Raw genomic sequence first — 72,089 nt, 5'->3', positions numbered from 1 at the left:
CTGACCCTAACTTAACATGTGAGTGGTGCATATAACAAACATTCCCGTATCTCTCTGCATACGCTACCACATGACTCCTTAGAGATCCAACGTAGTCAGTTCCACTCAATAAGATACATGCTATCGACTACTATTGCACAGGATTCACTAACTTCTAGTTCACGGCCATCCATAACCTACAAGATTCTTTAAGCAATCAAAAATCAGATATAAGTTTGCAGTTACAATTAACTCACGATAATCGGTATCTTCCTCACAGACAGATAAACTTAGTTCATATAAACCTATGAAATAAGACACACCTGAATATTTGGATCGAATGCAGTCAGTCAGTTCTATCAACGAACTAGTAACTATAAAATAAAGAAAAACATTGCATGAACAAATCTAGCATATCAAAAGATTTCAATGAAATCAAATAAACGATGCATGTTATAGATCCTAGGCATATCAACAAATTTGCATAGAACAAAACGATCGAAATACAAAATTGCATGACAAATAAAAATTGTGCACATTTATGCTGTTCTTTGCAAGAAAATATGCATCCTAACACTAAAGGCCTGTCTTTGCATACAAGACAGCCATCTGGTCCACCTTACTTGTAGTAACGAGAAAACGATCAAAATACAAAATTGCATGGCAAATAAAAATTGTGCACCTTTATGCTGTTCTTTTCAAGACAGTATGCATCCTAAAACTAAACGAGAAAAGAGCTACTCTTTGATTTTTTTCCCCAGAGTCAGACGAATCGTGCTTCGCTTGCAAAAAAATCTCGGACTGAGGACATTCGCCTGAAGTCGTTATTTTGAATTCAAACAGTCATCCAGGGTGTACGCCTTAGGTTAAACTGACCAATCGTAATCAGCCTTTCCTAATTGTTCCCAAGATAAGTATTACTTCCGTCTAATTTTGACAGCATAGCGAATCTGAGAAATACGACATTTACTAGCTTCATTTTATTACATGATTATTCGACATGACGTTCCCATTAAGCGAATACGGTCGGCATCTTAATATTTACTTTTCCAGGGCGGCTTCACGATGGCCGGGTCAATTCCAAATTAGCCACATATGCTGGCCTCTCCTTCTCCCACGAAACTTAACAACTAACATGGAAAAGACCGAAGTAACCATTCACATAAAACCTTGCTGGCTTGACTTTAATAAAATTTTAATGTACACTGCATAATCAAAATTCAACACATTAAAATTAGCGAGCAGTAGCAGTAATAGTTGCATATCAGTACAAACTAGCAACTATACTTTACAAGAAAACAATACTATTTTAATACTATTTGATATTATTCATATGTGTAGCAGTTATAAAACATTATGAAATCGCCACTGTAATAGTAGTCATAATAATACAAATAATTACAATCATGGTGTCGTTGGCTAAATATCGACTATTGTTTTAGGTCAAAAGCTGATGTATATATGTGCACAAGTTTCTTCTGCGATATTGCGAGCAAGGTAATGTTTGGTATGCTACGAGTGGAGACTATTGTTTTAAGTCAGAAAGTGGTATACAGATGTTTTGCATTGCTTACTAAAAGTATATATTTATATATATATATATATATATATATATATATATATATATATATATATATATATATATATATATATGTCTGTACTTTTTGTATTCCGTATTTTGATGTCACTTTTTCTCCACAGCCGGCCGTAAACCCTTCTACAATGGAATTTTGTTCCAAGAAGACACGCTGCTGGTCATAGACTACTATGAGTGGAATCTCCAGCTTTACAGTCGTCGTGATGGCAAACTGCTGTCTACATCACACAGACTGGCGTCTCGTCCCATGAGTGTCTGTATTTTTAACAAGACGGATGTCGCTGTGTGTCTGGAAGATAGTGAGATTGTAATCCTGCCATTTAAATCTATAAATGATGTTAAATTTGTCAAAACATTAGATGTAAGGACAGGATTTCATTACTGTCATTCTGTGGCAAAATTGAATTCAAGCGACAAATTCGTTGTCAGCGGTGTGAGCGACAGATACGGCATGATGTTGTGTTGGGGCGTTGTATCGATTACAGATGGACATGTAGACTCAACTCATAACATCTGTAAAGGGTTTTATAGTCGTAGTCACTTGGCTATTAAAGACAACACTGTTTACATTTCGTGTCAGACTCATGACTCCACTGTTGATGGTGTGTATGCATATGATCTTTTTAATCCACACACACAAAAGTTTCTGTATCAACATCAGGAATTAAAAAACACCGTGGTCGATAATGGTTGAAAGGAATTCCATTTTCGTGTGTGACTTGAACTCTAACAGAATTCATCAGCTGACAGAGAGCGGTCAACTAGTGACCATACACACAGTGTCATCAAGGCCCCGTGAACTATTTTATGATGGCCAGCATTCAGTTCTGTACACCACGAGATGGGACAGCAATGTGATAACTGTATACAGACTGGAATATTTACATCAACCAGGTAATTCTATTTTGTTTTACAGCCACTTTAACATCACGCGACAAAGGAAACTGCATACTTCATTTTTATATTTCCTAATTCACCTTTATGCCCCAAAATATGAATTATGAATATTACAGTCATAACTTTATTGTTCGACAAACATGTATAATAGATATAAAATAAAAATGGAATAAATACTTTTTTATTATCCTGAGTGTGTTTAAATATCATTTTCGTCGTGCATGGACATATTTATTCATTTTAAGTTTAAATGAAATAGTTTTGTTTGTTTTAACATTCAATAAATAAATATTGCTGTAACTATTTATATTCATTACTGATTGATAAATCATCTGCACGTTGATTGTCACTACACAATTTTCATATAAAAGTATTAAATCTGTATGGACTATCACAATGGCGGCTGGCTACTCAAAACTCGCATCATTACCACTTCAAGGCAATCCACAATTTTTGCCAGAAGGTGGCGCTTTCATTGATAAATCTTTGCAAACCACATGTCATTGCACGCAACATTGAAATCCGGTTACAACCGAACCTCATTCATGGGTTAGCAGCGTCTAAATTTCCGACGGCTTTTGTGTTGATAACATTCATGTTATTGATCTGCAGGGTGGATGTATCAACGAACAAAACACTATTCGGATATCAATATATTAGCTTCACAAATAAGATTGTTTTTGTTTGTTTTTATACCATGTTGGATATTCTACGATATGTTATTCAGTGCGCGCCATATTTACTACGGTCAGTTTAAGTTTCCATTCAAGCATAGGAGTTTGACGTTTTATCAGTAAAATATGATGAAATCTGTGACAACACGAAATCATCATCTCAGTACTGTAATGGTGATTTTGTGGTGTCAAAGATTTCATCGTACTTTATTAATAAAACGTCAAACTCCTGTGATTGAAGGATGCAATGTCCTTATATGGCAAATCGAAAAGACGTAGGTGAAAATGGAGACAGTTCTTTGATGAACGAATATGGCGGAAGATTAATGAAATAATGTTCTAAAGTAATATTGTAATATAATGGCCAATCGTTTTATTATAATTTTAAAATGAAGAAGTTCGATGCTGAAATAATAGAAGTTATTGACATTCTTTGTCACACATTTACATGCATACATGGAAATTATTTATATTTGCAACATCGAGTTGAAATACGGTAATAATCAGGGCCGGATTATCCATAGGGCAAAGTGGGCAACGTGCCCAGGGCCCCTGAGGCTAAAGGGGCCACGCATATTATCGTCTGATCTCACAAGCAGTGTTACTAATATTACTGCAAACATACCTATGGACAAGGCAGGATCGCTATGGGCCCTATGTTGGCTGTGCCGAGGGCCCCAAAAGGCCTTAAACTGGTCCTGTTAATAATACTTATCATTCACAATACTTGAAGAATTTAAATTAATCTTTGTATATGTGACGTGTAGATATGTGCTTCTTGTTGATTTCAGGTAAAGTTTAACTTGGGGACTGACTCCAGGATATTTTAATTTTATGAGGAGGGTCTACAAAATAATCAGTCCCCTCCCCCAATAAATGATCAGCTTTTATTTCCTTTTGACCTTTTGGGAGAAAATGTATGGAAAATTAAATGAAGAAAAAGGTGTATCACATTTTTTAATTGATCTGCAGAGGACATTCTGATATTTCGTGTTCCAAATATGAAACGGAGTGATTATGTTGGTTTGCTTGCCATAATTATTTTAACCTATTAAGGACACCCTCTTACAGGTTTAAGGATTTGCATGCATGTGACTGTGTTTGCAACGAATATTTTAGATATTATGAATCATTATGTATTATTGATTTGTCTCACATACGTAAGAAATAAATATAAAGTTTGTAATCTCTGCAAACTGAGAGAAATACTTTAATTGGTTACTTTAGCTCAATGTTGCATTTCCAGTTTTATGCATCTGACAGGCATTGATATGAAGCCATGTTCTGTTGTCTTTTAATTAACAAATCAGCACTTCCAAATCTATGTGACTTAATAAGTTTATTTGGAATGGTAACATAACATTTGTGCCGTATACAATGCATTACTTTTACTGATATTTTACTATAAACTGATGGGAGAGGCCTGTATATCCTAAATGTTGGCAGGCCAGGAAACTTTATTGGTTCCTGCCCGGTCTATAGATTAGTAAAACCACATCGTACCAGAAATTCCAAACTTGGGCAGAAATGGGAATCTTCAGGTTTGGCTCTTCTATCCTTTAATGTGTGTATAGTCCGATTGTTAAAGAAAGTGTAATCTTAGCTATTACAAAATGCATTGTATATTGTAGTAATTTTTTAATTAAACTTTAAATTATGTAAATAAATTTTAATTCCCTTTTTATATATTAGTCATGGGTGTAATTTGTGATGGTCAACAAACAGATTGGTTGTGTTTGCCTTGCTTTGTCATGTATACTTCCTAGATAGTGAAGTTAATTTGGAAATTAGTAACAGCCATGAATTTGTTTTAAAAATAGTTTCTCCCTCCCCCTTTCTCTCTCTCTCTCTCTCTCTCTCTCTCTCTCTCTCCGCTCCGGCGGCATAGTGCGTCCGCATCGGATGCGGGAGTTCGTGGATTCAATCCCCGCACGAGTCATACCAAAGACTTATAAAATTGGTACAAACAGTTGCCTTGCTTGGCGTTCAGCATTAAGAAGATAGTGTTAGGACTGGCCAGCCTGGTGTCAGGATAATGTTACTGGGTGGGACATCATGCTACATGTCTGCGGCATAATTCCTCAGTGCTAGACATCACTATAAACTGCCACATTGCAGACGTCGTAGCGATATGGATGAAACACTGTTAAAGCTACGTTAAAATCCAAATCACAAAAACAACAATTCTCTCTCTCTCTCTCTCTCTCTCTCTCTCTCTCTCTCTCTCATTTATTGCACTTTCAGATGCTAATACTAAATAGCCTACTCTAACAAAAGCCATTGTCCCTATTTTAAAACTAGTCAAGTGAAGTGCACTTTGGTCTAATTGTACATTTTTTGATCAGCTGTTGCCTTAGATGGTGCTTGATTTTCAATATTACCACGTGTAAATAAAATATAGCCACAGTAAAGTAGCATAATGGTATGCCAACATTTCTCACCATTATGCATGTTGCAGATGCAAATAATTTCACTTTAATACCTGCCCCTTTTTCAGAAACACATAGTAACTGTAGAGCAGAAATCTTATTAGTGCCTGTTGAGTCTACTACAGTGTACATATCAGTAGGTCTCTATTTTATTGAGATTGTAGATTTAACATTTGTGTTTTTATTATTTGTGCACAATTGAACACTAATAAATTGCATATGGTGAGTTTTATTGGCAAAGGTTTTATAAATGTTGAGACATCCAATAACATGAATAAAAAAGATATAGATTGAAAACTCAGATTAAGCTCTGTACATTTTCAAGTCCATGTTAATAAAAATCTGCCTTATTGTTGATTATATATATATATATATATATATATATATATATATATATATATATATATATATACGTATATAGATAGATAGATGTATATATATATATATATATATATATATATATATATATATATATATATATATATATATATATATATATACGTAACTAGTCCATTATGTGCACAGGTGTTCCAATAGAAATTCTGAAAATGGATGACATATCCATCCAACTTTTTGAAGAGGCTCTAAAGGATGGAAAGGAAACTGTACATAGAATACGTATCATGGTTGTCGGACACATGGGTGTAGGCAAAACAACCCTGGTGAAGCGTCTTCTTGGAAAGGAGGTAAACATGTCCGAGAGACATAGTACGGAAGGCATAGATGTCTACATCAATTGCTGTGATGTTTCTTTATCAACCCATGAATGGAAAATGCGAAGAAAAGGTATGTGGGCATAAATAGCAATAATCATACAAGATTTACCTCTCGGTATTTATACAAATGCCATGAAGTGAAAAGTATCATGTTATAATGTGATCTGTTCATCCATTTCTATTTCACTTCTTGACAGTGACAACTTTTCCACTATCCGATGATATCAGACTTTGTACATCGTTTGCATTTGGGGCAAGGAACAGATCTAGATGTATCAGTTTCTGGAATAAAAGGGCTAGCAACAGGGTCAAGGTCACTGGGGTTAATGGAATGAAACTTCACAAACAATTAGCAGTAACAGATTTGCAAGATGTTGTTTACTTGAAGTAACTGTTCTTTATCGTCTACTGCTTTTAGATATACACAGAGAAAGGTTTGTTTTCAAGTCATGATATTTACTTTTTACTACAGGTATTTAGTACTGAATGTTAGTACATTGCCTCTATTGTGTGTATAATTATTATACTGTTAAAATTTGCATTTTCCTTCTACATTATTTGTGTGAATGTATATGCTGCTGTATATGCACCTTTTGGCTTTTAGTCACCCTCTGTTGCATGCTAACCTGCTTTGTAACATAGCTACACGGTGAGTGATATCTGTACTAACACCATATAAGCCATTAACCAGGCAGTCTTGGTAGAAGTGTCTGGGGATTCAGGTTAGAAGGATAATTCGTGTTATTTGTGTGTCCACTTGTGTATGTGTATATATGTTTGGGTTAGGATTCTTGACCATAGCTCAATTGAAATGGTAGTCGACTGACCCAAGGCTGGTAAATTTTACTTTTGACTCTTAGTTTTCATAATTCTAGTAGTCTTATGAGTAGGTAACCTTGCTATGTACGTGTTACATTGTTTTGTGGAAAGGATTGAGCAGGAGAAGTAAATTTCTGAATCTACTAGTAAGCCTGTGTACAAAGAAATTTATATTGAATCCTAAGCCCTTGGCTAGCTTAAAGACCAAATAATAATAATAATAATAATAATAATAATAATATTATTATTATTATTATTATTATTATTAAAACGGAATTCAGATATTATATCTGCCATACAATATAGACCCTCCTTCCCCAACCAGGTTGGGAGTCCACAGCTTTTGTAGGACCATTATACACAAGTAAAAATGGACCACTCATCTAAAGAATGCAGTGGATGAGGGGCATTCATTCAAGTACCAAAAATACACCTTATCCATTATATTCCAAGTACTATTGCTAATCAAAACTAATTTTCGGATACATATTTATTTATGTGTGGTGACAAACAGTATAACTTTCCTGTTTCATTCAGTATTTAAATTCAAAATGTTTATAAAAAGGAATAAACAGTGCTATCTTTTCTTTATTTACAAATCTATAAATTTACTACTCAGAATAAAATGAAAACTAAATAATTTGTTTGTATTGATGTTAATATGGTCATATTTAAATACCAAAGGTAGCTAATTCAGGTTTCTTAAAAACTTTTAGCATGAATTATGAATTTTGTTTATGATGATGAAAACTGAGTGTGAGTTAAGAAATTAAAGATTATTAAATAATTAATATCACTACTAAATGACTATTCCACAGCAAAGAAAATGCAACAATTTGACCCTGGAAATGTGTGTGTGACTTAGAATTGTAACAATTTGACCATGGAAGTGTGTTTGTGTGTGTGTTTTTGACATAGAAATGCAACAATTTGACCATGGAAATGGGGGGGGGGGGTGTGTGTGCTAGTGATGGGTTGATGATTAACACCCATCATTCGGGCACAATAGCATTTGTATAAATATGTTGAATAGCAACAAACATGATGATAATTTTTTAATCAGCACTCACACCCGTATGGAAAATTGGTATATATATTCTGGTTACGCAAGAAATCGTACACTCTATATAATGTTGTAAGAATCAGACAGGCTCGCATCATTGATTAAAATTGAATTATCTGTTTTACAGGTAGATATAATAATATTTATTATAATAGTACATGTATTACATCTATACTGTAAGCAACAATATGAGCCCCTGCGTATGAATAAAATTTAGTATTACAAAAGGGCAACGGTCAGCATGCCATCACAGGGTCTCATATCGTTGTTTACAATTTAACAATCAGTTATACATATACTATACAAGAATGCAAGAGAGGACACTTATCTCCATTCTCAAACGACCTATTTAAGAATCAATGCCGATATTTCAAGCTATATATGATGCATAGCGTAATTTGTTACTGATGTTTAGCTCAGGCATTCGACTTTGTGTGCCATTCAACGTTTGGCTCACTATCATATCTTTAAAGAATGCCAGACCATTTTTGCACGCTACTGCTTGACATGGCCATGACTGTGCCCGCTTAATATACAAGTGAAATGCTGCTGAATGAAATACTTTCCTCTTATTGGTAAAAAGAAAATTATATCCTATGTTATTTATAAGTTACTTTCAGTTGGCGAATGAGAAGACACGTATCAGGCATTTGATAGTTTTCTGGTCCAGATTTCCCTTGAATAATTTTATTTTTGAGAATAGAAAATATCTTCTTTTTTTGTGTGTTAAGGACAAAACAATTATGTCCAGTTTCAGAGTTCCCACGTTACTGGGAAACTGGGAAAAAGTTTGGAGAAATTAAAATCTTATTCCGACCAAGGAAAGTCTTTGAATTTCGCCAATATTGAGGAAAGTCGGGAAAAAACCGGGAATGTTCCACCACCACCTTACGACCGAAACAATCACGTAACTGAGTCATGAAAAAACTGATCGTGAGTTAAATTTATCGAGTTCTAAGCAGAATATTCGGAGGGTGCAGTATAGATCATTTGTATTGTAAGTGACCTCTAATTCCTGTCTTCTAGGGAGGGTTAATTGAAGAAGTTCACCTCAACGGTAAAGTCAACCAAAAATGTTTAATGAAAGTAACATAACTAAGAAACTGGAAAACTGTTACCAGTACACAATATTCATTTGGAATAAGACAAATATACTCCTGAAACACTCGTTGCTTGCACTCTTGTATTGTAACAATTTGATACTAACATTAATTTCCGATGTCTTGTTCCTGGATCTTTTGAGAGTTGAAGATTTGCTTTGTATTCGTTTAACCCAGGTTACCAATGTGGTGGGAGATAACTGCACGATAATTCTGAAGATTAATTCACTTGCTCATCATTTCTACGTAATTTTCCAAAATCTTGTCTCTGCATATTGTTAAAAACACGGACATTCCAATGTTCCAAGCATTGCTTATTTTACTAGCTTTTCATCTAATTATTGTCCAAATAATTCAGAGTATTATTATTACTTTGTTAGTTCTATACTATTATTATTATTTAGCATTTTATATATGTCATTACCTAAAAGGAGTATTGGACTTCACAGATGTTAGCTCCGTGGCCGAGTGGTCTAAAGCGCTTACCGTTCCGAATCACTGACATCTCATCTCTGTCTGCGTGGGTTCGAGTCCAAGGCTCGGCTAGCGTGGGTACGTGGGAAAGCCTGCCAGTAGCTTCTCGTGGGTCGGTGGTTCTTCCCTGGGTTTTCCAGGGTTCTTCCTCCACCAGTTATACTGGCCGCCATGTATAGCCTATCTTGTGCTGAAACATGGCGTTAAACCCTAGAAAAGCAACAACAACAACAACAACAGATATTAGTTCTGGTTTTGAACTTGACCGCGCTCTGCAGCTATCTGACGAGTACTGTCTTCCACTCCAATATATAACCTTCTTTTATGCCACGTGACAGTACTGAATCAATCAGAATTGGCAGACAGAATCCACCAACAAATCAGATTTGGCAAGCTGGCAAACCTCAGTCTAGAGCAAATCTTGCGATATCGAACATATATGAGTAAGGTTCAATATATTCCAGCATATAAAATATTCTCACATCTTATATATTATTCTGTACAAAACTCTGAGACAAAAAAATCTGTATCCTAATATTTCTATATAGTTTTAAGTAGCAAAACAACAGTTCTCGAATGGATAAACTGTGGCAAACCAATGACAGGGTATAATGATATTAAAAGAATTGCGGTTGCTGGGGAGGTTGCTACTATGCACAACACAAATTACATTACTCAATAAATCTAACAGATTTTATATAAAGTCGGTATATTTAAGATATTACTTTCGGCAATAAGTTCACTGTGACTTCATCTGAGTGTAAATGTATGTGAATCACATACCTGTAATATCTAACCATCGAGGTCATGGGTCACAAACGAACAAAAATGGCGTCCATAAGAAGTTGACCTGATCGTTGAAAAGTTCGTTTACCGCGAAACACGAACAACCTGAAACTTCATATTTACTACACGTGTCGTGATGTTCACATCAAGCAGCCACATGATGAAGAAACATATCTGGTATTAAATGAGGTAACACAAGCATGTAATTTTTGCAAGAAACGGTGCTGAATGTAAAATGTCAAACCTTGACAAGCAAAGTGTAAGATCAACATGGTAATAGTTAAAACTTATTGACAGAGATTTCCTACAGGCATAATAAAGATGTGGTTAGCCAACTAGTAATTCAGTATAATTTGACTCCATGGACCGCAAAAAGTCTAAGTGCATGCCTATGAAGTGGCGCATTATCGAAACTATGGAGCAGTGATACGTAAAAATTCATGTAACCACAAAGAAACTAATTTGCCACAACTACATGCTCCTGCACTGCCCTAGGTCCAATGAGCTAAACATGCAACACTAATATCTTAAAAGAAACATCTCTAATAACATATGGAGAATTCACATACAGTAGTAAAATCCACCCCAACCCCGTTATGGTGCACAACTGGTTAATCCTGGTTCTATTACAGTATGCTTGCAACAAACATGATGCTGTGTCAATCCAAACACTCAATGGATTAGATTCATCTAATAGACTTTTATTTTCACAGTTAGCTCGATATCCGTATCTTTCCTTACATGGATGGTATGAAAACCAGACTGGCATCATAAGAAGCCAACACTGTGGTGGCAAAGCGTAGCCGCTTACCTGATGGCTTAGCAAACTTGAACGTTGTTAAATGAGTTATACATGCATGAAATCGATCTGAAAATGACTTATTTTCACAGAAATTGCGAGTATTAAAATTGATATATCGTTAGTCTGCTGAAAGACAAGATAAACTACGACATTGATGAAATGTGACTTGGTTCTCGCGATTTGCATTGCGAGTCGTATGAATACACAAGGCTCATAATCCATATACTGGTCGTAATACAAATACAGATATGAAAAAACACGAAATTCTCCACATTTATTCAGAGAACAACTCCCTGCGTTTTGTTGTATCACATGAGGACCAAGCTGATATGTGCTCTCTGTTTGATGAATCAGACTGGCCAGATTTCTGCGAGAGCAACAAGTTTATTGTCGTTCTTCTCAAAATAAATATGTTGATAATTATGTTCTTTCTGATTTTCGCAAAAGGTATCTGACTTTCATTTGATATAATTAATTTATGTACAACAACATTGAAAAGGAGTTTGTTGTTGATATCACGTGACTATTGGACTTCCAATGTGGTCGTTTGAGATACACTTAGTAATGTGACTAGCAATACAACTGTCTAGTAGCGGGTTCAGGTTTCATATATGGCGTAGTTGCGTCTAGTCTGTCAGCGGAATAAAGAAATAACGATTGAAATAACGATTATAATACTTGCTATTTCAGAGAAAATAAATTATTTTCCTATTGATTTCAACTCGATATGAATCGATAGAACATAAGTTTAAATTTGCAGGGCCAGCTAGTAAGCTAATATCATATGCCGATACAATACGATGGCGACAAATTCCAAATTTTCGATAAGCAATTGCGATGACCCCACACACCAACATAAATGTCCAAATGTGAAAAATGGGGTGGCAGTATTTGGAGGAAACCTGGGTTAGAAAATGAACTTATATTTGTTTTAATCCAGTGTGTTGTCCAAAATGTCGAATCTCGGAGCTGAAATGGGAAATCGTCGCCCCTTATGTTATATATTAAGACACGGTACGAGCCCTTGTATCAATACAGATTTGGTGACTGGTTTAACAAATTACTAGAAAAAAAAGTTGATTTTACGGAAAATCCAGTGCTTGTTTATACAAAAATATATAATTTTGAAGGTAGTTTGTCAAAATTTAAATCAATCCTTTTGAAAATATTTTCTAAATGATGGATTTTTAACAAGATCGTCTTAGTGAGATTAGGTTGTTTGGAAAATCTTGTTTGGGATTTTATTGGCACAGATACATTCATGGTTAAACACTTGTCGTTGCAAGACAAGATTCTACTTCTTTGCGTTTATTTTTTTTTTTTTTTTTTTTTGATACTGGAAAAGGAAATGTGCATGCCCATCAAGTTGTTCCCACTTAGCAACATAATACTGGTCAGCAAAGAAAAGTTGGAATTTGTATTATGTGCATTGAAATGATTTTACGTGCCAATTTATAGGAATATTATCAAACTTGTTTCATATGATACATTTTGTGGTTTTTGTATATTACCATCTTTTCAGACTGAAATGTTTCAGAAAGCCTTGAAATGGAAATATCTTTAGAAATAGAAAATGCATATTTTATAATCTAAAATGTTCTTTAATTTCATTCAGTAATGGTAATATATGAACCTTGAAAAAATTAATTTAATCTCGGAAAAAACCTGGAAATGACCTGGACATTTATCTTTATAAAAGCGTAGGAACCATGAAGTCTGTACAGAAAACAAATCAAATTCACTTTTTCTATGGTTGGCTTTTTCAAGTTCTTGACTGCAGGTCCAATAAATCCTCAAGTAAAAGTTTATGGAAATGAGATGTATTCCTAACGTTCATATTTCTTAGCCAGTGTTTTGTTTTTTGTGGGTTTTTTAAATAAATACTTGGAGAAATCTTATGTTTCGGCATTTTGACATAAATTGAACAAAAGGATTTATCAACATCCCTTAATAATTGCTCTATAAAATAAACATTTTGAGCAATACTAGAACAATTCAACAATACAAAAATGTAAAGTTCATCCTATTTTTATTCAAAAAATTGAAATCCATCATTGACTGTCACTGAGCCCTCTATTATTTATAACACCAAATAAAACATCCCACATTTGGCCTTAAAATGTCCAGGTTACAACACCAAGGTAATCAATTGGCAACTTGCTGCATATAACTGTTTGCATTTGTACCCTGATTATCACTTATCATGGCACTGGTATTGCATTTCCTGTCTCTTTTAGGCTGGGGTCAGCTGGTTATTGAAAGCTGGACATAATGCTCACAGATATACAATTATTTTTGTCTTTAAAAACAAAAACAACAAAAACCTTTATTTATTTTTCAAAAGCCATAGATTCCAACTATAAAATCGTGTTAGTAGTAGATTGCCTTTAAATGGTAATTGTATCCTACCACAGAATCAAAGAAACTCCAATATTTGATTTAAAAGTTGATCCACTCAAGTCATAATTGATTCTCTCTTCCTCTATCCTAAACACCAAAAATAATCACAAAACCTGATGGATGTTGCAGATAGTAGAAAGCCCACATAGATCTGGTAAGGTCATGGATTTTAGTCCTTGCATAAAAAATCCCATGTATACTGTAACATCCTTAGGGAGTGTGTGTATAAATGACTGTCAACATTGTGGATGTATGTAGTTATTTATAATTATATTGCAAACAAATTTATGTATGTGTTCATATTTATCTTAAAATTAATTGAATAACCAAACTCTGAGTTTAGATTCCTCAGTTTATTGCAAAAATAATTTCATCAAACTCAACAATAGCATGTAAATATTTAGCTAAAGAATAAACATAAGAATTAAAATAATTTAAGCTATCATCATATTTAATGATACTGGCACAGACGTGATTATCACAGTAAAAAACACAAAATAAAACTTGGGTTGATGAATAAAATCTCAATGACAACAGTTAAAATGAATATTGGAATGGAATTATAATGAAAATTTCTGATCACCAAACCTTCTTATTAAAATTAAAACTGTATGCTTATAATGTTGAAGAAATAATTTATGTACAGTGATTTTACTTATTACTTCACCCTCCTTTGTCTGAAATAGACCATAGTTAAATCAGCTTTATTTAGTACAAGTTGAAAGACTAATAAATTTAATATGCTTACATATAATGTTGATTTCTGACCTAAATGGGATGGATCCCTAAGATAAACGGTTGATTATTCCTCCCGATTCCATCAGGGTTCTATGTTTTATACTCTACGAAATAAAGTAAGGCGTACAGAATTATATAGTCCGAGTTTTCTCCAACCCGCGCCACTCTTTCTTGATATTTGGACATTTATGTTGGGTGTAAACCAATACATAAACCTCCAAATATCAAAAATGTGGTGGCAAGGGTCAGAGGAAACTCAGACTAGGAATTCAACGGAAAACCGCCACGGAAAACCTTACCTCCACTACAGAATATAATCAAGAATTTAAAATATTCAATGTAATATTTACAGTAACTTGATAAATATTCATTGAACAATAATTACCTCAACGGAACACAATTTATTTGTGAAGAAACGTAAAATCAAAATTTTCGACAAAATTTCTGAAATTATTCTAGCGCGAATCAAAACTAGTGATTTTCCGAAATGAAGCCATAGCAAGGTCACCGCAAAGGGACTTGATTACACTAACCAATTAATTGGTGAATGTACACATTAGTTTACCCTGGAATGAAGTGCCTATGAGTAACATCGACGAAAGTAATTGACAGCCTCAGGCTCAAAACAATAACAGTAAGAAAACTATATAATATATACAGTTATTTATAACATTAGAGTTGGTTGCATTCATTACCAACCAGTTTCATTGCTGATTGTTCTTAAAAACATGCTTATCACACATCGACGTGACCCACTCCATGTAACACACTGTAAACACGCAAATTCAATACAAAACTTCCAGAGCAGGAATTGCACTCTTGTCCTGCATTCCTATCAAAACCAATATGGAATCTATATGTACCTTCTTGAGAGTGTTTTCATGATTTTTTTCTATCACCTTTTTATAGTTACTTTTATTCATTTTTATTTTGACTTTTTATACAGGAACACCAATATTCCATTTGCCTACCTGACTTCACCTTGGCTAAATCTAAGAGAAGTCTAATACCTGGCTAGTATAATTTTGTTAAAACCTATGTAACACTTCCAAAAGAAGTGCTGGTGAGTCAATTTATGTATGAGATAGTAAAGTGTGTTGCACTGGCCAATAAGAAATACATGTGGATCCAGTTACCCCGTCTTTGTAACCCAAGTTGGATGGTACTGATCCTGTAACGCTTTCCATCTATACACAAGCTAATCAGCACTGGTCATAACTTGTGTTTCACATACAGATGGGTGCATACATATTGGAAACTGATGTGACGTATACTCTGCATAAATAAGTAATGAAAACTTTACTCTTGTTTCCACGCCATTACCATAGCCATCTAGTTTTGTAATTTAGCCTAATTTAAATTTTCATTGAAAGTTTGATTGGTGAATACAAATCAGAATTCAGTTGCATGTCCTGCTTGTTTTGTTTTCAGATTCAGGACAGGATTATCAACTACAGCGCATTGCCAAAGTCCTGAATGAGCAACAATCATTGAAGGGCAAGGTTGCTGATAAACAGGATTCAGTCCCTCCTGAAGGAGACAGAACTGAGAGTCTTCAAGAGGGTCATGTTGCTGTTGAAGACCAGGATGCAGAAGTACTATACCATCGTTCTTCTGAACAAGACATTGGCCAAGATCTTCCATATGCTACTAGTCAGCAAGAAGAATCCCCTGCTCATCAGAAAGAAGAATCCTCATCACCTTTAGTTCAGAGGAACCCCACTCAGTCTGAAACAAACACGATAGCGATGTTAAAATTGTTGAAAGAAAATGTGAATAACTTAGAAGGTACTGGCGAAAACTCACTTCTGACAATATGGGACTTTGCAGGCCAGTATGCATTCTACACGACACATCAGACATTCCTGACAAGACGAGCCATATATCTGTTGGTTTCTGATGTCAGTGGACAGGTTACTGATCTTGTAGCTGATGAGTGTTATTTTGATAGTGAAGGGATAATGAAGTGCAAAGTTCATGGTGAGTTCTGTTCTACTACTTCACTGCCAAAATGAAATAAATGAACTCATTGTTCATGGTTACTTTATACAATAATACACAATCAGAGCACATTTATTTCCCAGTGGAAGGAAGAAATAATAGAAATAAAAAGAACACTTAGAAACACTTCGTCATGTCCATATTGACTGAACCGTGACACAAAAATTACATGTACCTTGGCATCCAGTTGGATGCATGAATGCCCTTCCAGATTTGAGATTAACCTCTAGTCAGTTTTATTTACTTTTTTACTTTTAATTCAATATCATTTTATTTCGGCTTCTTTAAATTTGGAATGTGGCTTCATTTTGCATCACTCTTTATGTACCTAAATAAATGATCTCATTATCAAAACTCAGATATGCAGGTCATGGCAAAGAAAGAAATATGTCATTATTGTTTCTTTTATGCAGGCCATGACCTTCTCCTTAGTGGAACAAAGAAATATATCATTATTGTCTCCTTGTTGCAAGATTGAAGTATGTCATTATTGTATCTTAAAGGCAGAGACAGGCTTGACATGCAGGTGAAGGGTAAGAAAAATCTGTTGAGGCAGATTGCCATATAGGCCATAGTCAGGAGAGAAATCTTATCATTAATACATCTCAGATGCAGGCTTGTCATACAAGCCATAGCCAGCTGCTTGTTACAAGAAAGAAATTTATGTTGTATAATTATGAACATAAATAATATACCTGTAATATTTTCTAAATAATAAGATGTAGATGAGCTATGCTGTCTTTTTGTATCACTACCTTTTACATTACTATGTTTAAGATTACTGAAATATCATATTGAAACATTTCAAAGGTAAATGTTGTGCTGAAATAGCAGTCACCTATTTGACATTACAGAAAGTTTAAAACATAACATTTACATCCAAACCTTGAACCATAAGGTGAAGTCTATTTCATTATTATGTTATCCATCTCTCTGACCATCTTTCTGCTAACAGTTTGGTTTCCACAAATTAACTCTTGTTGTTCATCATCTGTGGTTACATAATTTTGAATATGGCTTGCATTTGGTGTAATGAAGAACTATGTTGAGTTTTGGCATGCCAGTCAGGGTCACCGTGACTGAAAGAAGCAATATGATTTCCAAACAGTAATTTGAGTTTCCAGAATCTACAGTTACCAAACTTTGGGGATACCTTGCACACTGGATAAGAAAGTACAATATTGATTTTGAGGTCAGAGGTCAAGGCCAATGTGATGGAAAGAATAAAGAAATTTTAGTCACAATAACATGCATTCTCCATCATATACAGTAACCCTAACTTGTTGGTGGCTTGCAAGGGAGGAAATGTCCTGATTTTAAACTCAAGCGGTTAAAGGTCAAGGTAACTGGCTAAAAAAAGAAATGGTTTCCTCAATAAGTTGTTCTTTGCCATCTACAATTGCCAAGCTTTGCTGATGACTTGCAGTTTTAGTGGGAAAAACACTATTGGTCTAAAGTCAAAAGGTTAAAGATCACATCTACTGGGATTGGAGGAATAATAATGGTTTCTGGACAGTGATATAAATTCTAATATGTTACATACCTGAATCAGATTGTGTAAAACTTACATTTAGGACAAGAAAGACCGCTGTTGATTTTAGAGTCAAAAGGTCAAACGTTGCAGTCATAGTGACAAAAAAGAAAAATAGTTTCAGAACAACAATATTCATTCTACAACACAGACTTGATCCAAAATCTGTGGATGGCTTGCAATTAGGAAGGAGAAAGACAAGCAATATTATAGTAAAAAATTCTAAGGTAATGGTGGCTGTTACTGAGAGAAAGAAAATCATTTATGCACAAATATGTCTTTTGCTAACATACACAGCTATCATAGGGCAAGCATGTAATTTGCCATTCACACTATTGGGTATGATTTATTTTCAGAGCTAACTGAGGTTTGGCTAAACTCAATACATTCATGTGCATTATCTCCTGAAGCCAGCAGCCCCCCTGTGATTTTGGTTGGAACACATGTGGATAAAATTTCACAGGTACAGATTAAGGCCAGTAATGTCAGTGTTTCAAATTTTTCTTTTAGGTATCTTCAACTCTGCTTGCTGTTGGCCAGAGTAGCTTATGGGATAGACTTTTGTCCATTGTCCATCTGTTAGTAAGTTTGTTATCATTGCTGTTCCTGAACTACTTGGAAGAGTCCTGTGAAACACTATATACACATTCCTTCCATGGACTAGTTTTTCTTAAATTCTGCTGCTCAGACATCCAGTAAGGTTGCCACATTGGCCATCCTCAAAACCTTGTTATTGCAATTTTTCCTGATTGGATGTTCATATCAACATGATGTTGCAACTAAACGATTTCTGAAGTTAAGTATGGCTAACACTTTAGCTATCTTTTAAATTTTGTTATCACAAATCTTCTGAATGGAAAGTCACATAAACCGAGAATTTTCACCAAAATTATTTTTATGCAGTATAGTTGGTCCTAAATGAAATGGTACTGTTCTGACATCCGACATGAGTGCTATGGCAGCCATCTTGAACTTCTTGTTGTTTCAATAATCATCATCGTAACTGGATATAGGAGTCATAGGTCATGTGACCCTCTACTGTTTTGTTATGAAATTAGGGCAAGGGATTATCAGTCGCATGGGGAATGAAGCCACCATTCGGTGGAAGGATACTTGAAGTACAGGTCAAATGTTCTGCATTGCCACCTTCTATTACCCATTATCCTAAATATTTTCAGCATGTTGTTTATGTTTTCTAATTTCATGGTGTTTGCTTTTTGTAATCATATCATTATATATGTTTTTATGTTATAGGTGTTGTCTAATGTTGTAAAGCGCTTAGAGCTTCTAAAGATTTGGCACTATACAAAGTACTCATTATTATTATTATTATCCACTATTTCTAGGTGGATGATGATCAAGAACACATATCTGCCCCTTACTGATATTTCAACATGCACTATTTCTAGGTGGATGATCATCAGTAACACATATCTGCCCCTTACTGATATTTCAACATGCAAAATTTCTAGGTGGATTATGATTAAGAGGGCTTGTCAGTCAATTACTGAGAGGAGCCTTTCATTCATGAAGATTAATGCCCATGAGGTTGGAGCCCCTGCTACATCACATATGTATGGAACACATTCATCATTAGAGGATGACATGAAAGCCACATTTGGTGGTGCCTTATCCTTTCTTATTTCTTTTTGCACACCAGAAGTTATCATAGCAATTAGTCCAACAAATCAGCCCCCCACCCCACCCCCATAAATAAACCATTCTTTGTTGATACTGATGTATGAAGTGTTGATACTGATGTATGAAGACTATACAAATGGTTTTAGCAGCTGTCTCACAGGTACAGATTAAGGCCAGTAATGTCACTCTTACAAGTTTTTCTTTTAGGCCTCTTTAGCTATACTGGTTGTAGACCAGAAGAGCTTATGGGATGGCCTGTTGTCCATTGTCCATCTGTCAGTCAGCATAAGTTTGTTATTGTTACCACTCTAAGACTACTTGGAGGATTGCAACAAAACATTACACACACATTCATCAAATGGACTGTTCTTCCTAAATGAAAATGTCACTGCTTAGACATCAAGTATGGCTGCCATATTAGCCATTTTGAAAATCTTGTTATTGCTATTTATGCTGATAGGATGTTCATAACATGTTATTGCCACTAAAAGATTTCTGATGCTAAATATGGCTACCACTATAGCCATCTTTTAATTATAATATCACTAAGCTTATGAATTGAAAGCCATATCAACAAAGAGTTTTCACCAAAATTATTCTTATGATGTCTAGTTGGTCCTACCCAAGATGGTGCTGCTCTGACATCCATTATGGCAGATATGGCAGCCATCTTTAAAATCTTATCTCTACTCCTCTTTTCAATCAAAAGCACTCACACTATTTTCTAATAGACAAAACTAGAGATAAACTTAAGCAGTCCACATTTCACTGAATCTGCTAGCATAAAGAATATGTTTCCTGATAGCCTTAGCTGCAGCATGCAGGGGAAGATAGTTACCTGCTCTTCCCATCAACCCAGATTAAGCAGACATGCCAACCCTGTTTTGCCATCTTACAAAAAATGATCCATAAAATATGGACTTAAGGAATAAATTAAAAAACTGCAGAAATGTGATTGTTACCATAAAACCTGGATAATGTTCTTGTCCATGTTTGATTTGGATCCATGTTTCATTTAGATTTAGTGGAGATAATCAGGGACCATACTAACTTTGCAGTAGTATATCAGATGCTTTAAACTGCACACATTTTTTCATGCGAAGCATCTTTCATGATCATACTGTTGATTATAGAAATTTAAAAAAAATAGGATCCAGCAATTGATGTATGTTGAAGACCAAAGGTAAAATGAGCCTGTTAAAAATGTTAATAATCAGTACAGAGGAATTAAAAGGAATATTCAGATTCTTCTGAATAAAAGCAGGAAGGGACATGATTGTGTTTCTTGGACATGTTGATTTGAGTATATCTCGTGGCAGGAGATATGATTGCCATCATCATGTGAAATAAAAATATCCAAGAATTCTGTCTTGTTGAGATGAGAACACGCCATTGAGCTGCATATAGTTTGGAACTGAAGTTTGTGCAAATGTACTAAAGGTAAATAATGTCTACATTTCTTAATATACTTTTAAGTTGAACATAACTGTTCATAATCACTCCATCAGTTCCTAAAACTGAACATTTCAAATTACATGTTTTACAATAGCAGTACATGATATTTTGTTAAACCTGACCATAATGAAAACTGGTTAAATTTACCAAAATATAAACTGCCTTGCTGAAACAGTCCTGTTAGGGATGGCAGAAGCTCATATCATTGCTTTGATCACTCCAGTGGCCTATTGGTTAGAGGATCCGTCTTGGATGCGGGAGGTTGTGGGTTGGAACCCCAGCCAAGTCATACCAAAGACTTATACAAATGATACTGACAGCTGCGTCGATAGGCGCTTAGCATTAAAAGGTTAGTGTTAGGACTGGTTGGCCTGGTGCCAGGACAATATGACTGGTTGGGACATCATGCTACATGTCTGCATGTCTGCGGCATGATGACCCAGTGCTAAACATCACTATAAACTGCCACACTGCAGACATCATAGTGATATGATTGCAAAATTGTTAACGCTATGTTAAAAATCCAAATCACAAACCATGTGGTCCTATCAAAAGTTATAATGACCAGTGTTAGGACTGGTAAGCCTGGTGTCAGGGTCATGTGACAGGACTGGACATGATGCTGCATGTCTGTGGCATGACGCACCAGTGCATCACTGTAAACTGTCACACTGCAGACATCTTAATGACATGACTGAAAAATTGTTAAAGCTATGTGAAATAGCCAAATGACACACACACACATGTATTTATGTCTGCATGTATCAGTTGAGATAATGGAGATATTTATGTCTATATTTCAGTATTCTCTTGTATTTATGCATACATACTAAAAATGAGTATTTATTATTATTATTATTATTATTATTATTGAATATTTAGCATATTTTGTTATCTCATTACAGTTTTCATTTTTACAAAATGTATTTATCATCCTTTTTCTTTCTCTGTCTATATCTCTGTCTTTCTCTTTCTCTCAAAATTCTGCCATGATGGCCAGACCTAACCACAGTTCCATCCTACGCATTAGTCAATTCCTAGTGATATAGTTCTCAAGAGAAAGTTAACTTTCCAGGTGTTATTCATGCCTTGGGGTGATGCTGCTTTCCATGCATGTGTCAACAATTTTAAAAAAGGTCATTTTAGTTGTATGCCTAGGTGTTCTGTTCTGACATAGATTAATACTAAAAAGTACTGTATATACTCGCGTATAACCCAGTTCACGTATAAGCCGACCCCCAAACTGTACAGGTATAAACACTAAAAAGTGCATGACCCGCGTATAAGCCTCAAGATACACAGCTAAGTTCTAAATGCATTTATTTAGGCCAACTTATCTTTTAAAAATAACATGTATACTTATCTTAAGGTTGGTGTGCATGATTATTAAAAAATGGAATAAAGTAATTGATTGAATTTTCTGTTTTCTTATTGTTTCTGCCTAATTTAGGTTTGTGAATAATGTGATTGAACGATAACAAGAATTTAGCAATCGTGAGTTGCTGTAACACTTCGTCTCCCTTTTGACTAAATTATTGTTTATACACCAGTGAATTATTGTTGTGACGAAATAATTACTTTACTATAAAGAATTCTTCACTAAATAGAATGTTAAGTTTAAATATTATTCACGTAAATTAATTATTTTTTTACCTCTACAATAATAAAAAATAAAAAAATAAACCAGAACAAAAAATAAACCAAACAGTAAAATCGTCCACAATTAATTTCAATCCCAAGAATGATCACTGCGAATGTTGTAACTCCATATGTTATAGCACCATTCCCACGAAATAAATTTACACGAGTGAACACCTGGCATTTTTATACCGTATATACCAGTGTTAAATTAAAAGAAGAAATGAAAATACATACCATGCAGCAAATGTGTCCTCAAAAAACTAATTCAGAATACATGTTTTATAATAAACTATACTAAATGCTTTACTAGTTGACAATAAGGGAATACAGTCGGATATACAAAGAGGGGAAAATAGCTGCTACATGTACAGTACCATGAGGCTGGCTATTTTGGTACCTTTAGTTCAACACAATTGTCAATCCTTTATTGTCCAAACAATTGCTGGTGCTTGCATAACACAATAGTGTAGAACGTGGTTTCTTTCAATTATAATCAAGGGCCAATCGTTTTCACAAAATAGATGCATGGATAAGGATTAACTTTTAATTAGTCGCGCTGGCTTTCTTGCTTGTTTATTTAAGACTTAATCTTTAGCTGTTGTGCAGTTTGACCACAGCTGACCAGAATATGAAATTAGGGCAAGTCCTGGGGGAAAATAGGGCACATCACAGGGAGAAACGGCGAGTCTTTATGCGAATTTCATTCATTTTGGACCAGGAAGATCGATCAGTATTTCGTGAAAACAAGATTTTAAAAATGCCACGAAAAACCTCCCGATTCTAGGTCCAAATCTCTATTTTTTATATTCAGTCTCTCTACTTGGATTTTGAAAAGTTCATATATATGCCTTACACCCCATTTTACAAGACTACATAACCCCTCCGGTGGCCTAGTGGTTAGAGCGTCCGCCTTGGATGCGGGAAGTCATGGGTTTGATCCCTGACCAAGTCCTACCAAAGACCTATAAAAATGGTACTAACAGCTGCCTCGCTTATCGCTCAGCATTAAGAGGTTAGTGTTAGGACTGGTCGGCCTGGTGTCACGATAATGTGACTGGGTGGGACATCATGCTGCATGTATGCGGCATGATGCCTCAGTGCTAGACATCACAATAAACTGCTACACTGCAGACATCGTAGTGTTTCACTGAAAAATTGTTAAAGCTACGTTAAAAAGCCAAATCAAACACACGTACACACACACACACACACACACACACAACTACGGTAATTGTGCTAAATGTACCGGTCAAAATTACCTATTATCACAAGCGAGTTTCAAGGTTTTAATGATTAACAGGCCTGTATTGCTGTCGCAAAATGAAAGACAAATTTGCCGACTATCAACATAGGAGATGCCGAAACATCAAGCTTTCCATTGTATGGAAACTTATGATTGTTCAGCTAAAACACAAAACTAAAATTGATTGATGTTGATCTTAGTGGGTCTATATGAGAATTCCAGCCTTTATTATTGCCACTCTTCATGAACATGTAAATTATGATGGTTATGTGCTTTGTACAATTAAATGACCGTACCTTTTTAAAAATATTACCTCAATAGGATCGCTTATATCATTAAAAATGAGTAACTCGTGAGCGCTTGATTCAACTTAAAACAAATAGCTATTAATGACTGGCTGAAATTTTATCTAGAATAATGCCATTTGGTTGAAGCGATGAATATAGCAAAATCTGCATCTTATATGTTTGGGAATACGTAAGGATTTAAGAGACGCTATGCACGCTTTGCATTGTGTAAGTACTGCACATATTAGTTGGTCTCCCTGGTAAACTCAACCGGCCCGCGAATTATGAAGTCTGTAGTTACCTTTATTTAACTTCGTGTTGGAGAAATCAGAAAATATGCACATGCAAAATAAAAACAAGATAAATCATAGTACTTTTTAACATTTCAATAATTGTCGGGTCACTGAAAGTTACTTTCTTTTACATGCCTATGTCTTAGGACACGGAAAAAAATTATTGTTTTGTGTCCCAAGATTTACAACCATTACAGTATTCAGAAAAAGACCTACAAAGTGTAAAGTTTAGACATTGGCCCGCGGAGAAGGCGACACCCTCCCCCCCCCCTTCTTCCAGGCTTTTATTGTTTCCCAAACCATTTGGCTTATAGCCGAGCATAAACAGTAAGTGTTCTGAAGGATTTAATGCGATGAGTCAAAAGGAGAGGGATTTTATTCATCATCCGCATATCAAGATCAGTAGAAATAAGTTTATTAATTACTAGCGAGCGTCTGATAATCGGAACTGATGAGAGGCCTGTCTGCCATATCTTGTTGCAGATTGTTGTTAAGACTTTGACTATTTTCTTCTACTCCAGCTTGAATGAGCTCTGGTTGTCAATGCCAGCTGACTCTCCTTTCTTTAGGGACCTAACTGCAGTTTCTACTTCCTCACAAAGAATGTGGTTGTCATCAATTCATTCTGCCTAATGGCCATTTAGTACTGCTGCATCTCTTTGAGTTTATTGATTGTACAATTCAGAACAGTATTCTGTCCTTCACTTGAGGATCTAATGATATTGTGTGAGCTATTTTCCTGACCTGTCTTGGATGGTGGTACTTTTCCCTTACTGAAGAGTTGTGCGATCCTTCACCAATTATTAAGCCATCTTGGTATCGTTTCTTCTCAGACTGTCTTTGATTTCACAGAATTGTGTTTCTATCCACGACTCATTTGCCTTTTTCATGCTTTTCATGATCATATTGTTTGTCTCTCTGTATTTTGTAGCTCCTTCATGATCTGTTTTCCCTTCTTAGTTGTCTTCTTTTGTTACATAGATCAAGGACATCTGTTGTGACCTAAGGTTTCAATTTTCATCGGTATTTGCCAATGATCTCGCTGCCTGTGCTAGTCACAGCTGTGTTTGATGTGATTGTTAAGGACTCTAGATAGGTGTCTTGGTTGTCCAAGGTTGTCAAAGGTGCACATCTACCACCAATCATTGCTTGGAAGACTTCAGCTTCTTTTTGTATCTTTCAATTTTTCAAGGTCAAATCAAATTCTTGGCTGGTTAGGTTTTCTTATCATTTGCAGGTGCAGTCGAAAGGTTGCTATCAATAACTCATGATCACTTCCAAAATCTGCTCTTGGGAACTTTGAGTTCTGGTGATATTCAGTGTTGAATTGTCTTTTCACCAAGATGTAGTCAATCTGGTTGTGATGTTGTCCATGTGGACTGTACTAGGTCCATCTTCTGGATGCTTTGTGAGGGCCAATGTGTTGGCTAGCACAATATTATTGTAGGCGGCAAACTCCAATAGCATGAGTTCTCAAGAAAATCCCAAATGAAAATTATTGATCATCACATACTTTTTACAATGGTTGCCAGTACTACATTGGGTCAAGCCAAAAGAATGTCAAGTCCAAACTTAATAAATAAGAGGATAGTATCAATTATAACAGATTTCACTGTTTCAAACCTTGAAATTGTCCTTGTCCATATATGTACATATGCTACATCATTGATTTTGCTGTATTTATTTCACTGGACAATGACCTTCCAAGAATGAATGATGTTTGAGATTTGAAACAATTGATTAACTTGTTATACGTTGAAGATCTTTGTCATTTTTGTCAGAAATACGAGTAGGAAACACATTTTTGGGGTTGCTTCTAAATACCCCCCCCCCCCAAATCTGTGTCCAAGTGATGTTTGTTTGGCCTGGTGCCTATTTGTGTTATGAACGTTGTTTGACATTGGATATTTTGCTCGCATATGCACAAACAGGTAAAAAAAGTTGGTTTTTTTTTTGCTTATTGGACCCATGATTTTCGTGTCCTGGCCACTTTTTACTTGAAATTCCCAACTTAGCCTACATTTTACAAAAGTGTGCCTGACTGTGTGCTTTTCAGACCGGTCTGCCTTTGAAATGAAGCCAAACAAGTCTAAAATCCAGACACGAATTCCAATTCCGACGATGCTCGCACTTTTGGTGAAAAAATTTTGGGTCTCAGAAAATATGTTTTTCCCTCTGTATTTTGTAATGCGAGTGAAAAGTCCAAATTATTTGATATCTTTGCAGAGCTATGTCTGTCTACATTTATGTAATACCACCCATTGTGGTGCATCTTAAATGACCATGACGCTTCAGAGCTCAGAAATAGGGTACTATCTCCTTAGGCACAAATGTGGCACCATTGGTTAATGAGTTCATTACTATTCAGAGGTATTTGCCATCTAATTGTATATAATGAGACTGACTACTGAAATGGTGATAAACCACTATATTACCTGTATGACTTGTATTTTAATTTTATCTTAAATGAACATGATGTAACTTAGCTGTTCAGTGTGGCCAAAAATGGTAGAAATCATGGCATCTTCACAATCTTTGTTATGTTGACTCTTTTAACATATTCCCACTTAATGATGATAATAATAATAAAACTAATAATAATTCTTTATGTTAAGATGTTACTTAATTAGTGCATTACTAATCTCCTCTTCAACTTTAAATCTACAAAAACAATCTACAACATGTGCATAACAGCAAATATCAGATATAACATAGAACATCATGTTATTGACACTTTGGTGACAAATAAATTTTTATAGATTTATGGAAAGGTTATTTCTGGGATTGAGTAAGACCCAAACAAATGACACAATTGTTCTGGCTATTAGAAAGACGCAACCTCATAACACAATCCAAATGGTTATACAGGGTATGAGTGAGACCTAACCAAATGACATGAGCCAAATGGTTATATTGGGTATGAGTGACACGCAACCAAATGACTCAAGCCAAATTGCGATACAGGATATGAGTAAGAACCTAACAAACCACACTAACCAAAGGTCTATGCAGGATATGAGTTGGGCTCAAACAAATCACACTAGCAAAATGTCTTTACTGGATATGAGTAAGACCCAACCAAATCACACTAACCAAATGTCTACACATGATATGAGTAAGACCCATCCAAATAACACAAGCCAGATGGTTATACAGGGTATAAGTAAGACCCAACTAAATAACACAAGCCCAATGGCTATACAGGGTATAAGTTAGACCCAACTAACTAAAACAAGCCAAATGGCTATCCGGGGTAAAGGGAAAACCCAACCAAAAGGAACATGCACAAATAATAAATGAATAATAAACTAATAATCGCCACTTACCATGACAGTAGTCATACTTGCCTTTACACTTTGTATGAATCTGGTAGCCTTTTACCATGACAGTAGTCCTACTTGCCTTTACACTTTGTATGAATCTGGTAGCCATTTACCATGACAGTAGTCCTACTTACCTTTACACTTTGTATGAATCTGGTAGCCATTTTAGCATGACAGTATGATACTTGCCTTTACACTTTGTATGAATCTGGTAGCCATTTGCCATGACAATAGTCATACTTACCTTTACACTTTGTATGAATCTGGTAGCCATTTTAGCATGACAGTAGTCATACTCGTCTTTATACTTTGTATGAATCTGGTAGCCATTTACCATGACAGTATTCCTATTTACCTTTACACTTTGTATGAATCTGGTAGCCATTTTAGCATGACAGTAGTCATACTCGTCTTTACACTTTGCATGAATCTGGTGTTTCAGGCTTTAACTTACAGAGAGTGGGTAAGACCCAAACAAATGACACAAATCAAATGGCCATACAGGGTATGAATAATGCCAAACCAAGAAGACAAATGGCTATACATGGTATGAATAAAACCCAACCAAATGACACAAGTCAAATGGCTATTCAGGATACGAGTAATCCCAAACAAACCAGGCAAATCGCTATACAGTGTATGAGTAAGAACCAACCAAATGGAACAAGCTGAATGGCTGTACAGTGTATCAGTAAGAACCAACTAAATAACACAAATCAAATGGTTACACAGGGTATGAGTAACCCCAAACCAACAAGGCAAATCACTATACAGTGTATGAGTAAGAACCAACAAAATAACCCAAATCAAATTGCTATACAGGGTATAAGTAATCCCAAACCAAGACAAATAGCTAAACAGTGTATGAGTAACAACAAACTTAAAATAACACAAATAAAATGGCTATTCAGTACATGAGTAATCCCAAACCAACAAGGCAAATCGCTATACAGTGTATGAGTAAGAACCAACCAAATGGAACAAGCTGAATGGCTGTACGGTGTATCAGTAAGAACTAACTAAATAACACAAATCAGATGGTTACACAGTGTATGAGTAATCCCAAACCAACAAGGCAAATGGCTGCACAGTGTATGAGTAAGAACCAACCAAATAATACAAGCTGAATGGCTGTACAGTGTACAAGACCCAACGAAAGAAACAAGCAGAATGGCTGTAAAGTGTACGAGTAAGAACCAACCAAATAATAATAATAATAATAATAATAATAATGATAATAATAAAGACTTTGTTTAGAGAAGGTAACTTAGTTAGTTAAAGAACTAATCTACCTTGAGGCCTTCTATATGTTATGTACAATATATACAGTATATACACCATGATGTGAAGAGTCTGGCTTGACACTAAATAATTAAGTAATTTTAAAATTCAAAGTATCAAGCCTGGAACACATTCACAGGCATCAGTGAAAACATAAACATATATAAAAGATTAAATATAATCCTTCATTGAAATATTGAGCTATGAAAATGATGCAAAATTACAAAAAAGCAGGCGGTATTTTTTGGGTACTATAACTGTTCAATTTTCTAAAGATTTCATCCATTTAAGACATTGATTGTGAAAAGATGAAATGCAAGGAGCCTGCCTTATGTCACTGGGAATGTTGTTCCATACCAGTGGACCAGTATATTGAATACTTTTTTTTAAACAATTCCTTCTTTGGCCTTGGTATAATGTAATTTTTTCTTCTTATTGACCTTAAATTTGGAGTGCCATCAGCATCTCTTTGGTGAAAGATATTGCTTAGATAGACAGGAATGTCTTTTCTGGATACTTTATACATCAAGTTGGGCTTTTTAAGAAATATTCTTTCATGTGTTGTTAAAATCTTTATATTATTCATTGCATCCTGAAAATTGTCTATACTTTGATCTAGAATTAAATGGCAAGCCCTCTTTTGGAGTCTTAAAAGTGTTGTTATGTTTGAATTAGAGGTATTACCCCAAATTACATTACAGTAGTCCAGATATGGCTGAATATAACTTTTATAAAAGATGACCCTATACTGAAGAGGAATGTATGTTTTGATTTTCCTCAGTAGCCAAAGATAAGAATTAACCTTTTTTTTTTTAAATATGTTCAATGTGAATAGACCAAGTAAGATTGTTATCCACGAATACACCAAGAATTATATCTTGATAGGTCATATTGAGGCTCACATTGTCAAATAGAACCTGGAGTTTGTCGCTATCTAACCTTGCTCGTTTTTGTTGTGTTGTAACTAGTAGGGCTTTCGTTTTTTCTGTATTTATGATCATACTGTTTTCCCTGCACCATACCTGAAGTCTGCTGAGAGCATCTTGTAAGTCATTTTCAAGTACTGTTTTGGTTTTACCATTCTCAGACAGTGTAGTATTATCTGCATAATGGTCAGTGGAAGAAATTGAAGTTCCAATCTTAAGAGGTATATCGTTGATAAATAGTATGAATAAGAGAGGCCCAAGGATAGAGCCTTGTGGTACTCCACAATTAATATTTTTACTTTCAGAAAGTTGACCATTTAAAGATACTTTTTGCACTCTATCGGTTAAGTTAGAGGTAAACCAGTTTAGGGAGATTTCACTGCATTGATAGATTTTTAGTTTTTCAAGCAAAATTTCATGGTCTACAAGATCAAAAGCTTTACGAAAATCAATCATAATAGTGCCTACCATTTCTCCTTGATCTATTGCTTTCAGCCATTTTTCAATCAAAGATACAAAGGCAGTTTCACAGGAGTGATTCTGGCGAAAGCCAGACTGATTATCATGAATAAGATCATAAGTGTTTAAATAGTTGCGAAAAGAATCATGTACATGTTTCTCTAGTAATTTGGAGAGACAATGAAGGATAGAGTTGTGTCTGTAGTTATTTACATCATCTTTTGTTCCTGCTTTATGCAATAGTTTAACCTTGGCATTTTTTGTTGATTTGTCATTGACCTTACGTGTTAGAAAAATTGCAAAGTGGTCACTTATTCCAATATTTGGAACTATTACTTCCAAAACATTTTCTTTTGTATTGGTATAAATATGATCTATAAGTGTTTTAGAGGTAGATGTTACTCTGGTGGGTTCATTTACTAGTTGCTCCATACCTGATGAAGCAATAAAATTCATCCAATTCATTTTTATTTGATCATTGTGAAGGTCTCTATTTATATCGCCTAGGATGTAAAATTCTTTATCTTCTTTTGAAATTTTATCTACTTGAAGTTCACAATATTCACACCAATCATTATGTGATGATGGGAGTCTGTACACAAAACCTACTAATTAGGTCTTAGCTTTTTCTGGAGTGATCTGTAGCCAAATGGATTCTATTTCCTGTGTTTCTAGGTCTTCCCGTGTTTTACAAATAGTATCGGTTCTAACATACACAAGGAGCCCACCGCCACCTATTTTCCTATCCTTTCGATAAGGTTTGTCGTAGCCATTGATATACAAGAAATTTTCACCCTGATTTTCTGTTAACATTGTTTCCGAGAGCCCAAATAAATGGATATTATTATTTGGAGAGGTTAGCAGTAACTTCACTTGATCAATCTTTCCAAGAAAACCCTGAATATTTAAATGACCTATGTGTCAACCTTTGCTAGAAACTCCTAAATTCATTAGATTAATATTAATGCTATTAGAGGCCCTCAAGGAGATATTAAAAGTATTAAAACTATGTTCACAGTGATCATCATTACAACTATCATTACTGCATAACAAATTAATTTTTCTACAACTGCATTTTCTACTTTTATAATCATTGCATAAATCTGAACTATCACCAAATGAAACAAGCTGAATGGCTGTACAGTGTACAAGTAGGAACCAACCAAATGAAACAAGCTGAATGGCTGTACAGTGTAAGAGTAAGAACCAACCAAATGAAACAAGCTGAGTGGCTGTACAGTGTACGAGTAAGAACTAACCAAATGAAACAAGCTGAGTGGCTGTATAGTGTATGATTAAGAACTAACCAAATGAAAGAAGCTGAGTGGCTGTACACTGTACGAGTAAGAACCAACCAAATGAAACAAGCTGTGTAGCTGTACAGTGTACGAGTAAGAACCAACCAAATAATACAAGCTCAATGACTCTACAATGCACAAGTAAGACCCAACCAAATGAAACAAGCTGAATGGCTGTACAGTGTACAAGTAAGAACCAACCAAATGAAACAAGCTCAATGGCTGTACATTGTACGTATAAGAACCAACTAAATGAAACAAGCTGAATGGCTGTACAGTGTAAGAGCAAGAACCAACCAAATGAAACAAGCTGAGTGGCTGTACAGTGTACGATAAAGAACCAACCGAGTAAGAACCAACCAAATGATAGAAGCTGAGTGGCTGTACAGTGTACGATTAAGAACCAACCAAATGATACAAGCTGAATGGCTGTACATTACCATATTCGATTAAGATCATGTTTCTAGGAGCTTCTTTTGATACGTGATTTTATTTTGAGATGTATTTGCTGAATTAAAATATAGTTTCTAAATAACATTTACCTTTCGCAGGCTGAAGAGTTAGAGACTTGTACTAACTTATTCTTATAATTTATATATAATAATAAATTCCTATATTGTATATGTGTTTATAACTTCCTATATGTTATAAGTAGTAATACATTCATAGATTTTATTTGCAATAATGAATTCTTATATTTGTATGTAATACTAAATTCTGAGACCAGTATTTATAAAAACTTTCATGCCGCCCCCAATAACTCAACTGCACGACAGGTCTATATTTGATCATTATGATACCAATCGTGTGTCCCCATTAACTCTACTGTGTGACGAGACTAGATTCGATCATTATAATACCAATAATGTGTCCCCAGTAACTCTACTGTGTGACAAGACTAGATTCGATCATTATAATACCAATCATGTGTCCTCAGTAACTCTACTGTGTGACAAGACTAGATTCGATCATTATAATACCAATCATGTGTCCCAAGTAACTCAGCCGCATGAGAGGATTTGATTCACTCATTTTAATTCCAATCATGTATCCCCTGTAACTCAGATGTGTGATGATTTAGCCATTATAAAACCAAGCATGCCTCTCCAATAACTTAAGTGTAACAGGGCCTGATTCAGTCATCATAATACCAGTCATGTGACCCAATAAATAATCTGTGTGATAAGACTAGATTAATTCATTGCAATTCAAATCATGTGCTCCTGTAACTCACCTGTGTGACATGACTAGATTTAGTCATAATACCAATCTCACATGCCCAGTAACTTAACTAGGACTAGATTCAGTCATTATAATCCCAGTCATGTATCCTGGGTAACTCAGCCCGTTCCAGTGGCCTAGTGGTTAGAGCGGTGCCTCAGGTGTGGGAGGTTGTGGATTCGAACCCTGGCCAAGTCATACGAAAGATGGTACTAACAGCTCCCTCTCTCTAGCTCTCTAGGTGCTCAGAATTACGAGGTGAATGTTAGGACTGGTCGGACTGGTGTCATGATAATGTGACTCGGTGGGACATCATGCAACATGTCAGCGGCATGATGCCTCAGTGCTAGACATCACTACAAACTGCCACACTGCAGATCTCGTAGCGATATGACTGAAATTGTTTTAAAGCTTCATTAAAAATCTGAATCACACACACATACACACCCACCATTAAATCAACAGTGTGCCAGGACTAGATTTATTCATTATTGTAGCAGTCATGCATCCCCAGTAACTCAACTTTGTGACAGGACTAAATTCAAACATTGTAATACAATCATATGTCCCCAGTAACTCAACTGTGTGACATGACTTGATTCATTCATTATAATTAAATACCAATAATGCCCCCCCCCCATAACTCAACTGTGTGTCAAGACTAAATTCACAAAGTAACTCCACTGTGTGACATGACTAGATTTATTAATAATACCAAGCACACATCCTCAGTAACGTAACTATTTGACACTACTTGATTCAGTCATTATAATTCCAATCATGTGTCCCCAGTAACACACTTGCGTGACAGGTCTTGATTTAGACGTTACGATTCCAATCATGCATTTCAGGTATCTCACCTGTGTGACAGAGCTAGATTTAGTCATTTTAATAATTATGCATCCCCAGTATCTCAACTGAGTGACATGACCAAATTCTCACATTGTAATACAATCATTTGTCCCCAGTAAATACACTTTGTGACATTACTAGATTCAGTCAAATTAACAGTTTTGAATTTTCAATTGTATAAACTTGAAAATGTGAATATTATGTTGCATGTACAAATATATTATGTGGGAGTATGTTTGAGAGATAATATTGATTTGAGATGCTTGCATCTAGGAGGGCATTTCAGATAGATGTTTAGAAAAGAAATCTACATGAATTATTATAAAGTTATTTTATAATTTATTCAAGAAAACATAGAAACTTCACTTATCAATGTTGTTTTAACGTTAGTTTATTTTTCCCTAAGGTCAAGGTATGTCTTTGTGTTTGTCATCCATCAATAAGGTCAAGTTATATTATGATTTTATCTCTACATTTGTCATCCATCAATAAGGTCAAGTTATCTTATGGTTTTGTTTCAACATTTGTCATCCATCAGTAAGGTCAAATTATCTTTTGATTTTGTCCTTGCATCTGTCATCCATCAAAAACTTCAATTACTCTTATGGTTTTTTCTCTACATTTGTCATCCTTCAATAAGGTCAAGTTAGCAAATGGTTTTGTCTCTACATTTGTCATCCATAAGTAAGGTCAAGGTATCTTACGGTCTTGTCTCTACATTTGTCATCCATCAATAAGGTCAAGTTATCTTGTGATTTTGCGTCTACTTCTGTATTCCATCGACAAGGTCAAGTTAGCTTATCGTTTTTGTCTTTACATCTGTCATCCATCAATAACATCAATTTCTCCTATGGTTTTGTCTCTACATTCGTCACCTATCAATAAGGTCAAGTTAGCATATGGTCTTGTCTCTACATTTGTCGTCCATCAATAAGGTCAAGTTATTTTACAATTATGTCTCCACATTTGTCATCCATCCATAAGATCAAATTATCTTATGATTGGGTCTCGATATCCGTCATCCATCAATAAGGTCAAATTAGCTTATTGGTTTGTCTCTACATTTGCAATCCATCAGTAAGGTCAAGTTATCTTACGGATTAGTCTCTACATTTGTCATCCACCAATAAGGTCAAATTATCTTATGATTTTGTCTCTACATCTGTAATCCATCAACAAAGTCAAGTTAGCTTCTCGTTTTTGTCCTTACATCTGTCATCCATCAATAAGGTCAAATTAGCTTATCGTTTTGTCTCTACATTTGTCATCCATCAATAAGGTCAAGTTATCTTACAATTATGTCTCTACATTTGTCGTCCATCAATAAGGTCAATTTATCCTATGGCTTTTTGTCTCTACATTTGTCATCCATCATTATGGTTAAATTAGCTTATCATTTCCTCTCTACATTTGTCATCCATCAATAACGTCAATTTCTAATATGGTTCTGTCTCTACATTTGTCATCCATCAATAAGGACAAGTTATCTTACGGTTTGTCTCTACATTTGTCATCCATCAACAAGGTCAAATTATCGTATGATTTTGTCTCTATATCTGTCATCCATCAGTAAGGTCAAATTAGCTTATCGTTTTGTCTCTACATTTGTCATCCATCAATAAGACCAAGCTATCTGACGGTTTTGTCTCTACATTTGTCATCCATCAATAAGGACAAGTTATCATACGGTTTTGTCTCTACATTTGTCATCCATCACCAAGGTCAAATTATCTTATGATTTTGTCTCTATATCTGTCATCCATCAGTAAGGTCAAATTAGCTTATCGTTTTGTCTCTACATTTGTCATCCATCAATAAGGCCAAGCTATCTGACGGTTTTGTCTCTACATTTGTCGTCCATCAATAAGGTCAAATTAGCTTATCGTTTTGTTTCTACATTTGTCATCCATCAGTAGGTTCAAGCTATCTTACGGTTTGGTCTCTATGTTTGTCATCTATGAATAAGGTTAAGTTATCTGATGGTTTTGTCTCTACATTTGTCGTCCATCAATAAGGTCAAGTTATCCTATGTTTTTTGTCTCTACATTTGTCATCCATCAATAAGGTCAAGTTAGCTTATCCTTTTGTCCCTACATCTGTCATCCATCAATAAGGTCAAATTAGCTTATCGTTATGTCTCTACATTTGTCATCCATCAGTAAGTACATGCTATCTTATGGTTTTGTCTCTACATTTGTCATCTATCAATAAGGTCAAGTTATCTTATGGTTTTGTCTCTACATTTGTCGTCCATCAATAAGGTCAAGTTATCCTATGCTTTTTGTCTCTACATTTGTCATCCATCAATAAGGTCATAGTTAGCTTATCCGCCCGTACGAAATAATTAGGCAGATTCCACCTGGAACTTAAGCATACTCCAGGCTGAATCTGTCTAAAATGTTAAAAATCTTGTTACTACAAAGGCGGACATGGAAAATTTGAAAATTCAAAGATGAATCCATCTAAGAGTCCGTCTAACCCTAAGATGGACTTTTGTCAAATTCCTGCTATAAATACATCTTTAAGCATAATTTTGGACTTGGTTGATTTTCCACCCACCATCTAGGTGGAATTAGGAACTTAGCCACTGGCATCTATTATATGAAAGGAGGTCTTTTCTGGACTTAGTTTATTTTCTAACCAACATCTAGGCGGAATGAAGAACTTAGTCATTTACATCAGTTAAAGAAGGCATCATTAGGACTTGGCTTTTGTGTGTCTGTTAAGTTAAATGACCGAAAATATAGTGATATTTTGTAATTGTAATATCACTGACAGTTCAATAAAATAATCAATAAGATATAATAAAATTTATTGTTTCTGGTGCAATTTGAATAATTTTCAGCAGCATTTATATTTCCTGTTTTTGATAGCTGTAAACTTTTATTGTTTATTTTGGGCACAATTTATAACTTCTTTCCACAGCTTTCCTTGTTAAATTTCTTTTTCAAATTTGTTGTTGTTGTTGTTGTATTATTATTTAACATCAATTGGATTTAACTGCCCTCCAACAAGTTTTCGTCTTGCTTTCCGTTTTAAAAGATAATTTCGCTTTTCTCCTGACCTGAATTTCATCGATATGGACCCATTTTTAAATATTGTCTCCGAAACTCTTCTTTAAATAATGCTCTATCCGGTCCCATTCCACAACGAGCTTTCAAATAAGTATTTGTTCCGTTTATTGTTTAACAGAGGGTCGTTGTATAAAGCTTTCTGATTGGTCAACATTTTGTAATTGCCCAAGGAATCGTCGCGTAACAGAAACTGATAGGAAAGAGCATGTTTGCTAAACATGGCGATTCGAATTTTCGAGCGGGACGAGAGATTGAATAACCATTTGAAAAATGTGCGGCAATGAGAATACCCTAAACGCAAATTTGATGGGAACATAACTGGTCAGTCTGTATGAAAACTGAACGCCAGGACAAGCAGTAGCGGCTAACGTGCTAAATAAGACAAGGAGTTGAATCAGGAATCAGGATGATTTCGAAGTTATACAACTCCAAACTGATTAACTTTAAGGAGGGACAATGTGTAGATCATTGGTGGGAATTGTTGCCAGATCTCCATGTCTATCAAAGATAGTCATATTTTTGCGGAATTTTCTTAGCTGAAAAGTAGAATCTACTTTCAATCTCGTGAGGCATTATTGTGTATATTATCAAATATTCTTGGTGTGTTGGAATTCAGTGTAAAATAAGAGTAATTATATCATGATAAACGTTTGTCGCGGCTGCTTTTGGAACAAGGACTAATTCGAGAGACCACAACAGCATCATAGTTTGTGCAATCAAAAATCCAGTCTACAGTACAAATGACATAAGGCAGGCTCCTAGCTTTTCTTCTCATAATCAGATTGTCTCAATGGATGCTTTTCTGTAATTTTGCAATATTTTCACGGCGGAATTTTTCTATGCAGATTAATATTTTATATATGTTAAATGTGTTCACAGATGCTTGTGCATATGTTCCAGGCTTGATACTTTGATTTTTCAAACCACTTAATTATTTAGTGTCAGATGCTTCATATCATGTTGTATATACTGTATATGTTGTACATCACATATAGAAGGCCTCAAGGTAGATTAGTTATGTAACTAATTGAATTACCTTCTCTAAATAAAGTCATTATTATTATTATTATTGTTTTTATTAGTATTAACTCTCATTTCTCTTGCCTTGGATGTCATATAATTACAACATCAGCATAATTGTTTTCATGCACACTTAAATATCACCTTGGTTAATAAAGTCCTGTTTAATTCATATCTATTATTTCTTTGAAACCTGCTGAAATGTCTGAAATACTAAAAAAAAACTTCAGTAAAATACTATATAATGATCAAAATTTTAGTGAAATCTTACAAACGTTTTTGTGAAACCTCACAAATATTTCACAGAAATTTGAGTGAGACCTCAACATAATTTCAATGAATGTTTTGGTCAAAATATGTGTGAAATCTCACCAAACTTTAAAGTGAAATGAATATTACTAAGTGATGCCATGTTGGATTAAATTTTGTATGCAAGAAAGAAAATGGCATTGCCCCTTAGGACAAGTAAAACCTAAATCTTATTTGATTATGTCTGTCAAAATAAAATTTATGATCCATTTTAAATATTACTGTGAATACTTATCATTGATTCACAATAATATCTATAAATCATTAGGCAGTTTAATACATAATAGAAATCTCATGTATATTTTTTATGGTTTAGGCGGAAAATGCTTAAAAAACCCATCTGAAATCTGCCTTGACATTTTCATTATTGGATGGGGTTTCTGCAGGTATTCCCATATAATTCGGCTGAAATAAAGATTCTGCCTAGTAACAGTAATTTCAAGCAATATTCCACCCTGAATCTACCTAAACGTGATAATAAGGGGAATCTAGGCTAAATAAGCGGAATAAACAGATTCCGCCTAGTAGACGGAATAAACAAATTTCGCCTAGTAGGCGGAATAAACTAATTCCGCCTAGTAGGCGGAATAAACAAATTGCACCTAGTAATAGACGGACTAATTTGCATATTTCGGGCTGTATTCCACCCTGAATCCGCCCTGAACCCACCTAAAATTTATAAGTGGAATCTATGCTTGAAGTGAAATCTGCTTTAAAATTCCACCTGGAATCTGGTTAAAGTCAGGGCGGAAGTTTTCGTACAGGAGTTTTTGTCTCTACATCTGTCATTCATCAATAACGTCAACTTCTAATATGGTTTTGTCTCTACATTCGTCTTCCATCAATAAGGCCATGTTAGTTTATGGTATGGCTCTCTCATGGTCATCTGTCAATAAGGTCCAGTTAACTTAGGTATGACTGCATCTGTCATTCATCAGTCTGTCAGAGGTTCTTGTGGCTGTTGTTGAGGCCATAGTTCTAGTTTGATTTTCATAAAACTTGAAAAATACAAGTGAAATCAGCACATGATAAGATGGTGTTCCTGCATCTTTTCTGCTGACTTTGTCATCCACTTAGTGATATGAGTAAGATTGCACACCAATTTTATAATGAGTGAGATTGATGAACATTAATGAGGTCATCCTGCACCTGATTAGCAGATTTTTTTACCAGTATAAGACATTATGTTAAATAGGATTTTGATCAAACTTAGTAAACAGATATATATGAAAAACTTAAAATGTCTTTCATAATGAGTGAAATTATCACTGTTACTCTATACAAACCTAGTGAGCAAATTATGCCGTCTTTGGTCTCTTGCATCACTGCAAGTAAGGGTAATCTAATTAACTTTTTGCTAGTGTACATCAATATAAATTATTTTTTGGGATCTTTATTTTGTTTATTTAATAATACGTACACAAAATGATTTTTTCAAATTAAATAATCAGACAAAGAGAAAAGAGCTTCATATTAGTTATTGAAATGTAAATTAAAACTAGTGCAAGCCTCTAAGAGGAAATATATGTTTGAAAGAAAACAGCAACTACAGCATTGTGGTCATTGTATTTTGTTGTATGGATGTGATGGTTAGATCAGTATTAAAATGGCTTTCATATAAGCAAAACAACTAGCTAGTCAGCATGCAGACAGATTTACAGAGAAATATCAGTCTTTGGAGTTGTTTTGTATATAAATATTAAAATAGGAATATTTTGAAATTTAATCAGCCCAGATTTCAATTAAAATGCACAAAATGAGTTAAGAAAAACACAATTTTATTAAAGTTACAAGAAAATAACTGTAGAAGAGATAGTTTGCACGATCCCATTCCATACCTTGGAGAAAAGTCAAAGACAGTTGATTTTGTCTGGCTGAAACACAATACTTCTGATTTTTAAACATGTAAATTCTATAAATACTGCTTTAGTGAAAAATAAGCACATTTGCCATTATTGACTTTGCGGCAAACTGCTTTTCTTTAGGGCAACCAAGCTGAGATCTGTGAGAGATACTTTAAAGAGATCCGCTCCTACTTAAAAGACAAACCTACTAGGTTTCACTTGATAGATGAAGACTTTGCCATTGACAACACGGTTGTAGACAGAAAATTGGAAGATTTGAAGAGGAAAATTGTAGAGGTGGCATCACACCAGCCATACTGGGGTGAAAAGATACCTGCACGGTGGCTTTCCCTGGAACATGAGCTAATGAGACAAAAGTCTGCTGGAGTGAAGGTAACACCTTTACATAATTTAAATTATCAGAGACAAATATTAAACTTTTGGATTTGAATTTTGAAGAAATGTATCAAAACTGGTGTGTAGTAATTACATTGGATTCACAGCTAAAATATAACGTGATGCATTTAGATCATTATATTTCAATATAAATACAAGTAATTATGCCACGTTAATATTTGTTGAGCTTAAGCATGGATATCTGCATTTATGTACTGCTTGTTGCAGACTTTTGAACCCAGCCATGGTTATCGTCTGCCAACATCTTGCTTGTAATTTTATATAAAATAATTATGGACAAAGGGATTGCAGTGTGAGGAAACCGTTGAGAGTTTGTAAGGTTGAATAGGCATGAAATAACCAAATTGACATTTACCGTTATGAGGTTATGTCTACATTTGTCTTCGATCAATTAGGTCAAGTTGTCTTATGGTAGGGAGAAGGAATTTGGAAAATGTATCAACATCAGTGCAAGTCAAAAAGATAAGTTTGTGAGAATCGGGAAATCAATACCAAATATGGGTAACTAAGTCATATTCTTTTTAAATGATGCTGATCCAGCATATAGAAAGAATATGACCAAGTAAAGACCATCATAAGGCCAAGGTATGCCTGCAACCTTTATTATTATATCCTTTTAATGATTGTGTTGACAAAACCCACAAACAGGCAACCAAGGATACTAATTTCCCTCTTCGCACTTTTAAGTACAGCAGAGGGATTAGCAAAGTAAACAGCTAAAAAGATTACTAGAACACAGGACACTCAGAAGCAGACTTATAAAAAAAACTCACAGTTTTCCCAAATAAAAGTGGATATGGGGTTGGGAGAGAGGTGATCATTTTTGCCACCATTTCTTTCCTTGAAAGCCTCCCTACCTCAAAATGACATCCACATGCCACCCTTATCACAGATCGCGGTAGGGGAAAGGTTCCAGTCCATAGTTTCTGAATGGGACAAAATAGCCATGTCTATGTATGGACCCGGCATGTGATTTCCAAGGACTGTCAGTGCCACTCCTCTTTCATCCAGGGTTCTTTCAGCTACAAATGTGGCACTCCTCACTCTGTTATTGACCTGTGCAAACTGAATCAAGTCATTTCTGTCCTTGGTTCAAAAATGCCACAATGGCTTCTAAACGACTTCAATTAGGGAAACTACACAATCACTGTGGACTTGCAACATACATGGCATCAAATCCCACACACATCTTCCAGGATGTTCAGGCGCTTCTCCTACAAAGGCTACATTCTACAAAAACAGCAGCTGAGTTATATCCTGGACCAAGATATTATGTGCCATGTTATCTCCTTTGCAACCTCAATTTCCTTGTCAACAAGGACATCGCTGACTTTATGCCAGCTCAGGATTTTGGTCATCTGTTTCTAGAGTTGAACACGCAAGTAAATATAGTATGCCTCTCTCAGGAAGAAACATTGAAGCAGTACGATGGTGGCTTACCTGCTTATATGAGACAATCCACCCACCAGAAAATTCCTTGCCTGAGTTTTTTCAGTGTAGCAGTGGACGTCTTAGTTCTAGATCACCTTCTTATGCGCATATTTTAAATGATTATGTTGTCCAAATGGAGGCTGAGTCATTACACGATGGACCAACTTAATACAATCTGCATAATATAAGGCTCCATCTGAAAGATGCGGAAATCACACTTTGATTTGGACATACCTGCAAGTATGCACGTCATATCTCCAGAAATAACAGCCTGCATGGATGCAAGTAGAGACAGGACCTGCATGGTCATTGATAAATGAACAGTTCAATTCAAGGTCCAGAAAGGCAAATTGAATACCTTCTTACAATTGTGTGCATAAGAATACATTTTACCTCTGGAAGATCTATACATAAATAGCAAATTTCCTACTTTGGTTCTTTGACAAGAAACAGCACCAATCACAGTCAAGTAAAGGCTGCCGTTCCATGATCACTGACAACCTGCATCATCATGGATGAGGTGATATTGGACAAAAAGGACCTATCTGATAGTCTGCCTAAATTCGATTAGATATATCCAATGACACTGGCTGTTTGCTCAAAATGGAATCTATCATGGGTATTAACGGGGTTGAACAGAATACGTTTTGAACCTCTCCCGCAAGTTTCGTTGGTTCACCTATTATAAAAGACATATTACTTCAATGTATTAATGATCGGCAATATAATCAGTGAAAAACATGTTCCTGACATTGATCAGAACTAGATGCAGTTCCATCAGAGGTGGGTTTGTATTGCCAATGATGGCCCGCCTTGGATTACTCAGCCCCCACCCAATATGTTGTGGTCGCAGCCAAGACATACAATAACGTAAATCAAATTATTGAAGCCTCTGGTATCAACAACCTGTAATAATATTAATTTTCCTGGAAAATCTGATTTCAGAAAAACAATATGATTTCATTGCCAAAAATGTTCTCCCGTTCATGGGGATTCAGTCCTTTTTATTGAATTCCTCTCTACGCTGGACACACCATTGTAAGGTCATTTATGAGACCAAGTATGAGATTTGAAGTGGTACATAAGAAAAACTGAGTCATTACATCGAGGGAGATATGCCTCTTCTTACCCCTCACGGGGAAATGATGGCCTATCAGCAGACACTTTAACATTTATAAAGTTGGTTACTCATTCTGCATATGGGAAAACATCACCACGCCCAATGATTTTGCTTTGCATCTTGGCTCATGCGGTTAGGTTAGTTACTAGAAACATTGCAAATTGAGCGAAACTCTATTATTATCCATGCCATGGGATGGAGATCCAAATCCACTTCCCCAGCTTTTCTCTCAGAGATTTTTTCATCTGAAAGGCTCAACTTGATCTGGTGGGACATATATCCATGGTGCAACAGGTTATCTTCCCAGTTCATTCATCGACAGCCGCTGAACAAGGATGCTGTTTCACAACTTTCACAGGATTTGGGAGTGCAAGGAGATGTATCTCCCTCCACCTCTTACCTATTCTCCTAAGGTATTAAAATTGGGTAATATATTTGAAGAAGAAACAAATTTATTTTATTAACACTACGTTCATTCAATAATTCTTACCTGCTCATTACACCTTCCAGCGTCTCCTCAGTTGCATCCATATAGAGAACATGCCTTCCGCTCCAGTAGTAACTGAAGAACTCATGAGACATTAGATGCCAAATAACCTGTACCTTTTTGGCTAAAGAATTTTAGCCTGGGAAGGTTGGATTGTATAAGTAGAAATGGAACCCATATGACATCAAAGATGGCCACCACATGGGTTCCACATCATTTCTAGGCAGCGAGATGGAAAGCAATAACAAGAACAAGTTACAGTCATGAGCTTCAGAATTATCAACACGATACGTAGATCAAAATCACATACCCTGTCCCAACCTCAAGAACTGGACAATGTCATGCCAGCCAAGATAGCCATGTTCCATAACCACAATTGATCTAATAGTATAAGTCACTAGATAATGAAACTGTCCAGGTCCTTGACACGCAAGTGCCGTGATACCCAAGACCCCACTTTATGAACCAGTTATACATGCATCAGTCTAACTCACATATTTCTGCTAGGCTTTTCCTGAGAACAAAACCCAGTCCACACAGGCACAGGTAGAAATGATACAGTGCTCACTAGCTCCCCCTTACAGACCAATAATACCTCAAAATACACTTGCAAATTTCATCTATTCTCCTCCTTAATGAACAGTTTGACGGAAATCGCAACAAGCCAGCATCCCTTTCAGTCTCAGCTACAGTGGTGGGGCTTACAAGGCAACCAACAAGGTCTCAGGCATGTCCCTAGAGTGCATTCCACTAGGAAACAGTTCTGCATCTACCACACTAGACAGAAGAGTCAGAAGGAAGCTGATGATTTTCACAAACATTCCATGAGACCATTCCTATCTCAGTGACATACACGCAGGCTTCTCAACCCACCCTTATCACAGATCATGGTAGGGAAAAGGCTCCAATCTTTTATGGTTGAATGGGGAAGGTTTACCATGACAGCATGGGGACACAACAAAAGTTTCTTGGGCATTTGGTATCACATAATAAGCATACATGCCAACCGTTATGCTTTTGGTGTGATGATTACACTTTGAACCACATTACATTTTATGCTGGATTATATACGGATCACGTTTTTTGCGGTTATTAAAAATATTTAAAATATAACAGAAAGGTGTTATTCTTACTTTTATTATCATCTTTTTAATTCCACTCAAAAATTTGAGAAGATTAAATAGATGACTGCTGCATAAGAATAGTAAAAGAGTACTTTCCTTATTTGCTATTTATAGCAGTTACATTTGACACATTTCCAGGAAAACACAGTTTCTTCAGATATGTAATTTGTCTTAAAGTTTCACTGTATTGACAAGTTTCTTAGTTAGCAGACCAGTCTCTACTTCTAAATAAAATTGCGTCAAACGTTTAGCAAAATGCGTTACAAAATCTGATAGAAGACTGTAATACAACGCTTTGAGCACATGCTCATGCTCATACTCGTTGTAGTTCACTATCATGCACTGAAACGTACACTCATAGACTAGTTAAGGTGAGTGCAGAACATAAATAAATTTTCAGTTTATTTCAGTTTTGTATTCTGGTTCTAATCAATATGGATTTTGCCCTTTGTAATAATAATTTTGACCAGCTGCAGATCCAGGTTAGTAGTAAAAAAATAAATGCATCTTTTTCATATGTGCTCTAATTATGTGCATGCGATATATAGATTACATCTTTAACACTCAAATTATGCTTTTTGCCACTTGTAATAATAATAACTGCACTTATACCTCTTGCGGGGCTAGCATATATGAATAAGCCTTTGGACGTAGTTCTTTAAGCTACAGTACAGCACTTACTAGTTAGTTCTCAACCTAAGTGCTTTCATCACCAAGAACAGGCTTCCATTTATGAGGAATCATATTCGTAATAATTCCGTCGATTCTGGACATTTCATATCAAGGTCATCGACAGACCCCAGTGCAAGCTCTGAAGTAATATTTCAGGAATATCGAGCCTTTGCAACTGTTCCCTAACTATCAGCATCCATGCCATGAGATGAAGGTCCAAGTAAACTTCTACAGTTCTTATCAGAGCTCTATCATCCCCTTCAAAGCCGCTCCCAGAGAGAATCTTTTCCGGTTTGGTTATATAGCAGCTGTCTCACATACTTTAGGGACTGGAGATGGTCTCCATTGGGTAATGGGATGTATCCTATTCCACCTTGTACCTATTCTCCTAAGCTATTGTCATTGGGTAACATATTGACAGAAGAAACCAATTTTTATAGTAAAATGTGTCTTCGAGAATTCTTACCCAATCATAAGAGGCCTAAGCGGTCTAAAGCGATCACTGTTACGGTTCACTGCCATCTCAGCTCTGTCTGCGTGGGTTTGAGTCTCGAGATCAACCAATGTGAGTATGTGAGAAAGCTTGCCAGTAGCTTTACATGGGTTGGTGGTAACTATCTTTCCGGGGTTTTCCCAGGTTGTTCCTCCACCATTTATACTGGCCGCCATGTATAGCTTATCTTGTGCTAAAAAATGGTGTTAAACACGACAGTAATAACAACAAAAACCCAATCATAATACACATATACCAACCTAGTCTCCCGACTGTTATATCCATATCGAGAATGAGACTTCCACTCCAGGAGTAACTATTTCATGGCATTTGGTGCCATTCCCTGTGACATGGGGAGATCACTCTGCTTGACTGCCACCTTGGTTGGCAGATAACTTTTACTGTTTTAGCTTCAAGGGCATAATGTTATTTTATAAGTTCATCAAATAAATCCAACTAAAGACTTTATCAACTTTCAATTACAGGTTATTTCTCTGGAAGCTGTGGAGAAAATAAATAAGGAAGGAACTGTCAAAATAGAACGCATTGAAGAACTGGATCTTTTTCTTAGATTTTTGCACGAAACTGGCACAATCATCTATTTCAGGTAAGAGTAGGTTGGTTAAAGAGTACATTTGTCTTGTATTTTATTTGGTGTCAGTGTTTCCAATAGTGAAAATGATTCCAGCATAAAAATGTAAACATTATCTATTGAGTTGGTATACAGATTAGTGGAGCACCAACACCATCCTGATGGTATAGTGCTGAGGAACGTTAGGCATGATGATGTACAAAGCAAAGTTGAAGGCAGGATGGATCAAATCATAAAAACACATTGCCAGATTGTTTTGAAAATAAAAGCTACTACATAACAACTTCAGTTCTTTGTCATCTACAGTTACCAGACTTTGCATTTGATGAAAGGAAGAAGCCATTGATTTTGGAATCAAAAGTTTGGAAGGTAAATGTTGCTTTGGTTTAAAGAATAAAAGTGGGTTTTGCACAATATTATTTCTTCAACAGCATATATCTGGAGATTGGCTTGCTTTTGGTTTAAGAGACGAGTACGTCAGTTTTCGAGCCAAATGTCAAAGGTCAAGGTCAAGATCAATGGCAAAGAGGAGAACTGGTTTTGGAACACAATTATCAGTAATGTACACGGGGTACTATTAAACACAAGGCAGGTGTATAATGTGCCATTCTGCTGTTTTTTTTTTAAATAATATAACTTTTAGAGCTCTGGGGAATTAAGCTGAAATTTTTTTGCTCAGATTATAATTTTATTAAAAGTAAGTGCACTGTTGTGGGCTATTTCTGATTTGCTAAAATCAGTACCCAAATGTTAATAGATTAGTTAACTTCCCCAGAATTAATATTGAGTGAGGTTCATGGGTGGGAAGATTAGATTGAAGTATGTAGATAACATGTGTGTGTGTGTGTGTGTATATATATATATATATATATATATATATATATATATATATATATATATATTTGTATATATATTGTTATGTTTAGGCTGTTGCAAAACATAACAAGAAGAAAGTGAAGACAACAGGTGTTGTGACATTTAACAAATAATTTATTTCTCTAGAAAGACAAAGTAAATATGAGAAATAGAACTTATGGTTCTACAAATCAAATCCACAAAAATCCAAGAATAATCCAAAAATTGAAAAAAAAGAAGTCTGAGTAAGTAAATGTCCAAATGAAACTGAGTTCGAATCCTGATGAAATCCAAATTGGAAGGCGATGATGAATGCTGTGGTAAGCGTCGTACTGATGTGTCAACAGTTCTTTGTTAATCACAGAAAATAATATTCCAGTGTTTGAACTGTGTAAATTTTGATAACTGTCTTTGTCCACGAATTAATTTAGAGCACAAGTGTTTCCAGGGAAAAATAATCTCTTAGAATCCATATAATCGGAAGTAAAATTAAAACTTCAACTCAAATTGGTCACAACAAAACACCCTTAAGTGTCATAGGTTTAAAGCCTGACTGCCTAAATTCTCTATAGGAAACAGTTACACACTAACATAAGATGCAAAACAGATTCCCGTATGAGGGTCACATGATCACACTTCTAGAGCAATGTAGAAGCTTTTTATATGCCTAACATCACGTACTCCCAGTATGGCACTGACTAAAGCCAATGATTTTTACTCTGGGAAAGAATTAAAAAAATTTAAGAAATGTTGTTTACTTCAACTCTTACTGATTCTAAGTCACAGTCAGGAACTAGGTCAGCATTAAATACAAAGTTTCTATTATTAGTTGTTTATGAAAGTCAGTCAGGTCAATAGAACTGAACTGATTTTCTGGAAAATGTCAAATCTAGTAAATACAGTTACAATACAAGAGCATGTAATGGAATATTTTTTTTAAACTAAGAAACAAAACATTAAATTAAATCAAAATATTAAAAAATCAAATACACGTAACAATATAATGATCATTCTCTTATTTTGGATCTGGAACATGCAAGCAAGAAACAAAAAGTAACAAATATGGTCAGATAATGTTAATTAAGGATTGACCTTAGATTATGCAACAAAAAATGTACTTAATTCCAAATCTTGAAAATTACTGTTATTTATATATCACTTATAAGTCATTACTTAATTTCCAAATTCATTGAAATACTGCTACTTTTCAGCATTGAAGTATTGAAGGACAACATAGTGTTGGACCCAACATGGTTGATTGATGCCCTGAAGTCCCTGATCAATGCTCATCCTGACCTACCAGAAAGTCCTGCTGACAATAGGACTCAACCAAGCAGCCCTGCTGACAGTGTTGTCGTACAGAAATGGTCTGACTTCAAGGGGAAGGGAATACTCAGTTCAGAACTTGTTGGTTTGTTCATAACTGTATTTTTGCTGCCATTTTTAAAAACAATTCTTCTTGACCCTGACAAACAAAGTTGCGATTGACATAGCTTTTTCCCAGTTCATTTATTTGTTGTTTGTTCATTCTTTTTTTAATACATCGGCATTATCTTGGATCATATATTACCTACGCTAAGGAAAATGTGTATATGGATACATCTCAACAGAAGTAACTTAACCATACAAAAACATGGTCTTTGTGACCTAATTTTCATTTTTAAGTAAATTGTATTTTCAGAATTTTGCTTTTTGTACCCTGATAATCTTGAATGATATTTCACCAACACAGTTGACATATTGATGGTGCTCAGTCAGTCAGCCCTGCTGACAGCGGTGACGCATTGGCTTAGATGAGAAATGAATCCTTACTTTCAAACTTGTCTCTTCATTTCTTAATTTTAGTTGCCAACTTTCAAAATTTGTATAGCTTAATCATTTTCTCACCTACAAAGTTTGTATGGGATATTGCATTTTACCAGTTCAGTTCTTTATGTGTTCATAACACATTCAGTATCTTTGCTCTTATTTCACTTGCATGTCTAAATATTAATATTGTGGATGGCATTCCAGACACATAATACAATTAGGTCACTGTGACCTAATTGCCATCTTGAGTGACTTTTAGATGTTTTATTATTCATTTTACCCTAGATGTTTTTGATCCTATTTCACCTACACTCAGAAATTGTTTTATGTGGGTACATCTCTACAAATGTAACTGAGTTGTACCAAAAGGTGATCATTGCAAATTCACTTTCATACTTGAGTGACTTGTAGTTTCAATTGTTTGCTTGTTATACCCTCAAAATCATGAACAATTTTTCACAGACACAATGCAACTTGGCACACAGATAATCTTTCCAAAAGTAAGTCAACAACGCCAGAACAATGTGACCAAATTTTCATGATCAAGTGTCTAATGTATTTTCTCTTTCTCATTCAACCCTCGATATATTGGACCCTACTTCATCTAAATTAATGAACATCGGCATGTGAATACATCTTGATGAAAGCAATTCAGCCATGCCAGAACTAGGTCACTATTACCTTAATTTCATGATTGAGTGACTTGAATATTTTTGGCTATCTGATTATATGATTTCTTACGATTGTTACACCCTCAGTATCATTTATTTTATTTCAAATAGATCCATGAAAATGGGTACGTTAATGCATGCCATCAGTGTACACTTAACACTAGATCATCTATGAGACCCACATTTCATGATTAAGGGTCATTTATTAACTATATGTTAATTATCTTAGACTTAATTTTGTTCTACATATTACAACTGGCTTGTGGGTGTACTTCATGAAAGGTAACCTAATCATATTAAACTGGGTCAGTATGACCTATGTTCCATGCATCAATTTGTTTTGGTATTTTCAGCTTCCAGTTTGTTACGTCCTCAATCTGTTATTCCCCAGTTTACCAACATTTATGAAAACTGTAATGTGATGGCTTCTTGAGGATACCAAGCCCAAAGAAAGTCAAAATTACAATTTAAGCTCCATAATCATTTGTGAAAATGTCTCAGACACGGTTCGACATGAAGCTTCGTTTGGATCCTGATATCATTGGTAACAGTCACTATAACATTCTTTCTCAATCTGGATAACCTGATGAAGCAAGACTCATTTTAAAGCAGAGGAAGCCCCACCATGATGAATAGGATTTGTTGCCAACATCTGTTCACCACGATGAAAATTGCCTGCATATTATGACTTAATTCTCTCATCTGATGGTTTTCCCATGATGGCCACATTCTAGCCTGATAATCATCAGTCATTTCTGCTGACTTGCTAAATAGCCCTTCCCGTTGTACCACATCATGTGAGACAGAAATATTTTGACATGAACTGCACGAAGTAATTTTATAAAGATGTACCACTCCCTAAGATACTTAACTTTTTTGATGGAATCTGTTTATATAACAGATTTTGATCTTTTATTTTATGTACATCTTGCAGAATTTCATGATCTTTATGATTTTAATTTTATCTTCCTGTCTTTGATGTTTATTGTCCTAAATTTTTTCAATTTATTTTTTAACTTTTCCATTAGTTGACACCATGCATTCCCTATACATACAAGAATCATTGTCTGCCATAGCAATGTTTTGTTTTGATACATGGATCATTAAATTTAGAGATTTCTTGGAAGTCATGGAATGTCTTTGTGTACTGGTGTTGCTGATATAGACCTCATTGCAGTCGGCAAGAACATATTGTCACAATATGCAGTGGTACGACTCTATGGTCTTAAACTAAGTAACTGAAAGAAGCAAGACCAACACGTTTTTTAAACTTAACAGTCAAATAAGTTAACTCTGTAAGTCATTAATCAAACCTCTTAGAAGAAATTACAATATTTTGAATTAAATCCAAATAATCCTAAAAATCTATAAACAAGTCCAAAAGAATCTAGCTTTTCAAATTAATTCCAGGTCTTTGAATGTGCTGATGTACCAGCAGTCTTTATGTATCACACCAGCATTATCTAGAACTCCTTTGAAGAAATTCACAATAGTTCCAGAATAATATTTTAGACCTTACAGTAAAATGAGAAATTTGTAAATCAAGTGAATAATCAAAACAATTGTTTTCTCAAAAGTTATATCTAAATACAACAGTATACACATCTGCAAACTGATATTGAACAAGAACATAGGAAATAAAATTGAACTAATTGATTAACTATAATCCTTATATACAACCTTATGACTCAACATCACAATATTTTCTTACTCGACTCATGTCACAATTCTTTCTAGATGACCTGTGTCATAATAACCTGTCACAGTGGAACACATCTGACTTAACAAGGCAATTGGATAAATACCCCAAACTTTTACACAGGTTCATTATTATGATTAATTTTATAAATTGTCAACAGTTATTGATATCTTATGTTTTTAAATAAATGTTTTCAAAAGTATTTCAGTACCTATTTTTTCCCAGAATATCCCTAATGGATTTGAAGTCAGTTTATTTTCTTTCACAGATGCTATCTGGACAAAGGAGAAGCATCCAGAACTACATGCCCACAGAAATCACATCCTGCTGATAATGGAACAGCTAAACATCATTGCCAAGCCGAGGACATTCAGCGAGATTGGGGAAAAGGTTACTTAATGTTTCTCATTTTCACTTTTTGTTTTATTTGTAAATTATGTTGTCAGAGTCAGTATACAACTGCACATTTAAATAAGACAATACATTTGTATATATAAACGTTCTAAACTTTTTCAAAACATTAGCTGAAATTTGGTAAAAATGTTAACAAATTTTCAAATGAATTACTTTCCGATTTGTATATCCAGCTACAAGTGTGAAACAGGTATATAGCTAAGTTTTTATCCTTCCATGCATTTGTCAATCCATCTTTTGTTTCTTCTCCACATGCATACTTACATTGATCCTAAAGTAAATTTTGTTTAAACTTACTCTCAGTTGCTAGTTTGGCCAGGTCAGGTCATACAGATTTGTATGTAAATGTAACACACTTAGTTTGAAAACATTGCAGAAAATTTCTGAAAATATTTGACACTGTGTACCTTTTATAGAATTAAATCATCTTTACATTTTCCCTTGTTCATGGTCTCCTGTTGCAAGAGTTTTTCTTTTTTAAGTTGGTTGAAATGTGCTGATATGATATTAAACTGATGAGTGCTTATATGCATAGATACATATGTGTATTATTATGCATATACATATCTTGGAAAGTGCAATATTTTCCCATGAGAACTAATGTTAATTTGACATGTTCTCATGTTTTAAAGATTATTACATTCTTCGACTGGTATTTGGTGATTTCATGCATGAAATCCCTTGTCATGCTCCTAAAAGACTTTGTCTGGTAGGGATATCTTGCATGAGCTTTTGTCATGCTCTGATAAGACTATCGTCATTTTAATGCTTCTGGTAAGGTAGTTACTGCTCCGGTGGCCTAGTGGTTAGAGCATCCGCCTCGGATGCGGGAGGTCGTGGGTTTGATCCCCAAAGACTTACAAAAATGGTACTAACAGCTGCCTCACTTGGCGCTCAGCATTAGGAGGTTAGTGTTAGGAGTGGTCGCCCTGGTGTCAGGATAAAGTTACTGGGTCGGACATCAGGCTACATGTCTGCGGTATGATGCCCCAGTGCTAGACATCACTATAAACTGCTACGTTGTAGACATCATAGCGATATGACTGAAAAATTGTATAAGCTACATTAAAAAACAAAAATCACATTGCATCACATCACTGGTAAGATAGTTTAAATGCTTTACATTATAATAAATAGCAGGTATGGTGAAGAAAAAAAACTGAATGCCAGTAGGCTCAAAATCACCCCAACTAGAACAAATGACAGAGCAATACTGATATGGATGTATCTAAATATTTATCTGAAAACCGCGGATTTTGGCTGAGATGACAATAAATTTATCTCAAATGCCACAGAGTTTTAAATTCATATCTAAGTCTTGGTAGAAAGATAGCAGAGAGAACCCTGGCATAAAGGATATTTAGGTTTGTACAGAAAGAAGTCATATATGGTTGCTATTCATATAATGTTCAGGAACTCGATACTGCATCAGTATTGCAGTTTCAGCATTTAACTAAATTTGATGGAAAAGTAGTAGTGCTTTTATATTTTTTGCTTACCTGGCCATACTGACATGTGTGCATGTTGTATGCACATGCATTCATTCATTGTGGTTAATATTGTCCATCAATAATTTATTTTTTAAACTTCTTATTAAGAATCATGAGACCAGTTCTGACCAAACCTGACAGATAACATTCTGGGATGAAGGGCCTCCAAATTTGTATAGGTTATGCCTATCTTTCATACAACATGATTGCCATTTCTAACAATTGTAAAAACCTTCAAACCTATTCTCAAAAGCTGCTGAACAAAATATGTTCAGATATGACTTTTCAAGTTATACAAATAATGCCAGTATGCCTTCAAATATTCCATTGTTATAAAATTAGTAACAACATATTCTAAGAAAAACCCACTGAATAGAACTTGTCCAAATTTAACAAAACACCCTAGCATGAAGATCATTCAGACCAATTATGGCCCTTGTTGCTAAAAATGGAAATTCTTTCAAAGTTTCTTTTCAAAAGCAACTCGACAACATTTGAACACATTTGGCAAGAAGCATCTTAGTGTTAAGAGCTTTCAGAATACTTGGACTCCTATTTAAGTAGATATGTTGATCAATACCAGATGTAGAGTATGCAGCTGATGTATCCAGTCAAGTTTTGTTTATTGTTGATACAAAAACAGCCCTGGATCAGATTGGATAATTCATGTGATATTTAACACAGTTTATGAGCACTGGATCTGATTGGATAATTCAAGTGACATTTAATACAGTTTATAAGCTCTGGATCTGATTGGATAATTCAAGTGATATTTAATACAGTTTATGTAGCCTATCGTTTGCTGAAAAATGTCGTTAAACCCCATAACAACAACAACAACAATACAGTTTATGAGCTCTGGATCAGTTTTGATAATTCTTGTGATATTTAGTACAGTGTATGAGCTTTGGATTTGATTGGATAACACTGGACAACAAATTTTTACAAAAGTCATGTTACTGAAATAAAATTAGTCAATTCTTATCAATTTTTATGTGCTGAACACGAATATGACAGTCAAATTGCAAAATTGGCTCTAGTTTTTTTGTAATCTGCAAGAAATTAATGTTTACATAACGAAATGCATTCCAATAGTAAAAGGTCAACTGTAATAGCCTACCTATAAAAAATAAAGTCATTGACTACATCTTAGATTTCTTCGCCTGTCTCTTGTACAGCTGTTCGGGAGCATCTCTGAGGAGTGTCCAGCAGTAGTCAGCCAGCATTGTAGTGGACCATTTTCCCTGGTATCTTTGTTCCATTGTTGCGATATCTTGATGAAAACGTTCGCCGTGTTCATCACTAACAATACCACAGCTGCTAGGAAAGAAATCCAAATGGGAATGAAGGAAGTGAATCTTTAGAGACATATTGCAGCCAAGTTTCTTATACTTCATCAACATGTCTTCTACTAGTTCCTTATAGTTTTCTGCCCTAACATTTCCGAGGAAGTTTGTAGAAACTAGGCGAAAAGCATTCCATGCTTGTTTCGCGTCACCTTCCAGCAAGTTGTTGAACCGGTCATCTTTGAAAAGCTTTCGAATCTGAGGACCCACAAAAACTCCCTCTTTAATCTTTGCTTCGCTGAGTCGAGGGAATTTTTCATGCAGGTATCGGAATGCTGGCAAAGTCCGGTCAATGGCTTTCACGAAGTTCTTCATCAAACCTAGTTTGATGTGAAGGGGTGGTAGCAAGATTTTCTGAGCCTCAACCAGAGCTGGGTGTTGGATATTCTTCTCTCCAATGGCTACATTCTGCCTGTGAGTCCATTCCTTCCTCATGTAGTGCATTTCCCTTGCTCGGCTATCCCACTCGCATAAGAAACACATGTATTTTGTATATCCTTGCTGCAGTCCCATTAAAAGGGCAACTACCTTCAAATCACCACAGAGGTGCCAGCTGTACTTGTTATACTCAATGGAATTCAGTAGCTGCCTTAAGTTATCGTATGTCTCTTTCATGTGGACAGCATACGCTACTGGAATAGATGGAAGAATGTTTCCATTGTGCAAAAGCACAGCCTTGAGACTCAGTTTCGAAGAGTCCACAAATAGTCTCCATTCTTGTGGGTCATGAGTGATTTTTAAAGCATTCATGAGGCCCTCAATATCGGAACAGAATATCAGATTACTTTCCTTTCTGAAGAAAGGCTCCAATTGCTGGTGGCGCTTTCGATATGCAGTAATTGTGACATCTTCTTCTAGAAGATTCCATTGTTGGAGTCTTGATCCTAGCAATTCTGCCTTGTTCTTTGATAATTCCAAATCACGAATCAGGTCATTTAGTTCTTCCTGTGTTATTCTGTGTGGGGTTGATGATGCACCACAGTGAAAATCTGGATCACTGCATGCTGATGGACCAGGAGAAGAACAGGTCGACTCACCTTTGTCTTCGTCAGATGAATCAAGAGAATATTCTGCTGGAGGTTCTGGAATAGGAAGTCCCTCACCATGTGGAACTGGTCTCAATGCAGACGGAATGTTTGGGTAGACTATTCTCGACTTCTTTCGCTTCGTTATTCCGCCGGAAAGAGGAGGAACCAAGCAGAAGTAACAGTCATTTAGGTGGTTGCTTGGCTCTCTCCACACCATTGGGACTGCAAACGGCATTGATGACCTTTTGCAATTCAACCACTGTGAAAGCTGTGTTGTACATGTAGCACAGCATATATGCGGAGCCCAAGGCTTGTCTTGGTCACCAACCTTGCATCCGAAGTAAAGATGATATGCCTTCTTCACTTGAGAATTGATACTTTTCTTCTGGTTGGCAAATGTCACTTCCCCACAAATATAGCAAAAATTGTCCGCGGTATTAACACACTTTCGAGGCATTACTGTTCTTTATTGTACGTAAATGGATAAAATAATAAGTTTTATGTAACAGTAGCTTGAACTGTCTCGCACAACGTCTAAAATATTTTAAATGCTGAACCTATCTGATTGGGCTTTATATAGTACACTGCTTACGTCAGCTTCAGCAGCCGCCTGGCATTAGTATAATAGGCCTACACATGTATAGTACACTGCAGACGTCAACTTACTTCAGCAGCCGCATGGCATTAGTATTGCATTGCATCAGAAAATGATGCAATCAACTGTGGATGATGTGAGCATGATGGTATTATGCAATGTTACATCATTATTCCGGATGTTGCTGCAGTCCAATTTACACAGTGAAACATAGAAAATGAGGTATATGAATATCTTGAAAACGAGAGCCAATACAAATTTTTCACGGTTATATTCGTGTTCGGCACACCAAAATACTACAGATTAGGGCCTTTTCAAGTCAGTAATGATTTCACTGTTGACCAGTGTAATTCAAGTGATATTTAATACAGTTTATGAGCTCTGGATCAGTTTTGATAATTTATGTGATATTTAATACAGTGTATGAGCTCTGGATCTGATTGGATAATTCAAGTGATATTTAATACAGTTTTTGAGCTCTGGATCTGATTGGATAATTCAAGTGATATTTAATACAGTTTATGAGCTCTGGATCTGATTGGATAATTCAAGTGATATTTAATACAGTGTATGAGCTCTGGATCAGATTGGATATTTCATATGATTTTTAATACAGTTTATGAGCTGCCATGCTCTGGATCTGATTGGATAATTCATGTGATATTTAATGCACTTTATGAGCTCTGGATCTGATTGGATAATTCATGTGGTAATTAATACAGTTTATGAGCTCTGGATCAGATTGGGTAATTCAAGTGATATTTAATACAGTTTATGAGCTCTGGATCAGTTTTGATAATTCAAGTGATATTTAATACAGTTTATGAGCTCTGGATCAGACTGGATTATATGATATTAAACACAGCTTATGGTCTGACCAAGTAGTGTTAAAATGTTAGACATCTGGTTCCCGTTCTTGTTTTGGGTATCCCCAAGGTGTTCTTTTGTTTTCAACTGGAATTCATTTAGTCTTACATATGTAGTGTTTGCCATAGAAGTGGCGGGTGAGTAAGTAAATAACATTTCATACAGCACAATGACTTCTTAACTTGGAAGTATATTTAATTGTAAATATGCTTCTAAATATTTTAGATTTATTATCCATTTTCATACAAAAGGTGCATTTAATGGTCTCATGATCGAGTACTTTGTGGAAGATTTAGTCATAAAACCTGGGTGTTTATTTAAAAATAAGATTGTTATTAAAATGATTTCTTAATTGAAAACCAGTTCTCTTTGAACATTTGGGAGGAATTTGGAACATAACTAACATAGTCGGATTGAAAATTGGCTGGAGAGATCTTATTGCATGTTATAAAAAATAATTATCTTTGTCATATGTAAATATAGCATGCAGAGGATTTTGAGGTCTGCACAACTGTACAGTTAATGCTGATCCACCATTATATATGGCTGCTGTAACTAAAAATAAAAATGTATAAAAGATATCTCCAATCATTCAGCTACTAAAACACTTTGCCAAACATTATACATAGCATCCTGAAATGAGATGTCTTTCTCTGTATGTGTGTTTATTTAACACTTTAGGTGGATGATAACTTCATTATATCTAGTATACTTCCTGTTCATCATATCTTATGCATTTTGTTTGCTTGTGGTCAATAAAGGAACATGATACATATCGTTAAGTTATTTTCATCCCTATGATCTCGTTTAATATAAATTACAAGAACACTTTAGTCAAAATGTGTATTTTCAGTACTTTGATCCTTCTAAATATAGAATTACTATAATCCTTCAGACAATCTGTATTGTCAGCATGTTTGATTTGGCTAAATTAAGGTTGGTGGGATGGTCATGTACACTGTATTGTGGGAAAGACATGTTCCTGGATTTACTACATTATGTTTTCTAGTCCGGACTGTAACATCTGCTGATATTTTAGTAATGAAATGAATACGTCAAGTTAACTTGTATCCTATTCATTACAGCAGCTACTGTTATGTACTTATGTATGAATACATTAAGTTAAATGTATTCTAGTCATTATTACAGCCAGATATTTTAGGAATGGCAATAGCATTTTTATCCAAGTTAGTACTACATGCAGTGATATCTTAGTAATGAAATTAAGATATCAATTTCATTGTTATCTTATTCAGTACTACAGGCACTGACAACTTAGTAATGACATGAACACATCAGGTTAACTTATAAAATCAGTGAAATTAGAACAAGAAAAGACAAGGATGGAAATAAACTAAATGCCAGAAGGCATACTTTCCCCTTCCCCTGAAATAAATTACAAAGACAAATACTTACATTAAAGGAACTAAATCTTTTACAGATTTTCCAATCATACCAACCATCATCAAATATTTCAGTGTTGCTAAAATAAAATAATTTGTTTGATTTGTTCTCATAAACAATTAAACATTTGACCTCATTTTGACAGCAAGCATCCTAGCATAGAGGGTTTTCTCATTTGCACAACTGTACAAATAATGCTGACCCATCATCAGCTATGGATCCCATTACTAAATATATAACACTTTGAAAGATTTCGAAAAAAAACATTTTGCTGAACAGAATTATAGAATTATATCAAACTTAGTGATATATATATATATATATATATATATATATATATATATATATATATATATATACTTTTAGGAGGAGAACTACTTCCTTACTCCATGTATGCTTCATCAGGAATGTCCAAAAGAAGTTATCTCACCTGGACCAGACCCTCAACTGGTGAGCACACCACTTCTGCGCTGCATCTTTACAGGGAAGTATTTGCCAACTCCCATATTTCATAGGCTTATTGCTGCCTGTATCGCTCGTTGGCCAGTCGCTAAGAAGAAGGAGACATCAGAAAATCTCATTTTCTGTGGTTGCTGTGTTTTTGACATTGACCTTTTCCACAGATTGACCTTGCACTTCAATAACCATGTTGTGTTTGCCAGAATAACAAGGATGGTGATTGATGAAGTCAAGACCCCTGATGCAAAGCTCTGCACCAGGGTTAGAAAGTTCATTACACTGAATCTCTCCAAGATTACATCTTACCTTGGCCAGAACTTACAATATGATCTACTAGTGTCTCCACCATTTCAGATGTGGCTTGCAGATGAAGTGAGTATTGTCAATATGTCTAAATGGAGGCGAAATAGTATTCTAATATTGCCTCCTCTGAGGTATTTTTTTTCCAGCAGTGTTGTCTACGTTGATATAAAACAGCTTGTGCCATAGATGAGGTCACTGATCCACTCATGATAACACTACTGTAGGAGAATGGTTCCCATATAAGATGGCAAAAATATATTTAATATGTCACAAGATGACACACTATGTATATAGGAGTGATTATCCTTAATGCACACTAAGTCTATAGAAGTGATTTTCCTTAAGGGACACTATGTCTATAGGTGTGATTTTCCTTGAGGCAAAATTTGTCTATAGGAGTGATTTTCATAGAGGCAAAATAGTTCAATAGCAGTGATTTTCCTTGAGGCACACTATATCTATACGAGTGATTTTCTTTAAGGCACACTATGTCTATAGGAGTGATTTTCTTTAAGGTACACTATGTCTATAGCAGTGATTTTCCTTAAGGCACACAAAGTCTATAGCAGTTATTATCTTTTAGGTACTCTATAGCAGTGATTTTCCTTGAGGCACACTATATCTATACGAGTGATTTTCTTTAAGGCACACCATGTCTGTAGGAATGATTTTCTTTAAGGTACACCAAGTCTATAAGAGTAATAATTCCTTAAGACACACTATGTCTGTTGGAATAGTTTTCCTTAAGACACATTAAATCAATAGGAGTGATTTTCATTGAGGCACGCTGTCTATAGGAGTGATTTTCCTTGAAGCAAAACGTGTATATAGGAGTGATTTTCTTAAGGCACACTATGTCTATTGGAGTGATGTGATTTTACTTGAGGCAAAATATGTATATGAGTGATTTTCCTTGAGGTACACTATGTCATCTCTATAGAAGTGATTCTCCTTAAGCCACACCAAGTCTATAGTGTGATTTCCTTAAGGCACACCAAGCCTATAGTGTGATTTCTTTAAGGCACACCAAGTCTATAGTGTGATTTCCTTAAGGCACACCAAGCCTATAGAGTGATTTTCCTTAAGAAACACTTAGTCTGTGGAAGTGGTTTTCCTTAAGGCACACCAAGCCTATACAGTGATTTCATTAAGGCACACCAAGCCTATAGAGTGATTTTCCTTAATACATACTTAGTCTTTGGAAGTGATTTTCCTTAATGCACACTAAGTTTATAGGAGTGATTTTCCATAGTGCACACTAAGGTATATGCTGATTCAGCTGAACATTAGTGAATGGACTGTTGTGAAGGGGACACCTGCATTGCTTATTTTATTATAATGTTTTTGTTTTACCACTTATTTATTATTTTGATAAATTTTTAATATTTATCTATATTTCTTGTATCAATATTTTATCATCGTCTAACAAAGCTATACAGTTCTCTCCAATTAAATATACTTAATGCATTTATGAATTTGAGAGTGATTTATTTGTTCAACCTGTATTTATGACATTGATTGTTTTATGCAAAAAATGGAATAAAATTTACATAATTGCATTAGTTATTGTACTAAATGCACTCACTTTCTTTCGTTTTATAAAATATTGACTTATAGGCAACTTGGATTTATAACCTCAATGTTTGATTTTACTCTAAAATTATTAGAACAAGTAAGTAGTTATATGTACTTGATATATTTTATCAAAGGAATGTGTGGCAAGATATATTATTCATTTTAAGGTTATTTTAGTTTATCTAATTTTTTTTCCATTAATGTTTATTCCACTTGCCATAAAGTCAAGCAGCCTTATGGTATGGCATTAAATCTGTTGCCTGTCCATCCATTTTAGTCCAGTTGGCCGTAATGCCAAGTGACCTTGTGGTATGCCAGTGCATCTATTGCTGGTCCATCCAGTTTAGTCCAGTTGGCCATAATGCCAAGTGACCTTATGATATGCCAGTGCATCTATTGCTGGTCCATCCATTTTAGTCCAGTTGGCCGTAATGCCAAGTGACCTTATGATATGCCAGTGCATCTATTGCTGGTCCATCCGTTTTAGTCCAGTTGGCCATAATGCCAAGTGACCTTATGATATGCCAGTGCATCTATTGCTGGTCCATCCAGTTTAGTCCAGTTTGCCATAATGCCAAGTCACCTTATGATATGCCAGTGCATCTATTGCTTGTCCATCCGTTTTAGTCCAGTTGACCATAATGCCAAGTGACCATATGCAATGGCAGTGCATCTATTGCCATGCATTGCAATCAATCAACCATAAGACCAAATAGACATGCTATCTGCCAATGCACATATTGCCTGTCCATCCATTGTAGTCCACATGGCCATAACGCCATGTGGATTTGTGGTATGATCCAGCATCTGTTACCTGTGTATCCACTGCAGTTCAACCGGCCATAAAGCCAATTGAGTTTATGTTATAGCCTTGCTTATGTTGCCAGATAACTTCATTTCATTGATCTAGAGGTCGTAGTTTTAGATTTAATCACACATGGAATGGCATCAGCGGTTGATAAGGAGCAAGGGTCACAGATACTAATAAGATGTTCTTGCATCTGATTCACTGAGCTTTTTGCTACTATGGAGGCCATGTTACTGATTCAGTTTTGATCAAACTTGGGAAATGTGCTAAACTGCGTGAGTGAGATTCCAACATTTGAACACAGTAATTTTGTATCAGAATGGCAGAGGTTGTTACCATGCCTTAATCTGTCTTTTTGTCGGCATTTGATAGAGATTTGAATATGAAACCTTCTACATAGGCTATATTTATACTGATTGTAATCAAACTTGTAAAAAAGACTTATAGTATACAGATCTCACTCGATAATAAATTAAACTTGCCTGAAAATTTAATTCTAATTTTACAGAAAGTTGATGTCTCATAATGTTCAAGAATATTCCTTGTTTTGTACCAATTAGCTGTGAATGATACTAAATAAAATTATTTTGAACCATTATAGAACATTCCATATAACACCATTGTAAATAAATAGTGATTTGCCTGTTATAATTTGGAAGAGCAAAATATCAAATAATTTCCGTTTTCCTAATTAATTTTAAACTTAGAATTTATTGTTGGAATTTTGAATTGCTAATATTGTTCCTCAAAATACCTATAGGGTTAAAGTTGACATACATTCATACCTTCCCTAATAGTTTATTGTTTAGAGGTCATCAGGTCACAATGGATTCTCCATTCCCAGTCCCCACCCCTGGATGGATTTTCCGTTATAAATATGCTATATTAAATGTTCATCTTCTTTCCTATGTCAACAGCCAGGTAATTCCTAACCAAGCAGTGGTTTCTTGCAGCTTTAATCATTCACTTGAGCACATCAACCATACAGATTTAGCTTTTTGTTCTCCCAATCCAAGGAACTGTTTAGGTGAAAAGTTATATGAATCACTGTGTTAAAATACCATATATTACTTTAATTCATTGGACTTGAATCGAAATAATGAATATAATTTTTTAGCTATTTGATGTCTTTAATATTATTTTAAGAATTATTTTATTCAGACCACAATTTTGCTTAAAATTCGCTTGTGGTAACAAATCTCAAGGTAACATAAAAACATGACTAAATGTTGGATATGACACATAAAAACATGATTACATGTGGGATATGACACATAAAAACATGATTAAATGTGGGATATGACATAAAAACATGAGTACTTATGACATATGACACATAAAAGCATGACTACATATCGATATGACACATAAAACATGAATACATGTGGGATATGACACATAAAACCACGATTACAAGTGAGATATGACACAAAAAACATGACTACATGTGGGATATGATACATCAAAACATGATTTCATGTGGGCATTGTATATAGTCAGTCATTGAAATGATATAACTAAACTCAAATGACTAAAATTGCAATTTAGACCCTTGACTGTTATTTTCTATATTTGGATGGGTATGAACTTTATTGTTGACTTTAATTCCTTTAAATACTTGTACAGGCAAGCACACACATAATATCTCATACACAGTTTCACATATACAAACACTATCATACACATACAGACACTATCGCATGCATATATACACTATAACAGTTAAGAATTGACATTGTGGAACTGGGAGTGATTAGCTATGCCCACTATGTGCCACCTCAGGGATAGTGATTAGTTCATTGATCAGGAATGTAACAGAAAGACATGATGAAACTATAATGCCTTTAGCACTGATCAGGCATGTGTTTCTATGTAACATAAATATATACTGAAATTATAATGCCTTCATCATTAATCAGGCATATGAATGCAGCAGAAATATATAATGAAAATGTAATGCCTTTAAACACATAATGAAAATGTAAAACCTTTTTTAAAAGGCCATATATTAACTATCAGTATAGATTCAGTATTAATAATTATAAATTACTAGCATCAATCATTTTAATAAATGTATTGCCCAGTGGGCATCACAATTTCAGATAGTAGATATTTTCATAACAGCTTTAGTGCAAAACTGCCATTTAACTTAATAAATTCAATCAACTTCATGTTTCTTATTTGTTTATACACTAATTAATCATATTCAAAAGCAGAGCAGATATTTTAATAACTAGCAAAGTTAGATATTGCCAATAGGCAAATTTAAAATATAACAGTAATGATGAAACATTGTGGAAGTATTGAAAACTTGACAAATTGCTCATAAAAATAGAACATTCTAATATATTGAAATCTCACCAAACTGCTCAGAATGATGAAATAATAAAAAAATATGGAAAACTTACCAAAATGCTCATACAGATGGTTGAACCAGTCAACGGAGATTTTAAGAATAATTCCTTTGGACTGTTGGAATGAGTCAGGTTATGGGAGAGTGCCAAAAGATAGACTTAATGTTGATTATTTCAACCAATAGAATTACAAGACAAGGGAAATCAACTCGTGTTATCTTTAGGCAGATCACACTTGCCAGTTCAGTTTTTGCAGGTGTCACACCACAGATACATAAAAATAGGTTACCTGGTGTGGAAGGGAAGAAGTATAAAATAGATAAAATAATTATATAGCCATTTCATTTACATTTTTTTTTTGAGCTAGGGACTCTCCCTTTGCAGTCAAAGAGAAACCATGTTATGTTATTCTGTCTCAAAATACATGAAGACATTTCTTTACACAGTCAGCATTTGCGTGACGATGATCTGAATTGTCATTGTTACTGAATGTTTAATCATTGGTGACATATTATCAGTATATTTAGTCAGTAATGAAATGGATATGGAATAATATTGACCTTCCTCTTTCTTTAGGGGCATGATCCTGATGCACCCATAACACCTGAGCACATGAATCATGCTCGCCTCTGTGTTGCTCTTGTAACTGTTTGTGGAAAGGCTCTGAGAGACATTCTCCTTACCAACTTTCCTGTGCCATACAAAGACATCTACCAAGCAATCCTGGCCAATAAAGTCAACCTGACCAGGAGACAAGGAAGACCCCTTCTTAACCCTGATCAAATTCAACTGGTTTTCCCAGATCCCCTGGGGCAGACAACAGGAACAGTGGACCAGTTTGACCTTTCCTTACTGTATACTCTGATCAGAAATGTCAGCACAGTTCTTGCTCCATCAACAGGTTGGGGAAATGATCCACAAGATCAGCCAAGGGACACATCTCTAGGAGCTAGTGTGGAGCGAATTCGTTCATATAGGAATCATATCAGTGGTCATTCCCCTGATGGAAAGATTAGTCGACAAGACTTAGAAGATTATTGGAATAAATTTGAAGCTGTGCTTCATGACATTGAATCTGTAATTGGTGGACAGGACTACAGCCAAGAGTTTGAGAAGCAAAAGAGACAAGTGATCTCTGTATATGAGGCCTGTTAGCTGAAAATAAAAATCGTGAAGTATCCGCAACAGGTACATATTAGAAGTGCATTATGTATGATATGATGGCAGCAACAGGTATAGAGCATAAGTACAGTGTGTATGTGTGAGATGTGATGACAGCAACAGATACAGTGTATAAGTACAGTGTGTATGAGTGAGAGTGATGGCAGCAACAGGTACAAAGTATATGTACAGCATACTTGATACGACGGCAGGAGCAGGTACAGAGTGTAAATAGTGTGTGTGATATGCATAACTGTCAACCCTTTGAAATGAAAGCCTGTACACCAGACCAATAAAACAATTAGAAAGACCATAAAAAACTTACACGAAGACATGTGTTCATACGTTATATAAGATGAACAGTTTTAAAACAACAAATGCCACACATGAACTGATTTTACACACATTTACATAATTATTTGTATCTCTGAAACTTTGTTTCATTTTATTCTTTTGATTTTATTGGGTTCTAACACACACATTATTGTATGCAACTAATGTACCCTTTGCACTTTTCAAAATGTGATAATCGATTTTAAAGTCTATACAGCAGGTGTTAATGTTTATTTTACACTGTAAAAATGATGACAGTGTGTCTGCTTTCAGGGACTACCTACAATTTGTATGTATTTTTTTCATCAGAGAAAAAGATCTCTCACAGTCAGCATTTCTGTGAAGCAAGGTACTAAGTAGTCACTGAATAATTTGTAACTTTCAGATTTGGAAAGTGGATGCCAAGAGTACTAATTCTCTGGCTGATAATATCCAGCCAGTAGCTACAAAAGCTCCTTTTTTGGCCATTGTCTGTTAATACGGGCAAACACTCATCAGGCAGCATGCAATAATTCTCTAACTCATCTTTAAGCGCTTCATGATCTTGGTGTGGAGCAACACAGAAACGAAAATGTTGCTACTAGTAAACAAAAGCTATGTGTGTGCAACATATTTTGAAAGGTTTAATATTAAATTCTTTGGATTTATCGTGGTCTCATTATGACATATTTATATTTTCCCCCATAAACCCTAAGATATTAGGCCAGGAGCTGTCCAAAAATTGAAATCTAAAAAAAAACAACAACAAAGTAACAGTCCAGAAGTTTATACCTTGTAAGTTGGTGATCAGTTCTATTAAAATTGCGTATCTTGTGTTTGAAAAGTTATGCATTTGCTCTATGGTGTGCCAGTTGTGGTCACAAAATTGATATAAATTTGCAGTGTAACATAATTTCGAGCATGAGAATGACGTTACTAAGTATCTGTACTATTTCCATCATGCTGGCAATGCATCTTCCTGTTTGGATTACAAATCTGACCCACTTTTTCAAAACTTAATTTCAGGCAACTCGCATCAGCTAAAATTCTCCAAAATATCTTAAACAATGATTAAATCGCTCCTCTTTCTAACAATGCATGTGATGAGCGCTTAAATGGCAGAATAAAAGGATAAAATGCAATTTAAATATTTCCTTATGCCTTACCTTAAAAAGAGTGCTAAAATTAAAATAATGCCAGATTTGTATGATTTGGGGTTATACTTGACATGAAAACCAATAATTCTGTGCAAGACATTATCACTTTTACACAGTGTATGGTACACAAATAAGACATGTTTTGATATCCGGGCCTAACGTTAACTTTCCAGAGCATATTAGAGTTATCCCCACCTTACTTGTGCATGGTTTAAAAAAAAAATTCTTGGTCGGGCTTAATTGTTTTAACAATTACGTCCAGACTCCCGTGATTTACAAAAACTCTTTTTTTAATGAATGTAAATTTGTATAAGAAAAAATGTACAAAACGGTTGTGCGGCCGTACAATGCCAAAAATGAAAAAAAGTACAAATTATTGGTAACCCATGCAAGCTGACAGGTATATGATATGGCAGGAACAGATACATAGTGCAAATAAAAGGTGCGTGTGTGATATGATGACAGCAACAGGTACAAAATATATGTACAGTGTTTATGTATGTGTGTATGATTGATGTAATGGCAGCAACAGGTTGAAAGTATAAGTACACTGTGCAGCAGGTACAAATTTTAAGTGCAGTGTGCATGATATAATAGCAGGAACAGGTAAAAAGCATAAGAACAGTGTGTGTGATGTGATGGCAGCAACAGGTTCAGAGCATAAGGACAGTGTGTGTGTGATGGCAGCAACAGGTACACAGTATAAGTACAGTGTGCATTGTATAGCAGGAACAGATAAAAAGCATAAGAACAGTATGTGATACGATGGCAGCAACCGGTACAATGTGTAAGTACAGTGTGCTTGATATGATAGCAGTAACGGGTACGAAGCATAAGGTCAGTATGTGTGTGTGTGTGTGTGATGTGATGGCAGCAACAGGTACAGGTACTACATCAATTTTATACAGTGTGCCATATTATGTACACATGATATTACATTAGTTGTATACATTCTTCCATCCTTATGTACACAGAATATTTCATCACAGCTGTATACACTATGTCATATAATATGCATATTACATCAGTTTTATACAGTGTGCCATATTATGTACACATTACATTAGTTGTATACATTCTTCCATCCTTATGTACACATAATGTTTCATCAGAGTTTTATACACTATGTCATTTTATATGCATATTACATCAGTTTTATACAGTGTGCCATATTATGTACACATTACATTAGGTTTATACATTCTCCCATCCTTATATACACAGAATGTTTCATCAGAATTGTATACACTATGTCATATCATATGCATATTGCATCAGTAATATACAGTGGCATAAACTTGTTTTTATAATTTTGTTCATATGCTTGATAAAAGTATTTATTATTTATTTTTAGAGAGTGACTCTTTTTAATTAAAAATAACAGTTTTACCTCGATGAAAGCATCTGATATTATGGTTACAGAAACATTTTAATTTAAAATGTTTATGCTATTTTTCTACCCATTTCAATATAGTAATTAATACTTGTGGGTTTGTGATTTTGATGTGGACATCAACTTCTCTTCTGTAGACCTTAAGGAGAGACACATTCTTGTTCATACAGATTTTTCCACTAATGTACCTATTTTTACCATCTTCATTGATCTTTGTAGAGGTGGACATTTTGCCTTATGGAATTATGACATATTTAAGGGAATTGAAAGTATCTGTGATGAAAATATTTTAATTTTGAGCAACAAAATTATTGACGTTCTCTAATGTTCAGATTTACTCTTTGCATTTTTGACTGATTCTTGGCATGAAAAACCAGATAGAAAACAAATCTTCTTTCTACACACTATGCTATGGACTTTGTTTTTATTACACACTTTCAAATTGCACTGTAGCCAGGTGAAAATGATTTGATGATATGATACATGCAGCGTACTTTTACACTGACTAAATCCTAGTTGTCCCTGTGATTTTATGAAGTGGAAACTATATCATGAACTGTACACTTTTTGAGGTTTGCTGCAGCAAGAGTTACTACCCTTGTGAAAGAGGAACATTTGATTGGATTCCATTGAGCAGCAGAAACGTCCTCAGAATACTCAGTCATCTGCCAAGAGTCACAACAGTATATGGTCATAATTAGAATCCAGTAAAATGCATAATCACATGCCTAGAGTCATTACTGTATATGACCATAATTAGGCCCAGCACGTTGCATAAACATAGACAAAAGACACAATGTATTTGGCCCTGTTTAGGACCCAGCATCATGCACAATATCATGCCTAGAGTTACTACTTTATGTAGGCATAATGCAGATGCAGCATTAAGATGGATGAGCCCTGTAGGTTGAATTGAGAAATACATTACATGGTCATATGAGTTTTCATTTGGATGTGTAAGCAGAAACACAACACAGTTATCGTGTGTTGACTGTGGAGATACTCATTCAGATGTGTAAGCAGAAACACAAAACAGTTATAGTGTTGACTGTGGAGATACTCATTCAGATGTGTAAGCAGAAACACAACACAGTTATAGTGTGTTGACTGTGGAGATACTCATTCAGATGTGTAAGCAGAAACACAAAACAGTTATAGTGTTGACTGTGGAGGTAGTTGTCATTTGGATGCGTAAGCAGAAACACAACACAGTTATAGTGTTGACTATGGAAATAGTTGTCATTTATTTGTTGTAAGCAAAAATACAAAACATTTAGAGTGTTGACTATGGATATACATGTAGTTGGGATGTGTAACTGTTACAGCCTCAAAATGGATGACAATAGCAGCATGGAGTTTTCACTCAAAGACTGCTTATCATGTCTGGTTTGTTCTAAATCATAATGGTGTTACGTACAATATAATCACTATGGTGTCGATCTTAAAAATCTTGACATAGCTAATTCTGATGAATATTCAGTCATAGTAGAATGGGGTTTAATCCAAAATACTTATTATGATATCTAGTTGGTCCTTGGATAATAAGTAATAAACTGACTGTGAACAGTGCAAAAAAAGTGTCTAACTAACCTAAGCGCTTTCGACTCTTCATGAGTCTTTTTCAAAGGTAAATACAAAATATAGACAAGACAAACAAATAAAACAGAAAAACCATTTGTCTTTGCAAAACTTTACATGACTATGACTTGTTGCAGATGCTGGAAAATATTTTATATTGACGTAGAAATGGATGAGCCATAGCGACATCTGTTATTTTACATAAATTTATGTATGCGCAAATTATATCCCGGATATTTCATTGTTATAGTTGTAATTATAGGCTATTGGGTGACTAATAAGCAGATTTAGAGAATTATTGAAAAGAAAACATGTTGGCTGCAAAAAGATAATTTTATTTGTGAGTGACTGTCTTTTTCTAGTATATTTGGTTTAAACCACTTAGTTTCAATGTTCTAAGGTGGCGTATCCTGTAAGATTCCTTTTCTTTCCTGGTTTCAGAACTCCATTTGGGGTTGTTGGCAATTGCTATAAGTGTTACATCATTAAAAGTGTGGGTACGAGAGGAGAAGTGTTCTGCGGCTGGGCTTCTGTACATCTTCTTTGTCATCCAGTCAGATCTATGAAGTTTGATCCTTTTGTGTAGTTTTTCAGTTTCTCCAGCATACTGGATGGTACAGATCTTACATGTAATGAAATAAATTACATGCTCTGTTTTGCACTGTTTGTTTGGAACATGTATGTTCAGTTTTTCTCTAGTCACTGTGCTAGAAAATGTCCTGGTTTCTATCATATGTTCGCAGGTTTTGCACCTTTTATCACCACAGGGGCCAGATTGACTAGTGTGGTCTTCGTTAGTGATTGGCGTTAGCTTTGCTCTGACCAGGATGTTCTTGTGGTTTTTTGTTCTCCGGTTGGCTACTACAGGTTTGTTCAAGAGTAGTGCATCACATGATTCCATGATGGGTTGTCTGGCTGGTAGGTCAGGATAAATTATATATATATATATATATATATATATATATATATATATATATATATATATATATATATATATAGTGAGAGTAACATAGGGTTTAAACCAAAATGCATCTTATGATAACTAGTAAGTCATAATATATGGTCATAAGAACATGGGGTTTTAACTAAAGTAACCTTTATGATATCTAGTTGGTCCTAAATGAAAATGGTGAGAATCAAATAAGTATTGCTAAATTTGATATGATTGACTTTCTGGATAATATCAGCGATGCTGTTGATGCTCATCAGTTGAAGAGGTTAAACAAAGTCGTTCTTGGTATTATTTTCAGACAGTAGAGCATCAGTCCATTCCTGACTCTAGATAATGAATCAATTCAAATTAAATTTTCCTTCATTATACATGATAGAAGATTACACTTTTGGTGTATTAATATTGGCAAATTGTTCTCCAAAATATTTTACCATTTGACTTAGATGATTATCATTTTGAGACTCAGTGCTATACAAACTCCATATAATTTTGAGAACCTGATACTTGGGAAATTCGTATACTTTTTGGAGAAAATATGTTGGAGAAACTTGCAAATATTTACTTAAATTTCTTTTAGTTCAGGAATATTGAGATAGACTTTTGTGATTGTAGTTACACTATATATTGTATCACGACATTGATACACTTATTTAGACTTGTAGTTATACTGTATACTGTATCACTACAATGATGCATTTATTTAGACTTGAAATTGCAGTTGTCCTTGATGTTGTAAAGTGATACATTATTTAGACTTGAGATTGTATTGTATATTGTATCAGTACAATAATACATTTAAAGTTGTAATGGTAATTGTACTGTATATTGTATCAATGCAGTGATAGATTTATTTGGATTTATAAATGTAGTTTTACTTTGTTTTATTACTGCAATGATACATGTATTCAACTGTTGCAGCTTGGAATTTATTTTTGCACATTAGTAGAGGAAAACAAAAAAACTATTAGCCAAACTGAAAACCTAAGAATGTTTCTGTGCAAATATAAGTTGTTTTGTTTTAAACATGCCTGACTAAATTTCTTTGATTAAATTTGCTAATTTCTCTATCAAATACATTATCCAATATACATTCAAGTCAAGGAAATACTTCTGCTACCTACAGAATCAGCCCTCCAATAGACTTGAAAAGTCTCTCTGTCTATACTTTGCATAAACAAAGGGAATATATAATTACCATTTCATTCTAACCTTGTTAAATTCAACTGTTGTCCTTATCCATTGACTGACTGATATTTGATAGCCATTATCTTACATTGTATGTACACCAAGTGTGTTTAATGTTCTTAATGTTTTCAGATAGCCCATGACAAAAAGGCTCTTAAATCTAAA

At 35.0% G+C, this 72,089-nt stretch overlaps 1 protein-coding gene across 1 annotated transcript; it reads left to right on the top strand.

The window, feature by feature from the left end:
• Nucleotides 1-31,673: 31,673 nt before the first annotated feature.
• Nucleotides 31,674-69,426, top strand: LOC149784584 (uncharacterized). The gene is made up of 8 exons (XM_089933012.1): nt 31,674-31,754; nt 40,315-40,566; nt 46,403-46,524; nt 48,576-48,775; nt 51,812-51,933; nt 59,054-59,518; nt 64,763-65,374; nt 68,782-69,426. The coding sequence occupies exons 1-7, from the start codon at nt 31,674-31,676 to the stop codon at nt 65,339-65,341; spliced, it is 1,821 nt and encodes a 606-aa protein (XP_089789138.1). The 3' UTR covers nt 65,342-65,374; nt 68,782-69,426.
• Nucleotides 69,427-72,089: the final 2,663 nt, after the last annotated feature.

Source organism: Sinohyriopsis cumingii, chromosome 14, assembly GCF_028554795.1.
Source record: "Sinohyriopsis cumingii isolate HCF-2022 chromosome 14, ASM2855479v2, whole genome shotgun sequence".
Taxonomy (NCBI): Eukaryota; Metazoa; Mollusca; class Bivalvia; order Unionida; family Unionidae; genus Sinohyriopsis; species Sinohyriopsis cumingii.
This window is presented reverse-complemented; position numbering and strand designations above follow the sequence as displayed.

Coding starts and splice junctions, on each gene's coding strand:
- LOC149784584 (XM_089933012.1), top strand. CDS start 31,674: ATGAAACAAGCTGAATGGCTGTACAGTGTACAAGTAGGAACCAACCAA. Junction 46,525..48,575: donor GGCACAATCATCTATTTCAG/GTAAGAGTAGGT, acceptor GCTACTTTTCAG/CATTGAAGTATTGAAGGACA. Junction 51,934..59,053: donor TCAGCGAGATTGGGGAAAAG/GTTACTTAATGT, acceptor ATATACTTTTAG/GAGGAGAACTACTTCCTTAC.